The sequence below is a fragment of the Bidens hawaiensis genome, unplaced genomic scaffold, assembly GCF_021521415.1.
Source record: "Bidens hawaiensis isolate Kalapana, Puna unplaced genomic scaffold, B.hawaiensis_p1.1 tig00002507_1, whole genome shotgun sequence".
Lineage (NCBI taxonomy): Eukaryota > Viridiplantae > Streptophyta > Magnoliopsida > Asterales > Asteraceae > Bidens > Bidens hawaiensis.
This window is the reverse complement of record NW_027491137.1, coordinates 2,415,265-2,487,353: the sequence shown is the minus strand read 5'-3', so window position 1 is coordinate 2,487,353 and position 72,089 is coordinate 2,415,265. Positions and strand designations below refer to the sequence as shown.

At 40.0% G+C, this 72,089-nt stretch overlaps 3 protein-coding genes, 2 non-coding genes and 1 pseudogene across 6 annotated transcripts; 5 read left to right on the top strand and 1 right to left on the bottom strand.

The window, feature by feature from the left end:
- Positions 1-40,087: 40,087 nt before the first annotated feature.
- LOC143619827 (calcium-transporting ATPase 1, endoplasmic reticulum-type-like) lies at positions 40,088-45,206 on the bottom strand. 2 transcript variants are annotated; one of them, XM_077091668.1, is made up of 8 exons: positions 43,616-45,206; positions 43,447-43,513; positions 43,232-43,353; positions 42,343-42,624; positions 41,890-42,267; positions 41,707-41,816; positions 40,955-41,183; positions 40,088-40,871 (listed from the first exon to the last, which is right to left on the bottom strand). In XM_077091668.1, the coding sequence occupies exons 1-8, from the start codon at positions 45,020-45,022 to the stop codon at positions 40,293-40,295; spliced, it is 3,174 nt and encodes a 1,057-aa protein (XP_076947783.1). In that variant the 5' UTR covers positions 45,023-45,206; the 3' UTR covers positions 40,088-40,292. The 2 variants fall into 2 exon arrangements, with proteins under 2 accessions (XP_076947783.1, XP_076947782.1); XM_077091667.1 differs by having other exon boundaries at positions 43,232-43,513.
- A 3,613-nt stretch (positions 45,207-48,819) lies between these two features.
- On the top strand, positions 48,820-50,660 carry LOC143619756 (uncharacterized). Its single transcript, XM_077091613.1, has 9 exons — positions 48,820-48,878; positions 48,953-49,029; positions 49,244-49,291; positions 49,519-49,607; positions 49,727-49,780; positions 49,912-49,979; positions 50,054-50,100; positions 50,210-50,307; positions 50,426-50,660. The coding sequence occupies exons 1-9, from the start codon at positions 48,820-48,822 to the stop codon at positions 50,531-50,533; spliced, it is 648 nt and encodes a 215-aa protein (XP_076947728.1). The 3' UTR covers positions 50,534-50,660.
- Positions 50,661-51,466: 806 nt separating this feature from the next.
- Positions 51,467-51,627, top strand: LOC143619835 (U1 spliceosomal RNA). Its single transcript, XR_013151243.1, has one exon. It is a non-coding gene; the product is annotated as a U1 spliceosomal RNA (small nuclear RNA).
- A 1,230-nt stretch (positions 51,628-52,857) lies between these two features.
- TRNAH-GUG (transfer RNA histidin (anticodon GUG)) lies at positions 52,858-52,929 on the top strand. The gene has a single exon. It is a non-coding gene; the product is annotated as a tRNA-His (tRNA).
- An 11,047-nt stretch (positions 52,930-63,976) lies between these two features.
- Positions 63,977-65,314, top strand: LOC143619755 (uncharacterized). The gene has a single exon (XM_077091612.1). It carries the CDS (start codon positions 63,977-63,979, stop codon positions 65,312-65,314), a length of 1,338 nt encoding a protein of 445 aa, XP_076947727.1.
- Positions 65,315-71,810: 6,496 nt separating this feature from the next.
- Positions 71,811-72,089, top strand: part of LOC143619754 (dirigent protein 10 pseudogene) — a 991-nt pseudogene continuing 712 nt past the window's right edge.

The window sequence follows — 72,089 nt, the reverse complement described above, 5'->3', positions numbered from 1 at the left end:
TGATAAGACGATCAAGAAGGGAAAGGACAGGTGCTGGCATGGGAGCTGGAGAGACTTCAAGGATGGTACGTTTTGCTCCGGCCGCACTGTCTGGTATGTCTATTGTTCCTTCTTCTGTACAGGTTACAAGTACAAGCGCTGCGGATGTTCCCGTGGTGGCTACATCATCTGCTGGCATTCCATCCATCACTGCTATCCAGACGTCAACTCCGGAGATCGTGTCTCTACCACCTCCAACGCTTACTCAGTCGGTGGTAGCTGCACGATTTGTAGAGTCAACGGTCATCACTACTGCAGGGTTATCAGGTATGGTACCACCTGCGGTTACGCCTGCTTCTGGTGTCTCGCCTACGCCTACTTCAGACTCAGAGAGAATAGCTTCACTAGAGCGGATCGTGGCAGAGCAATCTAAGACTATTCAAAGCCTAGTGGAAGCAAATCAACTACAGGCATCCCTCCTGGTTGAGCATGGGAAAGTTATAGATGCCTTGAAGGAGTTCTTGGCATCTCAGGGGGAGATGAGCTGTAAGGGCGACGAGCTCAGGACGAAAAGAAGAAATGACCGAGACGATGATCCCAATGCATCGAAAGATGCAGGTGGTGAGCTGCCAAGAACTTCTCAAGCTCTTGGTACTTCCACAGCTGAGGGGGAGTCTACCGACGCGGCTGGTGGTGATGATGTGGTGTTGGTTGAGGATGACGTGATTGATGCGCTGAAAGAACTGGACGATGATATGTTCAGCGATGATGTGCTGTTTGATGAAGATGTGCTGCCGAGTGATATGATTGAGAAGATCGGTGAGCAGATTGTGATTGAAGATGGGATAGAAGAGGGAGAGATAGTAGAAGAAGACGTTGAACACGAGATCCCTGATGTTGAGAAAGTCGACATGAGTACTGAGATGGATGAGACTGAGTGGGAGGAGCAGCCTAGGTGGAAGGAAGGCTGTGCTCATTGGTTTATTAAGACCAAGAAGCCTGCTGTTCCAGCCATGTTCAAGAAGAGTTATAACATCAAAGGCTATGCTGAGTCGAAGAAGGGAATTATCTGTTGGATATATGATGAACAGATAAAGTTGTTTGTGGTGAAGCGTTATGATGGTATTCAATACTTCAAAAGAATGTTGAGATCTCTGAATACGTTGCCGGAATGTGAGGTGAAGGATTTGGCCAGGTTGGGCCTGATAAATAGAAGTGACGACAACATGGCAAGAGTGATTGGGAAGATCGTGTGGAAAGAAAGCATAAAAGAGAAGAAGTTTGAATTATTAAAGCCACAGAAAGGAAAGCTCGTGGAGGATACAGAAAGGGGAATGAGAGCAGATGGCAAGCCATGGATGGTGATGAAGTACAAACCGATCCGATGCATCAAGGAGGTTCCAATGAAGACTATGCCTCAAGATGTGTTGAAGAATCTAAAATGGTGGTACGTTGATTGCCAGACTGCTGAAGCCGTGATGGAAGACGAAGATGAACAAGAAGTGCTGAGGGTGTATGATCCGATGCATCTTGTTAACTTATCGAAAGCTGATCTGCAAGTGTTGAATGAAAAGAAGATATTCTATATTCCTGCTTGGAAGGATGAAGCAAGGAAATATCAGCGAGTAGTCACGGTGTGTGTTAGAGAAGAGTGCACGCATGAAGATACAGGATTACGAGACAAGAGCTGAAAGATCAAGATATGAAGCTACTGCCAATGGGGAGTCTGTTGGTGCATAGATGTCAGTAGTTCATATGTCTAATGTCTGTAATCGAGTCTGTAATATTGTTTGTGTATTTGTTTGTTAAAGCGAAGTTGTTGACAAGTTCGCTTAGGCGAACTTGTTAACCAAGCGAAGTTGTTGACAAGTTCGCCTAGGTGAACTTGTTGAACGAGCGAAGTTATGGACAACTTCGCCTGAGGCGAAGTTGTCGTGTATTTATATAGTTTACAGTTACTGTTTACGGGGTTGATTAAGTTGGTTAATTTACGTGTAATTCAGTGAGTCAAGTGACGTGAGGTCGAGAGTCTGTAAGTATCACGGTTTGAGTTATTAATATAACGTGAGTTTTGTTCGTATCGTGTTCGTGTGTTCGTGTGATTGTATTCTACGTCCGTAACGATCTACACAGGGATTCCGCACCTGTGTATATCGGGATATCTCGTGTGATCCGTCCAGGGAACCTACATTTTGGTCACTACCGATCCTAACTAACGAATTGGCTGCTGACGGTCCCAACTTTTAACGTATTTGTTCCTAACGGTCTGCGAATAACAGAATCCTAATATCGTTAGTTTCAGGTCGCCGGAAAAACGTTTTTGGCTGGAAACTCATTTTTTTTCCCGAAAACTCAGCATTTTCATCCCAAACATCTTGGTAACTTAGTATCAGACCTTTAGGAACTTTTTTCTAATAAAAGCCCCAATTATCGAGGTCACCGGAAACCCTAGAACCATCGTCGAATTGGTTGATGGTGCTCAAGTGGTAGTAGTTGGTTGGCGGTGAGTCAATCGGTGGTGGTTGCGGTGTTCAAGTGGTGTTTTCCGGTAACAAATTTGACTTTTCCGACAAAAAACGTTTTTTTCCGACAACCTAAAACTAACGGCGTTAGGATTCTGTTAGTCGCGGACCATTAGGAACAAATACGTTAAAAGTTGGAACCGTCAGCAGCCAATTTATTAGTTGGGACCGGCATTGACCAAAAGACAATATTTGGGATTAATAAAAACCAGTATATATAAATTAAACAATTAATTACTCTTATTAATATAAAACGTGTTAATAATTTGTAATAAATCTAATTGTTTTTTTTTTGTATTTATCTCTCATTCTCAATTAACAAACTTAGGTTCACATATTTAGCTCAATATAAAAACAACGAAAGAAATAACTAGATAATAGACTAATAAAATGAAAATGTTAGAAATAAAAATTAGATAAAAGTAGCGTAAAAAGAAATTAACATATTTTTCAAAGTTAAGTGATATATGAAAATTTGAAACCTATGTATTTAACTTTAAAAATTAAAACTTCTTATCTCTAAAATCAAAATATTAACTTTTCTAAAATTGTTAAACAGGTTAACAGGTTAATCCACCTTTTAACGGGTTGGATTCGAGTTGACCTGTTCTTTAAACATGTCGGGTTCGGGTTGACCTGTTTAAGAAAATGGTCGTGTCAGCTGACCCAAAACCTATATTTTTTCGTGTCGGATTTTGGGTCATATCAGAATTTGACATCCCTGAATTAAACTATTGTGTTACAATACTCTTGTTTTGTTTATTGTTATCGCAATTATCATCGTATTATTTACTTTTTTTATGAGTTCATATTTTAAAAATCCATTCTTTACTAACCAAGAGTCCTCGAATTTTTTAGAAGATTCTCAAACACGGCTCTAAGCGCGCTCATCATTAAGCCCTTCGTTTATTCACACCCCAATAATCTAAACCCTTTTTCGTTATTTCACACTACAAAATATAGCACAAGCTACCACACTAATTCTCATAACTAAATTTTGCAAATACACTGGAGTACTTTCATGTCAAAGAAATCATATTGGTTTATCTAAGTACTCGGATATTACACATGTGGTTTATCTAAGATAAAGTGGATAGGCACGCGGATCGATGACATGGCATACGGTGTTTTGAAGAAGAGGGAAATTTTCGCACTATACATTCATTTGAATCATTTTCCCAACATTTATCCTGTTTCATTATAATAATAATAATAATAAGTTGTTGGTTTATTGGATTTTAATAATCACTATTTACTGGTATTGGTCAATAATAATCCCTATTCATTTTATCATTATTGGCGGTTTCAAATTTAAAAAAGTTGACCCCCCTATTAAAAATAACTTAACGAGGTTATACTTTTTTCTGAATTTAAATTAATGACTCAAACTAAGTTGTTTGCAATTATTAAAAAATAAAAATGTTATGATAGTGTATTAAGATAAATGTAGTGTAGTCACCCGTGTAGACGATATAAGTTACTTGAGATTGAATTATTAAAATTTTATGATGATTTGAGCTATATTCAAGCTTGTTTAATAATTAAGTTTGAGTAGAGCTTGACTATAATTGTAAATGAGATAATCTTATTGTTTGTAAAATTTTTATTTGATATAGCAAGAATACTAGCTTTTAAACTCGTGTATTATAGATGATTTGTCAAATGATAAAAATAAATAAAGTTCATTATTTGAAATAAATAAACAAATTTAAAGGCAAAAAAAATGAAATATATAATTAAAATAATAAAAAGTCTAGAATCTTAAATTTAAAATTTTGAGAAACTCTCTTTATATACAACAATGATGTTTTATTACAACTAGTACCATCGTCATCCAATATTAATAATTATAGACTATGTCTGCTGGTTTACCTTGGTAATGCAACATGTACTATAAATTGGGTGTGGCTCATGGTAGAACACTCATTTTACTAGTGAGAGGTAGGGGTTCAAATCTCACTATCACCATTTTATATGGGAGATATGAGGGATGACCATGGCTTGCCAGGGTTCGAGTTATGATCTCACCCGGTTTACCGGCTCCTCGTTGCCGTGCCGTTTGGCGGGCGTGGGGGTAGGGTTTTATCTGGGAAATCTCTCAATAGGTGGACCGCTAGAGGCTCCGTCCGTCCGGACTCGTGGCCGGCTCGAGCTACCTTTAGCCAATGGAGACACGTACGGAGCACCCGACGTTACTTAGTTGGTCATTTAAAAAAAATGCAGCATGTACTTTTCATGGGAAAAAACTATACATTAAAGGAACAAACCAACCCTAGAATAAGATTGTTCTTGGTTATTTTCTACTTGTTTAACTTTCATATTTCTAATTTTTTATCTTCAAACAATATTTTACTTTTAATTTGTAGACTATTTATAACTCAATTGTCAAAACTATTTTAACTTATAACTCATGGATAACTCGGATGAATTAAACAAGAGATTAGAAGATTATGAAGAAACCAAATTGCCTAAATGGTTTTAACCTATGACCCATAAATAGCTAAAATGAATGAAATAAAAGATTATAAGAGAAAATTATGCTAGAATTAAATGTGGATTTGACATTTAAATCTCATTATTTTATTTATTAGAAAAGTAAGATAAGATAAAATGTTTATATATGAAACTATAATAAAATAATAATAATATATATTATGAAAAAATTGAATTTATTTGATTGGTTAATCATTATATTGAAAACTAATGATTATAAATACATAAAACTAGTATTTCACACCTACCTGTTAGTGACATCTACGTTAAAGCCATAAAAGTTCACGCATTAGACTCGTGCGTTGCTGTGGTGGGCACAAAACCTTGGAACAAATGTCTAATTTAACATGTTATCAAATTACTCGAGACTCATTTCTCCGTCATGGCTACAACAAGTTGTCACGCCAAATAGAGAGCGTCATTACAACCAAGACTGGAGTTTTAAGTGAAGAAACCGAGAGCAACGACATCACCATAAACAGCCTAAAAAAGCCAACACCTTCTCTCTATATTTCCCACAGCTAAGAACCGTCATCTATGTCTCTCATTCAACGTTAATAGACCACATTTAGATGTAGAAGGAAATAAGCGAAAAATATATCGGTGGAAACGAAGACGACTATGGTTCAGATGATGGAGGTGGTGGTGGTAGAGGAGGAAGAGAATGGGACTTCTGGTTGAACGGATGAGGAAAATCAAGGAGACATGGGGCATATGTAATAGGTAGTTACAAACCTCTAAGCAAATAGTACAACTCCCTAAGCATAAAATAAATGAATAGTAACACTTGGTGAGGCGACTTCCTTTTGCAAATTGCTAATACGTAAGATGTGGGTTCGTATCCAGCTACGTGTCGTGCGAGTAACACACGACAGCTAATGTGGCGCATAGCACTGTAGCAAACCAGTTGTGTGGCATGCATGCAGACGCATCACGTCTACAACTGGTGTGACCTGGTGCGCCAAATTCAAGTCTCGTGGTCAGAACACGTGCAAACTCATCATAAATGAATATACGAGAGTTTCGATCAAACTATATAAATTCACTTAAAGTATATTAAAACTTATTACTTGCAGTAATTTATCTTCTTTATTGTAATCATAAATGGGTTTTTAATGACTTCTCTTAATGTGTATATAAAATGAACAAGATGGTTCACTTCTAAGACACACCGAAAATTCACACAAAAGAGAAAAATGTTTTCGCATTATTAACTCTAATTCAGTATGCTCTTTGGCTGTGGTAGTGACAAATCACCTGCTCTGGATGAATTCTTGTTTATGCAAAATCAGGTTTTAGAGTGTGTTCGGGAGTTCCGTAAGAAGTATTGTCTTCTGAAAGGTACTAATCATTTTTTATGCCTTAATTCCCAACTGCTAGCATTATGATTGTTACGACTTTAGTCTCTATCATTGAACCACCAACCAACAAGAGTATTATTATAGTATATCTAGATACGTGTATATATAATTCTAAAGATATGAAAGAGAGACAATTAAATAATTAATAACTAGTCAAAGAGATAATCTATTTAATGAATTATTATACTTTTTTTTATTAAGTTTTAAGGTTTTAAGATCACAAAAAATGAGTGGTTAAAATTATATATAAACCAGCATTATACTCAGCGCGTTGCGCCGGGTAGGTTGGTAAAACTCAGACGAAACTTTGTCGATCCCGAGCGTTGAGGCGGTAAGTCAACGCATTTTCGATCGGTTTCGGTTAAGTGTGTTATAATACCGAAACTAAAAACCAAAAATAAAAGGAAAATGTATAAAATTTGAGGTGGATCAATTGAGTGACGTCAGTCGGTAAAACTCGAGCGTTAGGAAGATCCAAGCATTGTCGGTCCCGAAAGTTAGGTGGTGAGTCTATGCAAATTCAGCTGATTTCTGTCACATTGGTTATGGTACCGAAATTAAAACAAAATGCAGTGAGTCTAAGTGAATTCGTTCGGTTTCCGTCATGTTTGTCATGGTACGGAAACTAAAAAAAATCTAATGACTAATACGGTGCCGTAAAGTGACCCCAATCGGCACTTACTAGCACCAAAGTTTATAATTATTATATATAATAATTTACATGCATGTTACATTGTCTTCATTTACCTTTTTATCGTTTCTTGGATGTGTATTTTAACACCCGATTTTAAAAACATAAGTTGTAGTAATATTAGTATAAATACTTAATAATAAATTTGAACTTCTAAGATATGAATTCTGTTTGGATAACTTACCAGAAACAAAAACAATATAACTATAAAGTTTTTGATTTTATAATAAGGAAAGGAATGTATGGAAAAAATGCGTTTGAATTAAAAAACAAATCGGGAATTAAATATTTGATTACGAAACTTAAATAGGAGTACTAAACGAAACGTTCTTAAAAATTTGATCACTTATTAATGCCACAAATGAAAAGCTTCCGACCTGTTCTCCTTCCCACCATTGTCACTCCATAGAACTCAAAAGTAGTGGGCTCCACAACAAAAGTGAAGCGGGCGCCGGGCGGCGGTAGCCTATTCATTTTTTCAGACACGTTAAGGTTTTACGAAAGCCTTAAAATGCTATTGATGTTATTTGGTTAAGGTACTAATAACCTATCTTTTACCTTTTTATACTACAAATAACGTATTCCTTTACTTTTGATATTATGGACTAGGGGTGTTCTTCGGGTTCGTTTTTTGGGTTTGGGGTTTTTCGGGTCGGGTTCTTCGGGTTTCAAAGTTTTAAATCTTGACCCGAAACCCAACCCAAATCTCTCACGGGTTTTTCGAGTTCAGGTAATTCGGGTTCGGGTTTTTTCGGGTTGGGTTAATCGGGTTTCAAGTATCCTAGAAAACACACAAACAAAAGGAAAAAAAACACAAAAAATTTAAAAACTACAATGCTAAAATTAAATCAACATATTCTTCTTTGCTTATAACTAACTCGAGCCTTAATCATATTCAATCGGGCGTAATTTGGTTGTTCGATTTCGGTTGCTATTAGTAATAAACGGAAAACATAAATTAATAATAAACAATCGATCCATAATAGTTAGAATGACAACAGTCGATTAGAGCTAGATAATGATAACTTTAGTGGCTAAGATTTAGATTATTATACATAAAAATATATTTAATTTTAAAACTAGAAGTTTATTCGGGTTTTTCGGGTAATCCGAAACTTATAAATCAAACCCGAGAACCAACCCAAATTACTTTGGTTCGGGTTCGGGTTCGGGTTAGTCTTTTTCGGGTCGAGTTAGTTCGGGTTCGGGTACGGGTTTTTTCGGGTCGGGTTTCGGGTAAAAGTGACAGCCCTATTATGGAAAATTTTATGCTAGAATTTTAAGGTTTATTTAATTGATGGTTTTTATTGTTAACTAGTACATGATCCCGTGCGTTGCGACGGGAACAATGATACACATTAGTCTGTGTGTTGCAATGACCTTGATAAAACATAAAGTTAATAAGGTTTGTCCACTCGTTGCAGTAGCTCGATTTTAATAACTTTTTTTACATCGAAACGTGTGTAGAAATATGATTGCCTTTGTAAAAAACTAAAATGCCATGGAAAAAACAAAAATATACTACATTTGAAACGCATGTTTTGGTCATGCATTGCATTAGCTCGGTATTGAATCAAATTTATATCGAAGCATACGTAAAAACATTATCGTTTGTATTCAAATTTAGAATAACATTAAGTTGCGAAAAAAAATTAAGATATATAATATTTGACCTACATCGGTTTTGAATTGAACTTATGTTGAAACGTAAATAAATTAAGCGTTCCTGATCGTATATTTGAAAATTAAGAAAACATAGTATATTAAGATATATATGAATAAAATATGTTAAAATCAAAAGTTAGTTATAGAAATAAGATAGAATTACAGAAATTTTTCTTTATCTTTCACCTAAATTTCACTCGTTGTCCCTTATCTTTAAAATTGATCTTTTTTGCCCGTTACGTTTCAAAATCCGACAGCCTTTGTCCTTTTCGCCTAACCCGGTTAAATTTTCTTGTTAAGTCAGGTCATGTGCCTGGCATATGAGGGCAAATTTGTCAATTTATCTATTTAATTAAAAAGTGTTTTAATAAATAAAGAAAAACAATAAAAAATAATTAATATATATTTATATTCTTCATCTCTCTCCTCCCTTCTTCTTCCTCCATAGTCACCACCAAGCTTTCCGGCGGCCACCACCGCCGGCCGCCGTCGTCTTCTTCGGCCACTACACCTCCCGCCGCCGTCTTCTCCGGCGTGCTTCTTCCATTATCAGGAGATATCCATCCAGATCTTTTTCTTTCTTCTCTTTCTCTCCCCCTTCTTCTTCCTCCAGCCACCATCGTTTTCGTCTTCTCCGACAGCCACCACCGTCGCCGTCTTCTCCGACAAAGAAAACACCTCCAACTCCACTCCCCCTTCCAACAACAGAAGCTCAATTTTGACTTTTTTTTCAATCAATTCAAAATCAAATCAACGAGACAAGAACCTCGCCCGACGTACCTTACTCCGACACCACATTTTCTTCTCCGACGAGGCAAGAACCTCGCCCCAAACACCTGCTCAGATAAAAAACCCACCTCACAACCATTCGGTTTCCACCTATTTTTTAGCACCACCACACCACAGCCCCTCAATTCATTCTTTTAGGTGTATACACGGCCACCACCGGAATCACATGGCAACTAATTCAGACATAGACATAAAGAATGAAATGTGGTGTCGGAACAATTCGCCGATGATTCTGTCGATTAGCTTCTCTCTCTCTCTAAACACACAGACCATCACCATCTCACCCACAAATCGGAGACAAAAACGGAGGGATGATTGAGTTCACTTTCATTTTGGGTGACCACCTGCTTCGGAGAGGACGACGGGAGGTGGAGTGGCCGGAGAGGACGGCGGTGGGAGGTGGAGTGGCCGGAGAAGACGGTGGCGGCCATCGGTGGTACCCGCCGGAAAGCTTGTTTATGGTGGTTGATTCATGGTGATGGTGGTGTGGAGGTGGGTGAGAAGGTGATGGTCTGTGTGTTGAGAAAGAGAGAGAGTTTTGATTTATATATATAAAATGTTTTTTTAATTAATAATGTTTTTGATATATATGACATTGGTAAATTGAGGATTAGGTACGGTTTGTGACGACACCGTACTTTGCTATAGGTTAATGCGACATGGTGAAGTAAAAACAAGCCTAATGCCAACACAAGACGATTTGCTAGGTGAGCACACTTGACTAAGTTTTAATCACTAATAAATATTTAAAACAAATTTTAATGAAAGAAAAAGCAGAAAATTTAAATATGTATAATGCAGTTCATTCCATCATCATTAAAATGTATAATTTGTAAATTGCACACCAAATAGAAACTTGAATATAATAAAAAGAAACAAAAAGTAGAACCCGATTCGCATAGTATACCAAATAAAAAGAATATTTAAGAGATCATAAGCAAGCAGTTAAGAGACTTATAATATGTCAAGGGATACATAGCCCCATTAAAAGTTGCCCGGGGTCCTCTCTACCATGAAACGAAATATGTTTTTTAGAATCAACTGAACTACCTGTTTTACCATTTCGATGTTTTTCATAATGTCTGTCAACCGTTGTCTGTTGACAGAAGCCTTCGTTGCAGGTCCTCAACATGCCGCCTCCACAAAGATTCTCTATTTTTCCTTAGCCTTTTGTTGTATCGTGTGTCATCTTTGAGTAGCTGTCAAGCTGGCGACCATGAAGTAAAACTATGTTTACCCTCTTCATATTCTTTTGTAGCTGCATATGTACATTAGCTAACAAAGCTTTGTATTCATTTGCATATCTTTAAAACATGACAACACTCAAGGTTAGAAGAAAAGATAAATTAGGAAAAACATGTTAAAAGGTCTAAATTTGTGATTTGAAGTGTTTAATACAACTTACATCGTACAATGACTTAATGTGTTCACAGAAAAACTTCTTGAGATCTGATTGATCTATGGGTTGCTTGCACGCCCTTGTGGACCCTTCTCTAGGTTAGTCTTTGCATCCGTCTTTGAATCTTGAACAAAATATGAAAAGTTAAACATCAAGAAATATTATCACCAATTTAAATTATTTAAATACAAAACATTGCCTTAAAAAAATTACTATTAGAATACTAGTGAATCTTTAATTGTCTCTACAAGTAATGCTTAATATGACTCGATAGCTTCCTTTCTAAAAAAATTGAACGCACCCACTCATCTTCTTGTTTTTATCGCTCTTTTCTATTATGCAATACCCGCTCCCTTTCCCTCCATTTCTCCCGTGTTTATTTATCAAGAAAGCATTTATGATAACCTCAACAAACATGTTGATCACATATGGCTCTTCGAGCACTATAGACCGGTATTGGCTGCAACAGGAATAAAGTTTCTACACGCTTAACAACAGTAAAATATCATGTTGATAATCTAACAAGTGACAAATTTTGGACTTTAGCAAACCTTAAAACGTGGATCAAACAAAAATTTTGGAATTTCTTTCTCCCAATTGGAAAATGGAGCCACCCCATGCACACACAATATACATTAAATATTCTGAAGGATAAATCATACATTTAGTGATGTCTATTATAATCATCTTTTGGGAATTGCAGTTGCTGTTTATATTTCTAGTATTAGTTCTGTAGCACTCAAGTCAAACCCAACTTTTGGATAAATAGTTTCTATTATCCTAACATATAATATGATTAACAAAATTGGACAAACTAAAGACCAAAACATAAAATCTAACAAAAGAAATTAACAAACGAAAATTATAGGGAAGGGATTGAACAAGATTGACAATAGCAAAAGCAAATCAGCAAATAGAAGACATTAGAACTAAACCGATTTTGACTAAACTGCTCCGTTTTATAAACCAAATTGGTTTCGGCCCATTAACTGATGTGTACTCCTCTGCGCGGAACACCAACTAACCTATTTAAAGAACGTAAGTTGAACCAAATATATAATTAGTACCTCATGTTTAATCGTGAATGAAGCAGCAGAAAATTGAACCCCTATAAACGTTTAAAGTTTGAGTCATGAATCAAATGGATAGTAAGTAGGAAATCAAATCGAAATCAAATCTGACGAAATTGAAGAAGATTTAAGCTAACTATCCACCAATTAACAACAATTGAACCCAATTTAAAAGTGAATATATCTATACTAAGTGAAACAAAGTATGGGTTTACAAAAAATAAAAGGTAATCTCAATGCTTCTCTAGCAAATAAACATTAAACGGGTTAAATTAAAACATAGCATGAACACGACAAAATTTCAAATGTGTTTAAAGGTTGTGAAACCTTTCGTGCTACTGCCAACTTTCGAGGCTATATTATTAAAGCAAACTTGTCTTTTGTTATGAAACCAGCCGTAATGACACGCATCAGCTTTTTTATGCTCTAATGAAGCCTTATGAAGAGATCGGCTTTGCATGTCATTTTGGATTTGCTAAAGTCAAGTTAGGTTATATTTTTATATCTTATGGTACAAGATAAAAAAAAGGTAATGATTCTAATAAAAACGAAAAAAAGTAATGCATTTAAATAAATAAATAAAAAACCCTCCTAAATACCTCTACTATAAAAAGCCACAAAGATGGAAAAGCATACCCTCAAATGCTAAATGCAGTTATATCTTGGAAGAACTATTTCCACAAGGTGTCATCTACTGAGAGCAGAAAACACATCCTCTAGACCACTAACCTAGAATGTTGTTAAAAATCTTGACAGTTCATACCATAAAGACAAATTCTACTTAGATGGTTAAAGGAAAAGAAACAATATTCAAATGGTATCATTTGTGCCATGATCAATTTAATTATACTACTTGGACAATTCAGCAACATCATGGTCCATAAGCTATCTGACCCGCTCATGTTTCATGTTACATAAGTGGTAATGCGTTTAGATCAAACCATATATTAACCAATCTTACCCACTAACATGTAAGCCTAAGTGTATACAGACGTCTATGATGAGCAGATTACAGTCATGTGAACTAAAGTCTTTAATTTCTTCTATATGTATCTCTAGAAAAATGTTTAGGCGTGAAGTTTTTGGTTTTCCCAAATGCAGTTTATATATCAACTGTTAATAGTCTAAAATGTTTGAAATTCTGGGATTTAGATTAGACATTTATTCAGTCTATATATTAATATTTACATGTTATTAATTCAGTGCACAACTAAAAGAGACCAAATTATGTTGGTTTGTGGTGGGCTGTATGGGTAACTACAGATATGTAACTTGGCTTAGCTGCTTAACTTGATGAATATTACTTAGATTCTGTTAGTTGTATTTAGTTATAATTAGGGTTTTAGCCCATATAGTTGGCTAAAGCCCATGGGCCTTTTATGGGTTGATAGCTACGGTTTATTTGTGTATAAATAGATGTAGTTGTTTATGTATTTCTCACACTTTCAAGTAATAAACATTACTTTCACTACAACCATCTTCTTTACATTGTATCAAAGCTACGGCTCTCGATCCAAACCCTAGCCGCGATCTGACCCGAACCCGAGTCTGACCAGCCGTCACCAGCAGCCTTCAGATCTGAAACAAGCCCCTGCCTTGTTGTTCTGTCCTGTCACGAAATCTTTTTTTTTTCCGACCGTGAAAGTACTGTTCACCGACGAGCACTGTTCACGTGGAATCACTGTTCATCGGATTACTGTTCACCCGGAAATCACTGTTCACTGCCGGAAGTTACTGTTCGTTTGCCGGAATTTCTGTTCGTTGCCGGAAAGTTACTGTTCGCTGCCGGGATTAACTGTTCACGACGATTAACTGTTTACGCCGGAATCTGTTCCCGCCCTCCACCCGCACTTGTTACTGTTCACAGTCAATTTTCAGTTTCGTGTATCACTATGGGCGAAAATACATACATGTATACATTTACTAAAGAGGAGCATGATCTTATTCAACGGTTTCTTACCTCCCAGTTGCCTCATCCTCAAACCAGCTCGGCACATTCAGGTAAACCTTCTAGCCTTGACTTATCATGGGTGATTGATTCTGGAGCCACACATCACATGACTGGGAATCGGGGTATTTTTTCTAGTCTTCAAAATGTTTCCCATGCACCGGTACGTCTTGTCGATGGATCTTCATGTCCCGTTCTCGGCATAGGATCCATCAGTAACTCGGAAAACCTAAAACTGTCTTCTATCCTATTTGTTCCTAAATTTCCTACCAGTCTTTGTTCAGTGAGTCAGATTACCAAACAAAACATCTGTTCTGTGACCTTTTACCCAACTCACTGCGTTTTTCATGAACTAGGAACAAACCGGGTAATTGGTACTGGTTTTGAATCAGGAGGTCTCTATCGTATATCCCCGTTTTCGCATCCTGTAGCAAACTTATGTGATTCCGCTGTCAGGGAGGCTCACTGTCGGTTAGGTCATCCCTCTACAGCGGTTCTGAGGCAAATGCGACCAGATTTACCACTTTCGTCTTTTAATTTTCATTGTGAGTCGTGTCAACTTGGTAAACATACCAGGCGTCCCTATCCCCCTAGGGTGCCCAATCGAGTCAGTTCTTGTTTTGAACTGTTGCATTCTGATGTATGGGGTCCATGCCCTATCAAATCTACGTTGGGTTTTGAATATTTTATTACCTTTATTGATGACTATTCTCGCACTATTTGGGTTTATTTGTTGAAATCTCGTAGTGAGGTATTTTCCATATTTCGAGAATTTAATGCTTATGTTCAGAACCAATTTAACACCACCATTAAAACTTTTCGATCTGATAATGCTAAAGAATATTTTTCCACCGACTTTTCTTCATACTTAAAAACCAACGGCATTATTCAAGAATCATCGTGTGCTTATACATCTCAACAAAATGGTGTGTCCGAACGCAAAAATCGTCACATATTGGATGTTGCTCGCACAATCATGATCCAATCACGTGTTCCTCATCGTTTTTGGGGAGATGCCGTTCTCACTGCCACATATCTGATTAACCGCATGCCCTCAACCGTTCTTCATGGTAAAACACCGTTTTCTGTACTATTTCCCAACGATGATCCATTTCCTCTCGCACCTAAAGTATTTGGTTGCGTCGCCTATGTTCATGACCATAGTACAAAAACCATCAAACTTGATCCCCGAGCCATTCGTTGTGTCTTTCTTGGTTACTCACGGGTTCAAAAAGGGTATCGATGCTATAGCCCATCACTTCACCGATACTTTACCAGTGCCGATGTCACTTTTCACGAGTCTCCTTACTTTCTCGAGTATTTCACTCCTGTTTCTGACCCGTTTCCCGACCTCGATATACCCACATCTCCCTTCATCCCCACCATTCCTGTGTCAATTCCTTATACCAATCCAATCTCTACTGATTCTGACCCACCGACAGAATCTCCGCCACTGCTTTTCACATATGCTAGGCGGGGTAGGGGTCAAACATCAGCGACTCTTGATTCACACCCTGGCCACGACCCCGAAATACCCTCCGATACTCCGTCTACATCTGAGCAATCCACAACTCTCACTAATACATCCTTACCCGATCCAACAACCTCTGATACACCCGTTTATGATCCTCCTGGTGCCCCACTTCCCGATATACCTATTTCCTTTCGCAAGGAACCCCGGAAATGTACTCGTTACCCAATTCAGGACTATGTTGCCTACACCCACCTATCTCCTGAATCTCATGCGTACACCACTACCCTTGATTCCTACCCGATTCCCAAGAATGTGACGAGCGCTCTCGCTCACCCAGGATGGAGACAGGCTATGGAAGATGAAATTGGGGCTCTAAAGTCCAATCATACATGGGATCTTGAAACACTTCCTAAAGGGAAGCGTATTGTTGGTTGTCGTTGGGTGTTTACGGTTAAACTACACCCGGATGGCTCCTTACACCGCTTAAAGGCTCGGTTGGTTGCAAAAGGGTATTCTCAGGCATATGACATTGATTACGATGAAACCTTCTCTCCGGTTGCTAAAATGTCATCTGTCCGTATTTGTATCGCTCTTGCTGCCATTAATCATTGGCCGCTCCATCAGCTTGATGTCAAGAACGTCTTTCTTAATGGTGTTCTTGAGGAGGAGGTATATATGGAGCAGCCCCCAGGGTTCGTTGTTGAGGAGGAGGCCTCGAAAGTTTGTAGACTACGTCGTTCTCTATATGGTCTTAAACAGTCTTCCAGGGCATGGTTTGGTCGATTCTCTAGTGTTATGGGACAGTTTGGGATGACTCGGAGTGCCTACGATCACTCTGTCTTCTTTAGACACCAGAAAGGAAAGAGGATTATCGTAGTTGTTTATGTGGATGACATTATAATCACAGGTGATGACGATGTCGGGATTATCGAACTCAAGCAGTTTCTTCAGTCTCAGTTTCAGGTCAGCGACTTAGGTCGATTGAGGTATTTCCTTGGCATAGAAGTATCCCGCTCTCCACAAGGAATACTTCTCTCCCAACGAAAGTATGTTCTTGATATGTTAACTGAATGTGGCTTACTGGGTTGTAAACCTGTTGATACCCCAATGCTTCCTACAAAGAAACTCCTCCCAAAGGAATGAGATCCAATGAAAGATCCTGAGCGATACAGACGGTTGGTTGGTAAACTTAATTATTTAACCGTCACACGACCGGATATCTCCTATACTGTCAGTGTTCTGAGCCAATTTATGGCTACACCATACACCGGTCACTGGGATGCTGCCATTCGTGTCTTAAGATATCTTAAGACCTCACCTGGCTTGGGTATATTATGCTCTGATCAGGGTCATTGTCGTGTAGGTGCCTTCACGGAAGAAGGAGATGGTCGGATATCAGGGTTCTCAGATGCAGATTGGGCAGGTTGTCCGATTTCTCGACGATCTACCACCGGATATTGTGTGTTTGTTGGAGGAAATCTTGTATCATGGAAGAGTAAGAAGCAACACACGGTTTCCCGGTCGAGTGCCGAATCGGAGTATAGAGCCATGGCAGATGTAACATCAGAGATGACATGGGTTCATCGTCTTCTCAGAGAGCTCGGGGTTGTTTCTAATGACTTGATGAGGTTATACTGTGATAGTCAGTCAGCCATTCACATAGCCAAGAATCAAGTATTTCATGAGAGGACAAAACATATTGAGGTCGACTGCCACCTTATCAGAGATCGAGTAGTAGGCACACAAACTGATCCTCCTTCCATTCAACCAGTTCATGTGAAGACAAATTTTCAGCTAGCAGACATTCTAACTAAACCGCTCCGGAAAGCTCAGATAGATTTTATTTGTAACAAGTTGGGCATGATTAACATCTATACTCCAACTTGAGGAGGAGTGTTAGTTGTATTTAGTTATAATTAGGGTTTTAGCCCATATAGTTGGCTAAAGCCCATGGGCCTTTTATGAGTCGATAGCTAGGGTTTATTTGTGTATAAATAGATGTAGTTGTTTATGTATTTCTCACACCTTCAAGTAATAAACATTACTTTCACTACAACCATCTTCTTTACAGATTCCATTCATCACATATTCAATCGTGGCAGGCATCATAAAAGAGGAATTAGGTCATATGAGTTGAAACTACATAGAAATTTATGAAAAAAAGAGTTGCTGGCATATCAAATTAATCTAAGAACATAAGGCATAAATAGCTACATGAGCTTGAATCGATATAAAGCTCGAAGCGATCCGAGCCCAAGCATCAAATAAAGCTTGTTAAGTTATCGAGCTCGAGCTTGAGCCTTGTATGGGAAGTTCGTTTAGGCTCATAATAATATTCGAGAACCTAAATCACTCAAAAATAACACGAAATTAACGGCGAAATAATAATATTCCACATACCTAAAGTGAAAAATGTCGCCAATCCATCAATCTGTATGCAACGTCAAAAACAAACAGCCTGCATAAAAATGCAAATTATAATAAAACAAAATTTTCATGTTTATTTGAAATATCAAACATACACCTAGAAACTCATTTTATATCTCAAAATCTCAAATAGGATAACTAAAAACCAACAGATGGAATAGAATTATAATGAAAAACAAAACAAATCAAAATCATATGGCAATTCCCCAATATACATGAATAATCACAACTAAAGATCATGTTATCAAAGAAAAATTTGATCTTTCATATATATTACTTACTTTGGTAACCCTAGCAGGAGGTGATCTAAAGTGGAGCAGTTTCATGTAAATTGAATATGGAATAGAATAATAGTCGCCATTTGCAATCATCTGCATTCAATTGCAATCTTCGGTCAGACAAAACAACCGATTGAGAATAACCAAAAACAATATTCAATAAAATTGAGAATAAAACACATACCTACAAAAAATTGAAGTGACTCTCGCTGCCAACAACAGGGCGTGCAGAGTCTGATGATGAAGAATTTCGTGTTGCTGCTTTTATAGCATAGAAAGTAACGTATGGAGACACAACGGCGGGGACACAATTAAAAGAAATTTATATTACATAGAATTGATTGAGGATGAAGGCTGTAACGTATGGAGAGAGGAATTAAAAGAAAAAATTGAATTCTAGGGTTGAATTGAAGTGGCCGGCCGTGATGGTGGTATCGGAGTTGGAAGCCGGAGATAAGGGTATTTAATATTACGGCATCTGATGTACAGTAATGTGATATACATATTATTTTATTTTTAACTAATAAAATGTTTTTTAATATAAATGAGAAAATGACCAACCTGCCCTCATGTGCAAGACACATGACTTGACTTAACGAGAAAAATTAACCGGGTTAGGCGAAAAGGACAAAGGCTGAAGGATTTTGAAACGTAAAGGACAAAAAAAATCAATTTTGAAGATCAGGGACCACGAGTAAAATTTGGGTGAAAGATAAAGGACAATTCTGTAATTCTGTCTACAAAATAATAAAAAAGTAAGTGAAGTGTTAATAAGTAATTGGTTAATATATTTACTATTTTATGAATAGTAACTTTTGTGAGTAAAATACTTTTTGCTTTTTAGTATATATATAATTTTGGTTGAAAGTTGTAGCTGGTTTGTGAATGTTGAACCTATGAAGTTCATGTTCTATTCATGTTTCTTATCAAATTCTAAAATTCTACTTGATTTAATATTGTTTCTTTATGAAAAAAAGGTCTTTATTTAAACACAAAGGAAATATTAAAATACAAATGAAGACAAAAATGATAAGTATGAGAAGAATTTGTGACCATATAAAAATCATTCAACAAAAAAATTGAAAAAATAATAAAAAAATCATAACTCAAAATATAAAAAAAAACAAAAAAAATTTTAAAAACTCAAATGTTTCCTCCGTCATTCTCGTTCCAATAAAAACCGACGAAAAGACACAATGCCGAGATCAAAGACACAATGACAAAAATGAACAAAAGACACAATTATAACTAAATAAAGACATAATAGATCGCAAATGTTCCGACCAGTGCTGTGGTCGCAAAGCTTCCGACCGGTAATGCGGTCGCAAATATTCCGACCGATGTAGCGGTCGCAAATGTTCCGACTGGTGCTGCGGTAGCCAATTTTCCGACCGGGGCTGCGGTCGCAAATCTTCCGACTCCTTTTTCCGACCAACTTGCACCTGCTGACAATATTTTTGGCACAATGCAGTAACTATTTTTTGAAGAAAAATAGTAAAATATAAAATCATATAATTAGAGATGCAAACACGAATAAAACTATAAATTTCTATCAAAGATGTTCAATACAAAATGTTATTCGAGTTCTATAAACAAATATAAAAAAATGTTTTTAAAGCTATACACGCATGCTCCTAAACGCATTCATGAATACAGTCCTGAATATATCTGAAAATGTCTTCTTCTGTTCCTCGTTGCCTGCTCAACAAACAATTAACAAACAAACATAAATAATAAACTTTTGTTCCTTCAATTGTTTGTTTTCGATTGTTTGTTCGTTTAAAGTTAAACAAACGAACATGAACATGCTATGTTCATGTTCGTTCAGTTCATTACAAGCCTAGCCCGAATTCATAATGTTTCAATAATAATATTAGCTTTTTAGAAAACATGATTTAAACTATTTAAGAGGTTTCATGTCGATATCCTAGGACAATTTTTTAACACGTTTGACATGTCGAATATCCTTTTTTAGCTTAAGCTTTAAACTTTTGACCCGCTAGCTAATAAAACTCAAAAGTTGATCCAAGTTCTAAGTTCTAAACGCCAGTTAGTAAACGATTGACATCAAGATTACCTTTAATTACGCTTCCAGAAAATGCCAATGTGATTCCAGCTACAAATATTAATTACTGTCGCATGAGCCTTGTATAAAAAACTTTACATAATCACCAACAGTAACTAAGGTGAGGTAAAATTATTGAATATTGAAACTAAAATTAAAGTACCTTTAACAAGTGCCAGCCCATAAGTAGACAGACAAATTGACTGTAGTATTTGATGAAATACATCTGAGCCATACTCTGAAGTCAAAAGTAAAACAGAGGATGTTAGCATCTCTTGCTTCCAATCGTTGCATAAATAGTTTTCAGAATCTACACAAGGAAACTAAAATTATACATAAAAATCACAATAAACAGAGAATTAAGGTGTTAAATATTTCTAACTAGATTTTTGGCCCGCGCACGTTGCGGCGCAAAGACGTGAAAGTATCGCCATTAATGAAAATTAACCTAACTTTTAATAGGGATGAGCAAAAATCGGTATGGTACCGATTGGTACCGGTACCGTACCGAAATCGGTACCGACTTGGTACCGTCGGTACCGAATCGGTACCATGATTTTGAGTTTTTGAGACCGGTACGGTACGGGACGGTACCGGTATTTCCCGAATTTTACCTTAAATACCGGTACTGAACCGAACATTTCGGTACCGGTACCAAAAATTTGCGATTTTCGGGATCGGGATTTTCGGTATCGGTACCGGTCGGTACCGGTACGGTTCGAGCTCATCCCTAACTTTTAATACTACATTAAGTAAAACTTAGTTAGGATCTAAACACACCAAACTTATCGAGAATTACATGAAAAGATAGAGTAACCTTGACTGCATTATAGAATAGGTTCGCATCCAATGTCTTATCAACCAGGAGTGATGGCAAGTTTGAAAGCAAAAGTGCAGCGTAATAGAAACAAAATAAAGTGTGTTAGGAGTTTAAAAATTGACAAGTTGAATATGATAATGAAATTTTACCTTCAGCACTTATGCACTACACTCTGAAATGGGTCAACCGTGGCATGCGGTTGAAAATGGCCAAGCACCTTTTGAAATGTGACGATACCAATAATCAAGATCACCATAGCAGTTAACACCTATAAATCCAAAAAAAAGGAAAAAAAAGAAGGGGGAATTAGAAAGAAGCAAAAATAACTGACTACCATTATAACCCTGCATTACATGAAATTCCATTTATTTATGCCCCCCCTTATTTTAACAATAAAATTAATGAGTAATGTAACATGGCAAAGTGCCACATCTACAGACCTTATATTTTCAGCAAGTTCTTAAGACACAACATTTATGGCTCTAGTTTCAGTTATGTTTCTGTGTTTACTTTGTGAACCATTCATTTAAATTGCAACAACCTGGAGACAAATGAACCCTTTTAGTCAATTTGAGGAAACTTGTTCAATTCCCTAAAACACAAAATCCTGCAACTGTTGTACACATCTACTGGTTGGTCATATCATCAAGTTTTGAATCAAAATCATTTAACTTTGGCCATATGTATACTCTCCCAAACAAATCTCCAATTTGGACTTCTTACAAGACCAGCCTGAAAAGTTAACAATCTGAATAAATAAAAATAAAAATACCTTCAAGACCAGCCCAAGAAGCTGTCCTATCGGAAATTTTCAAACTGTAAAACCGAACCGAAACAAAAATAGGCAGTTTAATTTTATGTTTTTGTAAAAACCGAACTAACGGTTTCGTTTTTTTGGTTTCGTTCAGGTTTAGTTTCAGTTTTTTAGTTTTTGGTTTCGGTTTCGTTTCGTTTTTGGTTTTGGTTTCGATTTCATAAAAGCAAAAAAACTAAGCCTAATAAATCTTAAAAGGACCAACAATTTCAACAACAAAATTGTATTGGTTACGCAACACAAATACACATGAATTAGTGGTTTTATGTTTTTGTAAAAATCGAACTAACGGTTTCTTTTTTTGGTTTTGTTCATGTTTAGTTGCAGTTTTTTAGTATTTGATTTCGATTTCGATTTCGATTTCGTTTTCGTTTTTATGCTAATAATATCGACAAATATAATAGTAAATGTATCATTGTATTTAAGCACACTTGAATTGCAAGTTGATCATTAGGGTGGGCTAAAACTTAAAACTTTTCAAAACTATATTGTCTTATTTGACTATGATAGTCAACTGCCACTTTACCAGTCAAACAAAACAGCTAGGAATATTTTGTGCAGACAATAAATTGCAATTTGAACCGAACACCAACTTGAGTCAACTGTCACAAGCTAATGTGCAGTATTCAATAAAATTTGGCTGCAACCAAAACACGTTTGACTTTTGAGTTTGACCAACACTAACCCATCCGAAACAATTTGTGTAGTAAAAACTACAAAGTGGTTGTCCAATCAATACTCATTATACCACAGTCTGTTAAGCTACCAAGGGTTACCCTAATACTGAATTAAAACAATATCAAGAATGCTGCAAACATATATTGCAGTTTTATTTATGGTTACTAATGTGTGTACAAAATTTCATATTGCAAAAAGATAAAACATTACAAATGAAAGCCTTTAGCTAATTGACTTCATACTTAGTTGGAAAACTTGACCCATTTTGAAAAGGGGATGTGGTCATGTTGACCCGCTAACATTTCAGTATTTTAAAATAAATATAAATTTATTTTCCTAATTATTTTAGTGTTTTTAAAAAAGATTATATTTGACCAAACTGGTTCCAGAGAAAAAAAAATACGAAGACATAATTTTAGTTTTCATCCTATATCTTGTTCTTAGAAAAAAATCAACACCGGTAAGTTTGAAGTTAGTAACAGTGAAAATTCTTTAGCATAAAATAAAAAAAATCTCAAAATAATCTTTACTAGATAGACATGCTTACCTGCTTTAAGCTGCCTCTGAACAACTTCACCATAAACGGACCTAGTAACCTTAGCTACCTGAACAATTGTATCTCAAATTGGCGAGTGAATCTACAAATTTATCACAAAATGAACAACACTAATACCAAAATCAAAGTTATAATACTTACAGCAGCGGGAGAGATGACGGAATCCACCTTCGTAACTTTTTAGCATGCTCCTTCAACAACTCCATCCTGTATAAAAACACAATATCTAGTCACCGCAATCAAAATAATAACACATGATGATTCTGTTAGAGAAAGTAAATTTGAGTAAAGTTTATGCTTTATATCATTTTATAGATTAACTCCAAATATGAATACCAAATTTTTGCTTCAATATCAAAAGAGACGAACCAAATCACCAATCTAACCGTACTCGACGAAGACAGTTTCCGTTGGCAGGGTGGTCACGGGTGGATCGATTAAGGTTGCAGCAGCGAGTGCTTTCAACAGGTGACGGTGGTCGTGGTTCCAACGAGAACCGAATTTTAATGATAAAGTGTATATGCGTGCTTTTGAAATGTTTTGATATTTGAATTTTAATGATAAACTCCGACCGTCTAGCCATCGGTTGTAAAAACGCCTCCACCTACACAATAGATAAGTTACAAATTAGAAAACAAAAAGATACCAAATATCATGTTATGCAATTATCATCAGTTTCGATTTAAGCTAAATATTTTAGTTTACCTGGTATACTTCCTTATCTGCATCTTTTGGAAGAGGCCAATAATTTACATCTCGAAAACTTGGTTCAAACATTTCATCGAGCACTTGATGTGCATCTCCAAACGAAACCAAATCAGTGAATAATCACTTTGATTTTAATCTAATTTATGTACAATAACATCTGCAACTTCAGGATCAGGACCTCAAGTGGAGCATTCAACTGCTTCGGCCACTACAATTTCAAAATCCTCCACCGTTAAAAGCCAATTCACACACAAAATCAAGGAACGAGCACTAAAATAAACTAAAGGATGAAACTAAACTCACAGTGACGCTAGGTAAGAACAAGTTCGTCGGTTTCAATTCACGTTGGTTTCGATTCATGAAAAATATTAGGTTAGATTGTTAATTATAATCATCATGGAAAAATATAGACAAACCATTGCTGAAATCAGTTAGGTCAAAAAGATAAACTGAGGCAATAATATCCTAACTAAGGCACAAATTGATGAACTAACAGATGCAATCGGCTTTAAGCACTAACCTCAATGGATCCAATTAGCTTCTCACACGTGTAGACAAACCTAAATCGTACACAAACTAAAAGGATGAACTAACACAAAGCACAAATTAGTGGAACGAATAGACAAACCTTTCAATTTTTGGAGAGAAGTTGGAGCTGCGGATTGAAATTAGAGCAAATCGGAGCTGTGGAGTAGTCATATAGCAGACGCAGAGAACTTAAATCGGTGTGAATCCTAATCTAATCGGAAATCGAAGTGATGTGTGGAGCAAACCTTCATGTAATGGCTTCTTCTTCTGGCCCACTAGTTTTATTGTAATCTAATCACTTAAATTATAATCAGTTTAGATATACACGATTTTGCAACCGCTAGAATGGTCACAACTCAAAACTTTTTATTGCTACTGTTAAGCCGGTCACAGATTGAAGAGGTAGGTCCCAGCAGAGCCCAGTTGGACCCGCAAGACTCACCTTAAACAGGGACGTCTGCGCAGAGACCAACTGGATCCGCAGGACCAACCATGCTCAGAGACGTGACGTCCTTACGCGCAGTACGCAAGCTGGTCCCGCAGGAAATGCCTCCCAATGGTGAAGGACTCCGCCTGTCCCCGCAGCCTCGGATACAAGCCATTAGGGAAGGCCACCCGCGCAGCATGGCTACACGCACAAGGCACTTAGCTCTCCATCATTCAGTGTCACCTGAAGGAATGAGCCAAGCCGGGAGCAATCCCGCACAGAGGCGGGAGGGGGAATACTCCCGCCCAAATAAGCCAGTCCGTATACTGAAGGATCTTTTACTGTACCTGACGAGGTATGGGCGAAAGATCTGATCAGAGATACGACAGCTCACTGATACAGTATGGCGAGCAACATGCTCCTGTACTGTATCACTATTAGCCGCTGCCTACTCACCAACTACTGCCATACCACGTGCGTAGCCGTCAGTTGGTGGAACAGGAATAGTATACAGCAGGCCTGGTCGCTATCAGCCGCTACCTACCCACCAACTACCAGCAGGGCACGTGCGTAGGCTACTGTTGGTGGAACAGGAACACTGTTGCAGCCGGCCATACCTCCTTGGAAACCTACCTTCGGCTATAAATACCACAAATGGTATGACCATCTTATCTATTATCATCATACCTTACTACATTATCATCATAATATACCTGATATCTGCTCTAGCAATCTCTTAATATACTTTTATATTTAAAGAGCAATCTAGTCTGATTCTCACGCCGGAGGGTGGTCACAAGGAGGAACCCCCCCCTTCTCAGTGACGAGCTCACGGTGTCTGTTTTGCAGGTTATCAGAAGAACCATCTTCCAAGGGTCTAACCCCTCGTGGGAAACATCTCTCCAACCCCCAGGTTACCAGTAACCTGTCCGGGGTCCGGTTAGTGTTTCTTCATTGGCGCCATCCGTGCATAAAGCTAGAACTTTATTTTTCTCCAGTTTTTTCAAACTTCTACAAAGATGGTTAGAGAAATTCCGGTAACCACAACCCCAGCTACTAGGGGGAATACCGGCAACACAGTTTTTACGAACACTACCCCGGCTACCGAAGCCGGGGCAAGTGAAGTAAATTTTACGAACACTACCCCACTTACCAAAGCTGGGGCAAGTGCAGTAAATGATCGCCTACTGGGATCCACCGATACCCAGTTTGAGAAACGAAGACTCCCCCGCCAGACTCTCGATGAAGTTAAGGCATGGGCGGAGGCACGACAAAAGGAATTCCAGGCTGAGTTGGACGAACGCTTGCGTTCCGTGCAACAGGCCGACGAATTCGAGTACTGGGAGGATGACTCGGAGGAATCCGACTCCGACGCGAACCCTCGCCATAGGGCAAAAGGGAAGCGTAAGGAGACGGAATCCCAACCGAAAAGGCATTTTGGACAAGCCTTCAAACCAAAAAGCACAGGTGGAAGTCCACGAGACTTCTCCAAAACGTTCAGACCAAACGTTGCAAATGCAGGAATGTCCAAGTTTGCAAGGGACATTGCGGAAGCAATCGCCCCAAAGAGTGCCAAACAAATGCCTAACATAGGCACATATGACGGTTTATCTGATCCAGACGATCATTTGAACAGGTTCATAGCGGGGGCAACCGTCAGCAATTGGACGGAACCCACGTGGTGCTACATGTTCCAAATGACGCTTGTTGGGGCTGCTAGAGCTTGGTTTGATCGTCTACCGGTCAACCACATCTACGACTGGGCAGACTTCCAACAGAAGTTTAGCCAACACTTCAGCCAGCAACGGAAGTATACCGAGGAGCAATGGACAATCCTCAAATGCATACGAGAGGAAGATGAATCTCTGCCAAACTTCATCACTCGCTTCAACTCAAAGAAGCTAAGTTTGGGCAATATCAGCGAAGATCTTGTTCGGGCTGCCTTCATCCAGGGCGCACATGACCCAGAGCTCATCCGCACCCTAACGGGTAAAGATGGCATGCCATCCACATGGGATGGCATCATGACAGCAGCAAAACGCTATGCGGAAACGGAGAAGCAACTGGGTAGAGATCTCCCACAGAGCACAAACCTCTACACTCAGAAGACGAGAGAGGACAACGTCCTCACCGCCAGACTAAATAAAAAGCGAAAGCTAGGCATTTGGCAGTCAAGGGTAAACTTTGACACCTCATCCGGCTTGCAACATCGAGTGGGCGGAATGGATAATGTACAGCCGCACCGAAACTCCAGATGGACGCCACTCACCAAAAGCGTCACTGAGATATTCGCCACTGAAGAGCTCCCATGGCCAAAGCCTCCAATAATCCGACATCGTCACGATGCTGATCGGAGCAAATACTGTGACTTCCACAAGACAAAAGGCCACAACACTGAAGAATGCATAGACGTAAAGGACATGGTCGAAGCATTTGTCAGAGATGGGACGCTCGCGCACCTCGTGGCGCAATAAAGGCTGAGCAGGCGGATGAGTGTAGAACCCCAGCTGGGGAAAACGAATAAAAATTCCAGCTTCAACATTGAGACTACATGCTGCGTAAAGAACGAGATCCCGAACCAGGTGCGTATCGGCTCGATGGCGCTCCCATCCCAACATGGAAGGGAGCTCATTTACACAGTTTGCATGTAAATCAATTCCAATTTGTAAAGAAAAGGCCAAGAGCCACTTCTAATGGAAATGATTCTCTTTTAAGAACATCGAAGCTGATGATTTTACATTTATACTTTTCTGAACACTAATATGCCGGTTTTCACCGCATAATTACGTGAGGTCATTGCATGGGAAGGCGGTCCTACCCGCACGAACCCAAAAAACGTGACAAACCTTCACGCAACCGCGCGTCGAACGGTTAAACTATGCAACACTGGCGACGGCGTTCACATTACGTGAAGTCGTTGCGTGGGAAGGCGGTCCTACCCGCACGAACCCAATAACGTGGCAAACCTTCACGCAGGTCAGTTGAAGGAAAAGTTCAATTCTCCCATTAAATGAAAGTGCCGGTCTATCCGCATGAATCATGAAAGGAAACTGAACACTAACCTATCGACAACCGCGCGTCGAACGGTTCAAAACAAAATTCTTAAAAAGGATAAGGAAAACCTACACGCAGGTCAGATAAGGGTAAAGTTTTGCCATCCTACTAAGTGCAAGTGACGGTTCTACCCGCACAATCACGAAAGAGGAAGCAAGACTTCCTGTTATCAACCACGTTCAAAGGTTAACTTATCCTCAAAAGGTGAGAAAAACCTACACGCAGGTCAGATATGGGTAAAGTTTTGCCATCCTACTAAGTGCAAGTGACGGTTCTACCCGCACAATCACGAAAGAGGAAGCAAGACTTCCTGTTATCAACCACGTTCAAAGGTTAACTTATCCTCAAAAGGTGAGAAAAACCTACACGCAGGTCAGATATGGGTAAAGTTTTGCCATCCTACTAAGTGCAAGTGACGGTTCTACCCGCACAATCACGAAAGAGGAAGCAAGACTTCCTGTTATCAACCACGTTCAAAGGTTAACTTATCTTAATGCCTTAGAAATTTCGAAAAGGAAAACCTACACGCAGGTCAGATGAAGGTTAAAGTTTAGCCATCCTACCAAGTGCAAGTGACGGTTCTACCCGCACAATCACGAAGGAGGAAGCGAAACTTTAACCCATTAACCACGTTCAAAGGTTCTTATTCTAAACACTTGGAAAATTGCTAATTTAAACTAAGTATGCAAGTCATAAGTTTATAAAGCAAGGAACCCAAAGAAGGAAATAACAATCTTATACGCAAAAAGATTAATATTTCAAAAATATATTACAAGAATGGCCGGGTAACTACCCGCCTAAAAGAAAAAAAAAAAGCTATACAAGTCTATCTTAGCAATGGGAAGGGATCTTCAGGATCAAGCTTCAGGGCCGCTTCCACTTGGACCCGCTCCGTCAGAAGAACGGGGTGGTTCGAGGAACGCTTTGAGGACAGCTAACCCATCATCAGCAGCAGCTACTTCGTCCACCTTCTCCACCACTGGATGCGGGAAGGCGGCGTATTGATTCAATGCTTGGTCATAAATGGCTTCGGTATCCACATCGAACAAAGGGAAGTTGGAAGGCGGGACGCCTTTCTCAACAAACCCTAGACCAAGCAGGAAGCCGGCCTTTTCCCCATCCTCATGAGAAGCGTTGAGGGCTGCGGTCATAGCATCATCGTAAGAGGTCTCTGAAAAGACCCGACGCACAACCTACAAAGAAAAAACACAAGTATTAGAACCTTTTCTTACAAAAGAAAAGCGTGAAGATAAAACTAAACATACCTGAGGCAACGCTTCTCGAAGAAGCCATTGGAGGGCAGCTTGAGCTTCTTTATGGGCGCGTTCGGCTTCGCTCTTGTTAAGGTTGGCAAGTAAAACTTCCTTTGCGGCAGCCTCTTCGACGCCCTTAAGCTTCCGCTCGGTGTGGTCAAGCACCCCCCTCTGGTCCAGGATTTCCTGGAGTTTCTTGGCATCTTCCATTGCCAAGGCATCATGAGCGCGTTGGAGAGCCTCTAATTTGGCCTTGAGCTCCTCATTCTCCACACGCAAAGGCTCAGCAACGGCTTCAGCCTTGGCAGCCCTCTTGGTTGCGTTTCGCGCAGTCTCCCTGGCCAGCCGAAGCTGTTCATTCACAGCTTGGGCAGCCTTGGAGCGGGCCTCGAGTCGCGCCTGAACTTCAACCTCGAGGGCCTTGAAGGCCTTCTCCTTGTCGGCGGCAGCTGCCGCCAGCTGTTGGTTCTCCTCCCGAAGAGCACGCGCCTCAGATATGTCCTTGGCGCGAGCTGCTTTCAACTTGTCGTTTTCACGACAAAGCAGCTCGACGCGCGGCTGCATCCGGGCCTGGAGAACCCGAAGCTCATTAGTTAGCCTACCCTCCTGGTAGCTAACCATGGCTTCCCCCAACGCACCCGGAGGAGCAGCGTGGCGAGCCCAGTCCACGCACTCCACAGGTGTGCGAAGGGTTGTTCCTCGGCGTATGTTCCATCGTGGAACATACACTTCATTGGAATCCGACACTGCAAAAGAAACAAAGGCAGTAAGGAAAAGATGATAAAAAACAAGGGAAAAAGAAAGGAACCCTACGCACCTGTAGGGTCAATGACAGGCCGATAGCCGCCAAATCCATCACCTGAACCTAAAGGAAATCCATCCAACAGGTCAGGCAGACGGGAAGGTGGCAAAGATCGGCGGGAAGCCCTGCGCGTACCTGATGGTCCGGCCATCGGTGCCGGTGGCGCAGGCATGGTGGCAGCCGCCGAGGTCGCCGTTGTGGTCGCCGCCGCGGTCGCCGCCTCGTAGGCAGCAGCAGTAACCGCCGGCTCTGTGAAGGATGCTGTAAAAATCGCACTCACAGCCGGCGGTGACGTCATCTCAGCTGGAACAGTCTGCTCAGAGGGAGCAACTGAACCAGCGGTAGCAGGCGCAGGCACCTGGGTCGACGCCTCAGGTAGGCTGACCAAGCCTACCGTCATTGGCGGAAGGGTACTCCTCTGCGCTTCACCCCGGAATGCGTCAACATCCACGCCTGCACAAAGAAGAAAGTGTTAGATAAATTAATGAAGTGATAAATCTACAGACACTATGATTGTACTTACGGGTTTTCTTGACCCTGAACGTACGGACGGGCGGGGAGGAACCCGATGGAGCTGGCCTCTTGGTACCGGTCACCGTCGTCTTCGTTGGTTCTCCGGAGGTAACGGTCGTAGCCTCCGGAGCAGTGGTCTTCTCACCACCGGGCTCCCCCGCCACCTCTTCACTATCTGACTCCGAGTCAGATAGAACAACTGGATCAGCTGTGGAGGCCTTCTCCTTCCCCTTCACGCCGGCAGCAGCCTTCTTCTTCCGCACAAGGGGAGGACCATCTGCGGATTCCTCAGAAGAAGATAGGATGTAAGGATTTCCAGCAACGGGTACAGCATTGAGGGGTTCAGGATAGAATATCTCCTTACCTGGCCGCCGGTGTCTCAGGATCTCTTGGCCCGGCGGATAGACCTCCACAAACCTATCCGCCGTTTGCTCCAGGATGGGCAACTCATTGTCGTCCAGAGCACGAGTGCCCACCCGCACGGGACTGTCAGCTTCCCGCGGGAACAGGAGCGACTCCAAATTATTCCCCTCTGAATGAAAAAGAAACAGTTAGAAAATTAACTAATATCAGCAAGAAAGACAAGACATACCATAAGGAATAGAGTTCAAACCGTATTCAAGAAGGATGGGAAACCGGGAAGCATCCTTCCATACCCGGCTCATCCCCAGCAGCACCATCCCGGACTCCGCAAACCGGTAAACCGGAGATTGGACCCGGGATATCTTCGCGAACCATTCCGCCTCCTGGTAGCTGGAAGCGTGAAGGCTCGGAAGCGCTTGACCCTTCTTGAACTTCATAGCAATGGGGATGGCGCGGGCAGAGATGTAGAAGAACTCCCGCTTCCACGATCGGAGACTGCGCTCGGTCACGCAGATCTTCAAACCCTTGATACGGGTTGTCAGGGTGTACCACCCCTGGACGCACCTCCAAGTATAGAAGGTCATCAGGCGGTCCACGTAGGGCTCAATACCCAGAATCCGACACACCCACTCGAAGTGCCGAACCTTGGCAATCGCCATCGGATGCACCTCGGTCAGGTGCACCCCGTGCCTCTCCAGGACACGGTACACAAACTTTGTCAATGGGAACCTAAGGTTCCCATAAACAAAGAATGCAGCATATACCCCGATCTTGCCACTGGGGGCATCGTACACAGTCTGGTGGGATTCAGGAAACTCAGGCTCGAGAGACTCGAGCATGAACTTCCTGACGATGTACTGGTACTGATCGACAGGTAGAGCACACTGGCATTCGCCAGCAGTACTCCTATCGTCGGCTACAGCTTCAGCATCATGAGAAGACATTTTTGCAGAAAGAAGAGTGATTTCGGGAAAATGCTTGCCTGAAAAAGGGGAGTATTTGCCGGAAATCACTAAGAAGAAGAAGAGAGGTGAAAGTGTGGATTACAAAGAGGCCTCTCCCCCTTTATATACTAATCGCAATTAATGCGGTGAATTTAATGCGGAGGAGAGAGAAATCGACGGTGCAATGAAACTATGACACGTGGCAAAAAGCAAGCTGGCAACAGCTGTAGAAAGGACGTGTGCCAGTAATTTCGCGGCCACGCGCTCGAAAAATCACGCCCACGCGCCTGAAAAGGCGTCTGGAATGACCATGTTCTGTCACGTCAACATAACTTCCTGCACGTCCTGACACAGTCAGAAGAAACCGTCGCACGACGTTTCAGAGGTTTGGACTGTTATCTTTTCACCAACTTTTCGAATTTCAAAATTCAAAATTCAAAAATATTAAAAAGTAAGCGGGAAAATACCCCTTACCCCTTGGCAAGCAAGTAACCGTAAGACGGATGCAGGTACAGTGTAAAGGCAAAACCCTTCACATACCTAGCACCCGCAGGGAATTGAAGCCAAATAAACCTTGGCAAACAAGTAACCGTAAGACGGCTGCGGGTACAGTGTTAAGGCAAAACCCTTCACATACCTAGCACCCGCAGGGAATTGAAGCCAAGAAAACCTTGGTGAACAAGTAACCGTAAGACGGATGCGGGTACAGTGTTAAGGCAAAACCCTTCACATACCTAGCACCCGCAGGGAATTGAAGCCAAGTACCTCGGCAACCAAGTAACTATAAGACGGGTGCGGGTACAGTGTAAAGGCAAAACCCTTCACATACCTAGCACCCGCAGGGAATTGACGCCAGGAATACCTTGGAAGTAAAGTAACCGTAAGACGAGCGCAGGTACAGTGTTAAGGCAAAACCCTTCACATACCTAGCGCTCCGCTGGGAATTGAAACCAAGAAGGATCTTCTGGGCAATGCTTGCGGAAACGGAAATAACATCCCCGCATAGCGGGAACGTCGAGAACTACGTTGTTTGAAGCTCCAAGACGGAATTGGTGGTCTTAACATAATTGATCACTATGTTCAAAACTACCAAAACCTCATGGAAAATACATACAACTGGGACTCAATGCTCCTGACTTGCGAGGAGGTTACAGACCTACCCGCATCATACCCAAAGACCAAGCAGGAAACTCGGGCATTTCTGCAAGTGACAAGGACTTCCGCGGAAAGAATCCCCATGGAAAACCTTACAAAACCCTTTTCAAAACCCTTTGCTCAAGTCCAAAAGTTCACCTCACTTTATTAAACACTCATGAGAAGAACATTGGACTGGGGGGACTTGAAGAGGTAGGTCCCAGCAGAGCCCAGTTGGACCCGCAAGACTCACCTTAAACAGGGACGTCTGCGCAGAGACCAACTGGATCCGCAGGACCAACCATGCTCAGAGACGTGACGTCCTTACGCGCAGTACGCAAGCTGGTCCCGCAGGAAATGCCTCCCAATGGTGAAGGACTCCGCCTGTCCCCGCAGCCTCGGATACAAGCCATTAGGGAAGGCCACCCGCGCAGCATGGCTACACGCACAAGGCACTTAGCTCTCCATCATTCAGTGTCACCTGAAGGAATGAGCCAAGCCGGGAGCAATCCCGCACAGAGGCGGGAGGGGGAATACTCCCGCCCAAATAAGCCAGTCCGTATACTGAAGGATCTTTTACTGTACCTGACGAGGTATGGGCGAAAGATCTGATCAGAGATACGACAGCTCACTGATACAGTATGGCGAGCAGCATGCTCCTGTACTGTATCACTATTAGCCGCTGCCTACTCACCAACTACTGCCATACCACGTGCGTAGCCGTCAGTTGGTGGAACAGGAATAGTATACAGCAGGCCTGGTCGCTATCAGCCGCTACCTACCCACCAACTACCAGCAGGGCACGTGCGTAGGCTACTGTTGGTGGAACAGGAACACTGTTGCAGCCGGCCATACCTCCTTGGAAACCTACCTTCGGCTATAAATACCACAAATGGTATGACCATCTTATCTATTATCATCATACCTTACTACATTATCATCATAATATACCTGATATCTGCTCTAGCAATCTCTTAATATACTTTTATATTTAAAGAGCAATCTAGTCTGATTCTCACGCCGGAGGGTGGTCACAAGGAGGAACCCCCCCCCCCCTTCTCAGTGACGAGCTCACGGTGTCTGTTTTGCAGGTTATCAGAAGAACCATCTTCCAAGGGTCTAACCCCTCGTGGGAAACATCTCTCCAACCCCCAGGTTACCAGTAACCTGTCCGGGGTCCGGTTAGTGTTTCTTCACAGATCATTTTTAAAAATAAACATATTGTGGAATAATAAAATAAAATGTTAAAAACTACTTACGGTCAAAAATTTTTTTTTTTAAATAAAAGGTAAAAAACTCCGACCGCATAGTATCGGTTGCAAAATCTCCGACCGCTTAGCCACAGGTTGCAAAAACTCCGACCGCCTAGCCATCGGTTGCAAAAAACTCCAATGCCTAGCCACCGGTTGCAAAAACTCCGACCGTCTAGCCATCTGTTGCAAAAAAAACGCCCACCGCTTAGTCATCGGTTGCAAAACTCCAACCGCCTAGCCACCGGTTGCAAAAACTCCGACCGACTAGCCATCGCGGTTGCAAAAACTCCGACCGCTTAGTCATCGGTTGCAAAAATTAAATTTCGGTAGCAAATATGCTAAATCAGTTGCTAAATTTGCTACCGTTGTTTTCGGTAGCAAATTTTGGTAGCAATTGCCTAATTTTCTAGTATTGAACGGTTTAAGACACATGTATCATTATTATGAAGAAATAACGTTTTTTTTATACATGGGGCAGCAAAGGGTTGCTAGTGACGGAAGAAGTGCCATAATTGTCGTTGCTCCATAGGAAGATGCCTTGTTGTGTTTTGTTGATCTAAACGGTTTCTAGATAATAATAATGCATATAAAATGCGCAAACCTTCGGTACCATGCATACATCTGTGTGTGTATTGTGTGTGAAAGGAGCAGGCTTAAGAACTGACCAAATTGCGGCGTATAGAAACTAAAACTTTTTATATTAAATTGGCATGACGCACTAGTAGATGAGATAAAACTTTGTTGGATTGTATTACATGCTTCTGAAAGATTCAATTGAAGTTTGTGATGAATGCTAAGTTTGATCGGCTTTCTAAAACATATGGACCATGCCAAACATATTTTTTAATTTGATGAATGCATTGTTGGAAAGGTAATGGTGTGGATCACGACACCGGATGCAAAAGTTGCTCGTGCGTATTTTATGAAGATATAAGATATCTGCATATTACCTACCCAATTTTCCACAAAACTACACAAGCGAGCCTTCTAGAATATTAAAATGTTAAAGTTGTCTAGAATTTGTTGAATTTATCGATAAAGGTGATTGCATCATTAAAGTTATTAGTGATGTTTTATGTGAAGGCTTGGGAACTTGAAAAGAAAAGATGTCTATACGTAATCTGAAAAAACTTACAACATTGATGCTAGAATCAATGGGAGTGAATCACACGTTTTATAAATCACAATTGTGATACTAATTGTATCATGGAAAATTGGGATGCCAATTGAAAGACTCTGTCTTAGTATCTTTGCTACTAAGTTAGTCGAACTCATATAATAACTAACATTTGATTATGAATACGAGATGTACGCTTAATAACTTAGAGTTCCATAATGGTGCTTCAAGAGTTCAAGTACGTTGTCATTGTTATCTTAGCACGGTAGGAAAAACTCAACGATGAACGGCGTAAAAAAGTCAATGATGGACGATAGATGAAGAAGTAACATCAGACTATCAGAGAAAGCTTGGGATGTTGTGCCGTGTCCGAGGGCAAAAAGATTGGTAATCTTTTCACAACTATTATTTTGCAATGCTTGTTATACTTTTTCTTAATGGCTTTTTTTTAGTATTTTTTATTTTCTAAGTTATTTTTACTTTTTGGAAACGCATAGGAGAAACGTTTCATAATGCAATGAGACAAGGAGAATATTGTTTTGATGACAAATGTTGGAAACTATGGCAACATCTACAAAGAAAATTGGAACAATCAGAGAAATGGTTCAAGTGACCTCCATGTTTATCAGTATTTTTGTGAAGAATTTCAAATTGCAATGAACATGTTGTTTTCTCTAATTAGACCAGTTTGGGAGGTTCTAGGAAACAACAAAGTGGGCGGTCGTCGTTTTGATGAGGCAATCATCAAAACAGATCAGAACATCAACATCAAGGGATATAATGCATACCAAGGTAGCTCGGATGCTCGTACACAAATCAATCTCAATGACGCCAACGACGAGTTGAAACCGACCAACAATTCATTCATTTGCCCGGGAAGAATAACAAAGGGAAACTGTTTACACACCATTCTCTTACAATACTTAATACAAAGAAAGTGTAGACAAAATAACGGGGAAGATGTTAGAATCATCGAGTTAAACAAAGCAGCAAAGGAACTCAGATATAAAAGTGCTTAGTACTAACACCGATCACATGTCCCGCCCAATCGTGAAATATTCGAGATAACGAAAGAAGCTATCCTTAGAACAGTACCGGACAACACTTTTAGGGATTTGTTTGGTGCGTTTATTTTTAATTTTTGTGATTTATCAAACATAAAACGTTCATGAATATCATTAAATCCCTTCTCTCTTGCAATAAATGATTTAGTGTTCTGCTGGATCTACTGAACGACCATCATGATATATCAATTTAATGAGTCTCTGATGCCACACACAATGTCATGATGAATGATAATCATGCATGTGACTTCATTTATAGTATGTGACTACAAGGAACAAGTGAACCTTATATAATGCTAAGGCTGAGGGGTGTGGGGGGCGCGAGAGGGGGCGCGAGTGGGGGCGCCATCCAATAATATTGTGACGTGTGGCAGAGAGAGAAGCTTGATAAGATGGGTGTTGGTAGTGGTGATAGCGCCCCGGGGCATGGTGTGGAGGGGCGCGAGAGGGGGCGCGAGCGGTTTATTTTTTTATTTTTTTATAAATGTATTAAAAAAACGTATTATTAAAAAAACAATAAATTATTTAAAAAAACACACATTTTTTTGAAAATTCATAATAAAAAAAACATACTAAAAATTAAACAAACAATAATATTTAATAATAACACTAATCTAATACAAGATCATCTGGTCTCCTCGCCCACAAATGTTCAACCAACTCATGTCGAAGCTCCCCGTGTATCTCACGGCTCTTGATATTTGCTATGTTATGAAGTTTTTGTTGATCACTGATTGTGGACGGTTGTGGCGGAATGTCACCTTGGTAGTTTTGGCATATAGCTTTGCCCTCGTCTTCTAACGTCATGTTGTGTAGGATAAGACACGTGTAGACGACGTCCATTATCCTCTCCCGAGTCCAATAACGTATCGGGTTCGCCAGAACATAATATTGTTTTTTTATAGCTCCAAAAGCTCTTTCGATATCTTTTCTAGCAGACTCTTGCTTCTTCGTAAAATACTTCCGTTTGTCGGCGATTGGATCTGTAAAAGCTTGAACTAACACAGCCCATTCGTTGTAAATACCATCGACCAGATAGTACCCGTACTTGAAGAGTTCTCCATTTGCAACAAAAGATTGAGGTGGTTCAACCCCGTCGATAAGGTCGTTGATCAAATGTGACTGATCGATAACATTAAGGTCGTTATTTGACCCAGCAACACCAAAAAAAGCATGCCAGAACCAAAGATCCTGTGACACCGCCGCCTCAAGTATGAGGGTCGGCCCTTCATGATCACCACGGTGGAACTGACCTCGCCAGGCCGTTGGACACATAGCCCATCCAACATGCGTACAATCGATGCTACCTAGCATCCCAGGAAAACCATGTTTTTCTGCGTGCACCTCATATATGCGTTGGATGTCATACGTTGTAGGTTTACGCAGATATCTCCGAGCGTAAGTCGATATGACTCCTACGTACAATATATATTAGAAAATGTAATAAATATTTAGTAAAAAGTAAAATTAATGTTTTTTACCTTGGCAGAAAAAATGAAGGGATTCACGTGCAACCCTTTTCGACATCTGTAAATACTCATCCAAAGCGTCCGACGAGATGCCGTACGCTAATTGACGGATAGCAGCCGTGCATTTTTGAAGAGGTGTAAAACCGGGAAGACCCCTAGCATCCTCCCTTTGTTGAAAAAAGGGATACCGTGCCTCTAAATCACTCGCTATACGCGTGAACAATTGCCTGCTCATTCGAAAACGAGTTCGAAAATCCGACTCCGCGTATACCGGTTGAGGGCTAAAATAATGCCTCATCAAAGTTTCGTTAGCACCCGATCGATCACGATCACGAGGTGGTGCTCTAACCCTCGGGAGTCGGGGTTGATGGGCTTGATTTTGCAAGAGATTGACCACGGCTGCGGTCAAAACTCCCCCTACTTGAAGAAGCAAATCATCCTCTTCTGAGGAGTCGGAATCAGACGAGTACGACGACATTATTTTTAAAGGTTTCGAAGATAGGGTGATTTTGGGTTTTGTGTGTGGTATGTGATATTGGTTTTGGTTGTAGTATGTGAGAATGGTTGGAGTTTGATATGTGAGAATGGTTGGTGTTTGATATGTATTGTGATATATATAGATGATTTTATTAAAAAAAAAAATATTTTTTTATTAATTATTTAAGCCTCCCAACGGCTCTTTCCTTTTCCCACAGCCCATAACGAGCGCTACCTCCCTTGCGCCTGCCTCGTTTTCCGCTCTCGCGCCCCTCTCGCGCCCCACTCGCGCCCCGGTGGTGTGGCTCTCGCGCCCCGGGGCGCTATCGAACGCCTTCTCGCGCCCCTCCTAGCGCTCCGCACCCCTCGGCCTAACATAATAGAATTTCCGATCATGTACAATAATGAATTAATGTAATCATTGTTCAGAATATGTTTATTTAATTATTTATGAAGTGCTCTAAAAATTTACATATTGTGGCATATCCGAAAAGATTTAAGACTATTCTTGTACATGCTTGTTTCTTCTTGATTGAGTATAACTCAATTCTTGTGTTGCAGCTACTATAAGAGCTCATTTGCTCTGGAAATAGGATCATCAACATCGATGTTATTAATTAGACGAATGTATCATATGTTAATTAAAATAGGCACAATGTTGAGGAGTGTATTAACTATTAACTAGACGAATATATCATGAATAGCTTTGTTAATTAAACTGTTCATAGTCGCTAACAACAATGGGAACAATTTTGAGCAGACTGTTGCAAATTAGTTGGTTGATTTTTATATAAATGAAAATAGGCAAGGTTTGTAGTCAAGTTCACATATGATATACTTATTAGAAAAAAGATATTGGGCATCACCTGGTTTCGAGTTCAAATTCATGGATCCGCATCAATATAGCTAGATGAGAGGATGACACTCTTTACCACCTAGATGGTTCAAAACGATAAAAGTTGATCATGCTCAAATCATCATCATCGTACTCAGTAAATCCCACTAATAGCAAAGCTATGATAGGGTCTGAGGAGGGTAAGATGCAGACAGCCTTACCTCTACTCTATAGGAATAAAGAGGTTGCTTCCAGTGAGACCCCCAGGTCGATGGTGGTTTTGCATCAAGCTTTGGACATAAGACGCATACCACTCAACCATCAGGACCCCAGTCGATTGGTGCATGCACCTTTGTCTTTTGGCTATCAACGATGTATTTTATCGAAAAAAAAAATGTGAGTCTTTAATGTTCAATCTTTGCATGAAATTTAGAATTTTTCATTGGGTGTGTTGAGTGGCAAAATTCATGTGAGGCTTGACCATCATTACACTCCTCCTGGTATTTTTCTGTACGGTTATATATACTATTTGTGTGTATTTGAGCTTTTCTTATGTGGAATCATAAGAGCAAATTGGAATCATTGAAGAAAGGTTCTTTAAGCTCATTCATAATGGTTGAAGACTTGATAGCACAAGTACACAAGGTTACGTCTACAACTCAGCTCATTAGTGTCGTGTATAGTATAGCGGGGAGCTACATTGGTCTCTTGCTAACCCGCCCGCCTTCAATTTATTCGCACACAACACCTCTTGTAGTTTCTTAACCCTCCTCATTTTGTGTTTTCTATTCGCATTGCATGATGATCCTTGATTGAGGTTTTGTAAAAATCATTCTAAAAACCGTTTGAACCACTTTAAATTCCACAGCAAAAAGTCTTCTAAAATTGGTTCAATCCACAACGGTCATTATGTTAACAAAATGTTTAGAAAATCTTCAAATGACTAAATGATTTCCAATTATACATGCTATATTTATTTTTTAAGCATCACGTATTAAGTGGGAGCTAGCGACATACACAAGTTTCTCTCAGTTTTGGATGAGAATCTATTATAACGTCTTTATTCATCAAAAGTTAATTTAATTGGAATGAGATACCGGTTTTAGCATGTAAATAAAAAAACAGCATAACATGCACTTAGTTCCATTGTAAAGGAAGGCATTAACCAGAATATCAAATTGTTCCAAAAACTAACAAAACTGAAAACATAAAGAAAATAGATTCTATGAAACCTATTTATAATAGAATATGTTAAAAATGGATTAACTGTAAGAAATATTAGCACGAGTCCACTAAGCGCATTCATCCTGCTCGGTTGACGATCACTCTGCCTTGTGCTTGGGAGCCTTTGAAACCCTTTGACCACTCATGGTCAACCTACCGACAAACTTAAGAATCTCATCGATCAAGATAACAGGCAAAGCAACCGCCAAAACCAGCATCCACTCGTTAACACTCAATGGAACAATCCCAAAGACTTGTGCAAGAAACGGAACATATAGAATCAAGAAATGAAGCCCGAACGAGATGGACATTGCTACAAGCAACCATGGGTTGACCCAAGGTGGCATGGTCAACAGGCTCTCATCTTCCGAAAGGGCATTTAAGGAATTAAACATCTCAATCGCGACCAATACCGAGAGCGAGAGTGTCATGGCTTTGACTTTTCCTGTACGGAAATACTCACATGGATCAGAATCAAAATTGAACACCTGGTCTCCGGCTTGGAAGGGCGAAACAGTAAAATTCTCCCACGATTTGCATTGGTCCCAATTTCTGAGCTGAGAGAAGGTGACGAGACTGTGGCCGTCTCCACTTAGGTCAATTCCTAAGAACGAGTCGTGAGTAAACCAAATCACGAAAATGCCCACGGTTGCTAGTCCAACATAGAGTCCAATCACCTAAACAGAAGACGGAAAAGTGAAATCATTTTTGTTTGCATTTCTGTTATAGAAATATTATATAATTTAGGACATGAACTTACCATATATCGAAATAATATCCAGGCGTTAATTAAAGAATCGTCGCTCCTACGTGGGGCCTTTTTCATGATGTATTTGTCAGGTGGATTAAAACCCAAGGCGGTTGCGGGTGGTCCATCGGTGACCAAATTCACCCACAAAAGCTGAACAGGAATCAAGCCTTCGGGAATCCCAATAGCAGCAGTTAGAAATATGCTAGCAACTTCACCAATGTTTGAAGAAATCATATACCTGCAACAATAAAGAAAATACAGTGTCAATAGATGACCGAGCATGAACAAAAACATTTGTTCATTTAGTTAAGCAAACAAACATAAACACATATCTTGTTCTAAACACATATCTTGTTCGTTCATTTATTTTTGTGAACATTCTTTTATGTCCGTTCATTTACATACATTTTCACCAGTTAGCGTTTGTTTTAAGTTCGTTTGTTGATATATTCATCAAAAGAAATTTGGCCCATTACAACTCAGTCTAGGTCTTAATAAATCTTTAGGTCCAACATATTGTTCTTCACATTACTTTTAATTGGTTTTAGGATTTTAGCTCAGCCGTGTCCGTTCATCAATTGTTCAACTATGCTTGTTCGTGAAACGCTCGTTTATAATGTTAATGAACGAACATAAACGATTATGAACATGCTCCTCTTTCTTAACAAGCGAACATGAACAAGAAAATCCTGTTTGTTGGTTCAGTTAAAGCTAACATTTGGTTTGTTTACAAGCCAACTAGAAACGGAAGATAAATTAACCGGATGAAGGCCTTCATGTTGTTGTAAATGGATCTGCCTTCTCCGACTGCCGCCACAATTGTGCTAAAATTATCATCTGCCAAGACCATGTCAGAAGCTTCCTTTGCAACCTGAACATAAAATTCAAAAGTTAAGTAAACGAAAATTACAATTATTGAGAAAATAATTATAATCATAATATACCTCAGTGCCAGCAATACCCATTGCAATTCCAATATCTGCCAATTTTAAAGCGGGTGCATCGTTGACCCCGTCACCAGTCATAGCAACCACTTCACCAGCATCTTTAAGCAGCCTCACTATCTCTTGTTTATGGCGTGGTTCAGCTCGTGAGAAAAGAAGCCCGCCTTTTTGGGCCAAATGACTTTTCGGGTCATGATGTTCCATAAATTGTCTTCCGGTTATGCTTTTTGAACTAATGTACTCATCGGGCCCAAACACACCAATCTCACGACATATTGCTTCTGCTGTGTTTTTATTATCCCCTGTTATAACCATTACTTGAATACCCGCAGCTCTGCAGTCTTCAATTGCTTGACGAACCTCTTTACGAGGAGGATCCTTATTAACACAACAGTTGATGTCAATTAACATATAATATAATATAATTAAAATAATGTAATATTATCTGCATACCCGCAGTCCTGCTAGGCCAGCAAAAGTCAAATTGCTTTCGATTTTAGAGTAGTTGGTTGGGTCAAGTAAAAGATAATGAGCGGGATGATCTTCTTCACCGTTATAACCTATAAACTCTGACGGGTCTTCTTTGTATGCAAAACCCAAAACACGTAAAGCACCCGTTGACATCTCGTTTAGGCTGTCTAAGATTACTGACTTTGACTTCTGGTCAAGGTCAACAACAGAACCGTCTAGCAATTGAATGCGGGAGCTTCTTTCCAACAAGTTTTCAACCGCGCCCTGTTAATAGTTAAGAATTTATTTTGTTAATGCACTACGCCGTACACATTGTACAAATTTAAAACTAATCTAGAAAGAGTAGGCCTGTAGCAGACCGAACGCTCAGTGAACAGTCGAACCTTTCAGCAGGAAGTTCATTTATTAAGGAAACCAAAAAAAAAACGAACACAAGCACATGTCTTGTTCGTGAACATTTGTTTATATTAGTTAGTTTACATTCATCTATGTTCATTAGCTTACGCTTATTTAAGTTCATTTAAATTTTTTAAGACCATACAAGTCTAGTATTAATAACTTTCTAGGCCCAACACATTGTTCTTCACATTACTTTTAACTGGTTTTAGCTCAGTAATGTTTGCTCATCTATGTTAAGTTATGCTCATTCGTTTGTGCTCGTGAACTGCTCGTTTATACTGTTCATTAACGAACATAAACAAACATGAAATGCTCATTTTCTTAACGAACGAACACAAACAAGACAACCTCGTTCTTTAAACGACTCGTGTAACGATAGTTTGTTCGGTTAAAGTTAAACAAACGAACACAAACATGCTTCGTTTGTGTTCGTTTGGTTTGTTCATAAGCCTAAGAAAGTGGAATGCATTACCTTTACAAGTAGTGACTTCTTCCCAGAGTTTGAAGACACAATAACCCCCATTGACTTCCTGTCACGGTCAAACTCAAGAGTCGCAATCCTTCGCTGAATTTTACCCCATGTGCGTGAACAACCTTTATTTAACAGGATTATACAAGAACCAATTAGCACATATGTATAAGTCATAACTAAGTGAAAAGTAGCAGATGAAAGCCATTGTAACATACCCATAAGGTCACCTGTAGCAAAATCAGCATCCAAACCAGAAGGTAGTCCCATTTTCTCAACAAGAACCTGAAGAATATAGACCGCTGGTTGACACACTTAATATAAAAGTACAAACACAATCCAAATGGGCCGGTTCTTAAGTAAACAGATAAAAAATGTCAACTTTACCTTTAGTGCTGCTTCAGTAGGCATCCCACCAGCAACAAAGCCTTTTTCAGATTGCTCAATGCTAGCATCATTAGCCAAAGCAGAAATCTTTGCAATTGTTTGAAGGTTAACATCCATTTTGCCAGCTGGCCAGCCTTGTATCTTTCCATCCAAAGGATTATATGTGCTCCCTTCCACGTTAAACAACCGAACAGCATTTGCTGTATGACCCATAGCAACAAGCTTAGCCACAGCCATCTGGTTGGTAGTCAGTGTGCCAGTTTTATCAGAGCAAATCACAGTTGTACACCCGAGAGTCTCAACACTAGGTAGCTTCCTAACAAGAGCATTCTTTTGAGCCATCTTACGGGTGCCAAGAGCCAAACAAGTGGTAATGACAGCTGGCAGACCTTCTGGGATAGCAGCAACTGCCAATGCTACAGCTATTTCAAAGTAATAAGTACACTTCTCGAATGAAAACTTGAAATTTGTTGGCCAGCCATCTGCATACTCCCACGCGAGAAAGTACTTAACATTTATAAGCCAAACCAAAACACAAATTAACCCAATCATCATGGTCAATGTTTCTCCAAACTCATTCAGTTTCTTCTTCAATGGTGTGTCTTCTTCACTCTGTGAAGCCTCATGAATCTGTGAGTGCACTTTGCCTAATTCAGTGTTCATCCCTGTATCTGTAACCAAACATATACAATTCCCGTTTACAACTGTTGTCCCAGCAAATACCATGCATTTTTTACCCTGGATATCAGTTTCCAAAGGAACAGGTTTAGTAGTTTTACTAACAGCTTCACTTTCTCCAGTTAATGAACCCTGTTCAACTCTAAGAGTTGAGCTAATTAGATTCAATACCCTCATATCAGCAGGGACTTTATCCCCTACACGAAGCTCCACAATATCACCCGGAACAAGTTCTTTCGCGGGTAGGCCTGAAAACTTTTTTCCGTTGCGTATGACAGTTGCTTGTTCTGATTGAATCTCCTTAAGAGCTTCTAACGCCTTTTCAGCATTACTTTCTTGCCAAACACCAACAATCGCGTTAACAATTAGTATCAAAAATATCACCAGAGGCTCTACAAACGCTGTGATCTCCATCTCTCCACCCTCTTCACCATCATACCAAGCTAGAACAAACGAAATCACAGCAGCAACAAGCAATATTCTAACCAATGTATCATTAAACTGATCTAATATCAGACGGAAAACAGATTGTCCTTCATGTTTTTCCAACTCATTCAACCCATAAATCTTCAAACGCTTCTCAACTTCAGCATCTGATAGACCAGTTTTCCTATCTACCTTGTATTTTTCTTCACATTCGTGCGCTTCTTTTGCCCACGAAGCATAACTGTTAGACGACCCAGCCCCTGCACTCTCTTTCTTCCCATAGTTTTGGGCTCCTTTACCCATCAATACTCACACGATGAAACAATATCAACCAAATCACTAAATACTCCCACAAGCAAATCCCCTGTATAAGAAAAGGTTTCACAGTAACTAAAACAGCATTTAAAATCTCATCACAAACTCAAGAGCGAAACAAATAACTCTCGTTTCTTAATCAGAAAATATGACTCAAAAACTGATAAGAAAATCTCAAAACAATAACTCGGTTTCTCTCATGACGAACCCTAACTCGGTTGCATCTCATGTGTTATAATGTCTAACCATAACTCGGTTAGCCATGACATTACCAATTATAATTACAAAACAATTAGGAAACATATTGTAATTAGGAAACATAACCAACTACAACATACTTGTCAGCATAGTGACTGAGGGTCCAAAATTACCAACACAAATAGCAGTTGTAAGGTGGATTCAACAAACAAATAATCCAATCGCGTATACGCTTTCAGTTTCACACTAATTCAACCATAATCTATCTAACGATCTAGGGCTAATTCTACCGCAAAAGATACAAAACTTGATGAGGACTCAAACAAACGCATCATAGATTCGAATGACCTAATGTACAAGCTTCAATTCACGTAAACACAACGAACATCAAACAAACACTCAACGATCGAGTAAAATTGATAAAAATCCAAAACCCTAAGATCGAGAATCACTCCTTCCGAAACAGAAATCAGAGGCGATTATAGGAATGAATTGTTTAAGGCTATCTATAATAAAAGGATGTAACAGGTGTTAATAATACCAGTGGAAGGAAGATCTGCAGCGATTGGGAGAGTGATGAGGGGACGCACGCTACGTGAGAGAATGAGATCTGCGGAGGGTCCCGTGATGGCCTTTCTATTCTATTTATTATTATTACTATTATTATCGTCGTCGTCGTCGTCGTCGTCGTCGTCGTCGTCGTACTCAGTATATTGTTGGTATGCTATTATTGTTGGTATTACTATTATTATTGTCATATGATAGCGATTTCCATTCTAAAATTCTTGTTATTATATTGTTGGTATGCTATATATTTTTTTTTTATCTTTTTGTTTTTGTTAATGTCATGAAATTAAATATATTATTTGTTTTTATTCGATATATGTAAAACTATGTTAACGGATGCCGGTCCTATCGATTTGGTGATAATAAACATGGTATTTTCATCAATATATTTAATTTAAAACAATAAAAGGTGTGATAGAAACCAGAAATTGAAAGTTTAAAATTAAGAAAAATAGCCTGATTCAAGATAGGATAATCTCCAATTACAAAGATTAAAACCCTAATTTTATAGCATAAACATCGACATCTCACAAATGAATGCAAACTCTAATTTAATATAATGCAAACTCTAATTTAATATTCATACAAACGGTTATTTGCCATAACCGTCCCTGAACTATCGGAAACGTATCAATGCATCCCTATCGTACAAACGACTTGTCCTCGAGTCGAAAATCAAATAGTTGGGCCAAGCGATTAACCATTCAATTATTGCAGGCTGACCAGCTTCTTGGACCCCGTCTCGAAGATTGATTTCCCAATCTTTGGTAATTGGTAGGGAAACTATTGGTGTTGCTAGGACTTGAACCAGTACATGATTAATCTCAAGAGAAATGTTATAAGGATAAAAAACTAAGTGGTGAGTTTACAAATCGTGGGCAGGGCAGCATTCGTGTAACTACCTCCTTTCCACCCCCACCTTTCAGTTCACGGTGATTTTGATCCTCATCTCCGATCTTAAATTGAATACCATCTCCAATATTCAATTGAACACTATCAACGATCTTTAATTGAACACCCAAAACATGTGTTTGACCTGCCTTCGTCATCTATAGGGTTGTCATAAAGGGTTCTTCATTGATCATATCTAGCAGTGGTACGTGGAGAGGGTCATGCTCGGAACCCTCCGGTTCTTCCGCCACCGTGCTCTTTAAATCGCCATCTGATTCTTCACAGTTACAACCATCTCCGATCACCCCGACTTTGATTTCTTCAACATCGTCCCTCAAAGATGCAAGAATGGCGTCTAATCGTGCTGCAATGGTTGATAATTGATCTACTAGATTCCGGGTTGTAGGCGTCATTCGATTTCCCGGCAATGGAACCATTGATAGAAACCAGAAATCGAAAGCTTAAAATTAAGATAAACAGCCTGATTCAAGATAGGCTAATATCCAATTACAAGGATTAAAACCCTAATTTTATAACATAAACATCGACATCTCATAAATGAATGCAAACTCTAATTTAATATTGATACAGACGGTTATTTGCCATAACCGTCCTTGAACTATCGGAAACGTATCAGTTGATTTTTTTTAAACTGAAGAACTACAACACAAAAACATTGTGTGTTCGTATGGGGGTGTTTGGGTGAGCTTTTAATACTTACTTATTTGCTTGTTTGATTATTGAAAAGCAAAATGTGTTTGACAAAGCTCCTTTAAAAGCTTCAAATTGGAGTTTTTCTTGCTTTTCAAAAAGCAAATAAGCAAAAAAACAATTTTAAAAGCTCACCCAAACACCCCTTATATATCTATACTAGTTTTTATTTTCCGTATTACGGGGGTTGTGTTTCATTTTTTGTGTCTAATAATTATATATATTTTTTTAGATTTTAATTTTATTTATTGCAAATATGTTAATAATATATTTAGGGTTTGATAATGAAAGACTTTCACAAATAAATGACATGCTATAACCAGTCTCGTCACCAGATACTTGGACACTGCCAACGTCCCGACACTCTTAGACCATGCGGTTTTTGAGTTCACGCGGTTTGTTTAGTAACAATATGGTGTACATGGAAGACTAGAAAACCAACTTATTTCTAATGGGAGGTTGTGAGACCGATACAGTTGTCTAATACAGTGAGGGATATAAAGGCGGTTGGGTTTATATGGCTAAAGAGCCGATCAAAAGAGACCAGCTTATATGCAGTGTTTTGAAACCCGGCCCGGTCGGTTGGATCGGTCCGACCGGGACTTGGTACTTATACTTGGCCGGGTCAGGGTATTTGGGCCGTTTTCTAAAAACCCAGTCGGGTTTTGCTGGTGGCGGTAGGCCGAACCTGGTGACCCGGCGGGTCAACCGGTAAAACCCATTTCTTCATTAAATACAAAATGAAATGTGAATGCCGGGATTTGAACTGGGTCATTTCCAATATAGAAGCTTTAATATTACCCCATGAGACAACTAACCAAACTTTATTGATGTCTTTATTGATCAAACATAAATCATATATATATATATATATATATATATATATATATATATATATATATATATATATATATATATATATTTAAAAAGCAACGCATAAAAGAAATAAACATTAAAGTTTGTTATTATTATGATTTTTGGTTATTATTATTTTTTATATGTATATATATATTTAAATTATTTATGACATCATCCGGACCAAACATCGGTTCGCCCTTCCAGATCAGTCCAACCTTTGACCCGGTAAAACTTCCAGGCAGACGTTCTGGTTGGGTCTGAAAACATTGCTTATATGGTAAGAATTGGTGAGGTTTTTGGTTGTAAAAATGTAAATAACTTGGTTGAATAAAAGAGTTGTGGAATGCTATGGTAACAGACTCTGCCAGCGGTCAACTTGTGCAGGTGCAGTCACATCAATCAAGCATAAGAATCTATCTATCCATTGCTGGTTGCCAAAATAACTGTTTCGGGTTGTTTTCCGTTAACATTGAATTGAATGCTACCAGATAAGTCCAGAGTCTCCTCGGCCACACACTAATTCAATCAATCAATCTCCGTCGACGGTTAATTCGACGTCAATGGCGCGTATCTCAGATGTCTATCTCTTCTTCTACAACTCCGTTCAAGCTTTCGGATGGTATGAACATTCATCTTCTTCTCTATCTCTAGCTTGCGAAAACAAACACTAGCACTAACACACACTCATTGCAGGGCAACTGCTTTGTTCAGAATTTCACTTGACTTCTTCTCGGTCAACGCCGGCTACGCTTCTGCAGGAGAACTCATTTGTAAGGCATTTTATCATACACCTGGTCTGCAAATTCAGTCGACTTCATTTTAAACCATGTATCTATCTTCATCAATTCCTTTTGCTTTGTTTATCTCAACAAACAAACAAACAAACACCTGCATCATCATTTCTGATTTTCATCTTTATTAGAGAAATAATTCTCTCTTTCTTGAAATCTAATACTTAAAATGATTTTGATTCTTCTTTGATAGGCTTGCTGCAGACTCTTGCTTTCATTGAAGTCATCCATGGAGCTTTAGGTGGGTCCCCGAGAAACAATATAAGTGCTAAAACCATGGTTGTCGATTAATCTCTATTTGGTCAATATTCAAAATTTAGTATATATATATTATATATTTATATTTGAAAACTTACATGTAAATTTTAATCTGATTAATCACCAGTCCCTACCTCACCACCCTGACTAGCGCCTAGCGAGTTCTACAACATAGGATTTGAACTGAAAGTTCTAGTGTTTTTTTATAAGGTATTGTTCCTAGTGGATTTATCTTCCCACTTATGCAATGGGGAGGAAGGACACATTTCCTACTTTCAATTGTTCGTCAATTACACGAGGTCTGTATTATCTTTTTACATGCATCGTGTTTATCCTAATTATATACAAGAATGAGATATTAAAGTGATATAAATATTTGATTTTGACCATTTTAACTAATATCTTTTACTTCATATAGGTTCAAGAATTGCCTGCAGTTCTCATAACATTTGTTGCGTGGTGCTGCATTGAGGTAAATTTACACTTTTGGTTTCATTGCATTGTTACATGCATTTTTTGAAACTGATTTCATTAGGGTAATGAGCCGATTGACCAAAATTTCATTTTACATGTTTTGACTTTTGACCAGTTTCATGGAAACAGATAATTAGGTATCCGTTCTATGCGTTGAGCTGCTTGGGTAGCTGCCCCTATTTCCTTACCTACCTCAGGTTTGGTTCATCTCATTTAACATCAGAAGTTTCATATTTAGTTGAGAAAATAAAGATTGATGTCATTTTGGTAGGTACACAGTCTTCATTGTGATCTACCCAATTGGGGTTGTGGGTGAAAGTAAGTGGTTTATGTGTTATCCTTATGACAGTTTTTCACTATGTGGACATTGTATATACTGATCAACTTATTATTTAATATTTTTTTCTGATTTGATATTACTAAATAGTGTGGATCATGTACCGATCACTCCCGGTTATCATGGAGAAAAATCTTTATGCAGATTTTTTTGCTGCCTTCCCTTTCAGCTACTATACATTTGTCAAGGTATCTTATCATATGTTGAGAGATTTTGCTCCATGTCACGTGCCACGTCACCTACTTTTTTCCATGTCATTTTCTGTAACCGTCAGCCAAAATTTTAATATCTTGAATTTTTTTCCAGGCGGTCCTTATCTGCTATCCATTTCTTTGGTTGCAAATGTATCTTTATTTGTTCAAGCAACGGCGTTCGAAGCTATATCCACGCAGTGAGGAGAAAAAGAGAAAATGAAGATCCAACAGTTAACTTAAGAAAACTGTGGTGATAATTTGGATTCTTTCTGCATATTTTTTGAAACCTATTTGGCTGTTTGTATTTAGATGATTAGGTCTATTTGTGCATTAAAAACTATGTGCCCTTTAGAGTTTAGACATCTCTGCTTGCGGACGAATCATAATTCAGATATTTTCACATTTACATATTAAACATCTGTTTATATTCTCTGATTTTTCAAAACTTTCCAAATGACATGTGTTGGGCGTTGTAATCTCATGTATCAGGGCATTCTCGTCTGGCTCGGCTTTTGAACAACACTAATCAATGGATACACTAAAGTATCATTAGTATTAATTAAAGTATGTAACAATCATTACACTAAACTACTAAAGTATACTCATAACAAATCGATAAGTGTAGATGTGTAGTGTAATTAACAATGCATGTATACTCATAACAGTGTATACACACACTATTAGTGTTTGCATCACTAAATTATTATCATGTAATGTATCATCAATACGTACGGTATACTTTTAAAGTTTCATTTATTTACGATATAACTAAGTTTTGGATTGACATATCTAACACGTTTAAGAAACAGGTCGTTTTTCAGGTTAACTTGTTTAACCCTTAGTTAAAAATGTCACCATTTATGACCCGTTTAACCCATTTATTTTAGCAAACGACCTACCCAATAAACACGTTTACAACTTAATTATAACCCGCAAACCTTTTTGACATGCTAAGATAAATGGATTAACCTTGCCATGTATGAGTTACACAAATTTTATAGGCATAAAAACTCTATAGTTATTTGCATCATAAAAGAAATAAAGGAGATTGAATGAGTTTTTAACATTATTGTAACCCAATCCCACATCGGATGGATGATGAAATATTGGAGGAGAGTAGAGGTATAAAAGGTGAGCAAGGGCATTAGGTTACTCACTTACCTGGACGGGGTCAATGGGTGATCAAGAAGGCCCATGGCCTAGGTTGATGACCTCCATTGCACTTAGGAGGGGTGTCTGTCTACGGTCGGCCCAAGTGGTCGAGCCTACGTCATAATTTCTGGCAGTGGAGGCCTGCGTTCGCGCGGCCTCTACCAATTCCAAGTAAATCTTTTTATATCAACCTCTGTCGTCTATTAATGTCCTTGACCAATTTCATTGAAACACATAATTGGGTACCTGTCTTTTTATATCAAGCTCTGTCGTCTATTAATGTCCTCGACCAATTTCATTGAAACACATAATTGGGTACCTGGCCTACGCTTTAAAGCTGAATGGGTTCGCGTGACCTCTACCTACCCATCTTGGAAATGTAAGAGAATGTGCGTGCAACCACACACTGGGTACACAACAACACATGCAATGTAATCAACAATGCTTACATTAAAATGTCACTAGTAATACATGCATCAATGCCAGGAGTGTCCAAATAGGTCATGATTTGAAGCTCGCTCCGAAAAGGTCATGATTTGAAGCTCGCTCCGAAAAAAGATCGGATACAGCTTGCTCAAAATTGGCTAGGTTTGTAAACGAGTTGAAGTCAAGCCAAGGTTGGCTCATTTGTTAACAAGTGTTAGTGGTAATAGTAAAGTATTACTAGTAATGCACGCATAAAAAACTATACAAAAATATTATCAGTAACACGTAATATAATCATAAATGCATCCAATATATACTATTAAAGTTTCACTTATTTACGATATAACCACTATGTAGAATTTCTGTGTTTGTAATTACCTATGCATACAACATATTATTAAAGTTTCACTTATTTTTAATAATGCCACCTCATTTTCTGTATTTTAGCACCGCAAATAAGTTGTAGTTCAAAATTATCATTACATGAATGCAGTTTTATCTTGAAGATCCGGTCCAGATGTAATTGTTAGTGCTTCTGATCTCATTTATCATTTTAGGGGTGTTTGGGACTTCTTATTTTACCTTCTTATAATTTTTCATTCAGTTAATAAGTTAGAAAAGTATAACTTATGAAACTTTTTCTCTCACAATATAAGCAATCCCAAACACCTTATTACTTTTCAAAAAGTTAATAAGTTATAAGTTGGTGAAAATAAGCAATCCCAAACACCCCCTTAAAGTATGAATGATGAGGTTCTATTTATTCAAGTAGAAATAGAGAATCACCTATGAAAGTTTGAACTTGAGCAACTTCTAGCTTATAACTTATAAGTAATCTAGCTCGATTACGTAAGAAAACAAAATTATTAGATAATTTGTTTTTATGATATCAATCACTTAATATTTGTTGGAAGGCCTTTATTAGTGTTTCTTCATTTATATTACTATGAAGCTAGGTATCGTCTTGTGGCTGTAGTTTAGTGGTAAGAATTCCACGTTGTGGCCGTGGAGACCTGGGCTCGAATCCCAGCAGCCACACGCGCAAATTTTTAATTTTATAATTTCAAATTGTTGGGTACACATGTCACCCAGTTCGAGTCCCTTTCACTGCGTTGGCTAAATTAAATTGAAAACTAGAAAGTTAACCCCCCCCCCCCCCCCCATGGCTTCAGCAGTTAGCTTCTACACCACGAATGTCAAACACCTTCGACGTGATTTTACCCTTTAACGCGACTACACCTCCGACAAGATTGTGATTCAGGTAAACTTTAAATTTCTTTCATTTATTAATGAGTTGTTGCCCTAATCCTTATCCTATCCTATCCTTTATTATATATATTAAGGATTAAAACACCTTACTCAATCAGCTGCAAACTTTATGTGATTCAACCGCTTTTTTGATTATATTGAAAAATGTGTTTATGCTCATCACACTTACTTGTTCTAACTTCAATTTAATAATCAGTTTCAGGGGCGGTAATTGAAGAAACACTAATGTACCCCGGGCAGATTACGGATAATCTGGGGGTTAAGTAATGTTTCCCACAAGGGTTAGGTCCGGCAAAGAAGGATGTTCTTCAGATGACCTGCAAAACCGACACCGTGAGCTCGTCACTGAGAAGGGGGGGTTCCTCCTTGTGACCACCCTCCGGCGTGAGAATCAGACTAGATTGCTCTGAATATAAGTGTATATTGAGAGAAATAGCTAGTGAAGGTAAAATACCAGATGATCATACCGTTCCAAGGTGTTGGAGTATTTATAGCCGAAGGTAGGTTTCCAAGCAGGTACAGCCAGCTGTATAATATTCATGTTCTACCAACTATGGGCTACGCACGTGCCATGCTGGTTGGTGGGTAGGCAGCGGCTGATAGTGACAAGGCCGGCTGTGTACTGTTCCCTTTCCACCAACTGCAGGCTATGTGCGTGCCGCGACAAGGGTTGGTGAGTAGGCAGCGGCTAATAGTGACAAACAGTACTAGAGCATGCTCCTCGTACTGTTTGTCGGTGAGCTGTCACCCTGTGATTGGTTCATGGGCTGCTTTGGTCAGATCTTGTCTATTTTGTCCATACCTTGGCAGGTATAGTACAAAAGATCTTCCAGAAGCATACAGACTGGCTCATTTGGGCGGGAGTATTCCCGCCTTGCTCATTCCTTCAGGTGACACTGAATTATTGAGTGCCTTGTGCGTGTAGCCTTGCTATTAGTGCGGGTAGCCTTGCTATTAGTGCGGGTGCCTTGTGCCTGATGGTTTGTATCCGCAGCTGCGGGGACAGGCGGGATACTTCACCATTGGGAGGCTTTCCCTGCGGGAACAGCTGGCGTACTGCGCGTAAGGTCTTTATCTCTGAGCATGGTGGGTCCTGCGGAACCAGTTGGTCCTTGCGCAAACGTCCCTCTTCAAGGTGAGTCTTGCGGGTCCAACTGGGCTCTGCTGGGACCTACCTCTTCAAGTTCCCCCAGTCCAATGTTCTTCTCATGAATTGTTAATAAGTGAGGTGAGCTTTGGACTTAATCAAGGGGTTTTGAAAAGTATTTGGTTTTAAGGTTGTCCGTGGGGATTCTTCCCGCGGTTTCCCTAATGTCACGCAGAAATTCCCGACTTTTCTGCTTGATCTTTGGGTATGATGCGGGTAGGTGTGTAACCTCCTCGTAAGTCAGGAGCGTTGAGTTCCACTTGTGTAGATTCTCCATGAGGTTTTGGTAGTTTTGAACATAGTGATCAATTATGTTAAAACAACCAATTCCATCTTGGAGCTTCAAACAATCTAGTTCTCGACGTTCCCACTATGCGGGGATGTTATTCCCGTTTCCGCAAGCATGGCCCAGAAGATCCTTCTTGGTTTCAATTCCCTGCGGAGTGCTATGTATGTGAAGGGTTTCGCCTTGACACTGTACCCGCACTCGTCTTATAGTTACTTTACTTCCAAGGTATTCCTGGCTTCAATTTCCTGCGGGTGCTAAGTATGTGAAGGGTTTTGCCTTGACACTGTACTCGCACTCGTCTTATAGTTACTTTACTTCCAAGGTATTCCTGGCTTCAATTTCCTGCGGGTGCTAAGTATGTGAAGGGTTTTGCCTTGACACTGTACTCGCACCTGTCTTATAGTTACTTGGTTGCCAAGGTAAGGGGTATTTTCCCGCTTACTTTTGAATCTTTTTAAAATTCGAAGAGTTGGTGGAAGGATAAGAACAGTCCAAACTGTTGAAACGTCGTCCGACGGTTTCTTCTGACAGTGTCAGGACGTGCAGGAAGTTATGGTGACGTGACAGTATATGGTCATTCCAGGCGCTTTTTCAGGCGCGTGGGCGCGATTTTTCCGGCGCGTGGCCGCGAAATTAATGGCACGCGTCCTTTCAACAGCTGTTGCCAGCTTGCTCTTTGCCACGTGTCATAGTTTCATTGCACCTGCGATTTCTCTCTCTTCCGCATTAAATTCATCGCATTAATTGCGATGAGTATATAAAGGGCGAGAGGGTGCACCTTAGTCCACACTTTCTCTTCATCTTCTAAACGATTTCCGGTGAATACTCACTATTCCGTCGAGCATTCTTCTGAAATCGTTGTTCTGTACATTCAAAACATGTCTTCTACCCGTGATTTTGAGGCCACTGCCGAGGAGTCTGAGTTGTTCGTCGAGAACCCGACGTCGACGTCCGAAAAGGACGACAAGAGCACTGCTGGCGAATGCCAGTGCGCTCTTCCTATTGACCTCTACCTGTACATCGTCCGGAAGTTCATGCTCGAGCCTTTCAAGCCTAAGTTTCCGGAGCTTCATCAGACGGTATACGATGCCCCTAAGGGCAAGATAGGGGTGTACGCTGCTTTCTTCGTCTATGGGAATATGATGTTCCCATTGACGAAGTTTGTATACCGTTTCTTGGAGAGGCACGGTGTGCATCTGACCGAGGTACACCCGATGGCGATCGCCAAGATCCGCCACTTTGAGTGGGTGTGCCTCATTGTGGGCGTGGAGCCCCACGTTGATCGGTTGATGACCTTCTACTCCTGGAGGTGCATCCAGGGGTGGTACACCTTGGTCAATCGGATCAAGGGTTTGAAGATCCGCGCTACCGAGCGCAGTCTTCGGTCGTGGAAGCGGGAGTTTTTTTATATCTCCGCTCGCGTCATCCCCCTTGCGATGACGTTTAAGAATGGGAGAGCACTCCACGCCCTTCACGCCCTCAACCACCAGGAGGCGGAATGGTTCGCCAAGATCTCCCGGATCCAGACTTCGGTGTACCGCTTTGCGGAGTCCGGGATGGTGATGCTCGGGATGAGCCGGGTGTGGAAAGAGGCGTCACAGATTCCCATCGTCCTCGAATACGGTTTGAACTCTGTCCCTTACGGTATGCTCTGTCTTCTTTGTTGATATAGGTTTTTCTTCTAACTGTTTCTTTTTTTATTTCAGAGGGGAATGACTTGCAGTCGCTCCTGCATCCGCGGGAGGCTGATGGTCCCGCTCGGATGGGTACTCGTGCTCTTGATGAGAACGAATTGCCCATCCTGGAGCAAACGAGGGATCGGTTTGTGGAGGTGTACCCGCCAGGCCACCCAATTCTGAGCGCCACGCGGCCAGGTAAGGAGTTATTCAACCCTCGACCTCTCAATGCTGAAACCTCTGCTGGAATTCCTCTAATTCTGTCATCTTCTGATGAGGAATCCGCAGACGGTCCTTTCTTCACGCGGAAGAAGAAGGCTGCTGGCGGAAAGGGCAAGGTGAAGGTTACCTCCGCCGATCAGGGGAACCGGTCAAACTCGGAGACCGAGAGCGAGGAGGCGGCGGGGAACCCAGGTGGTGTTGAGACCACTGCTCCGGAGGCTGAGACGACTGTCACCTCTGAGCAGCCCAGGACGACGACGGTGACCGGTATGAAGAGGCCGGCTCCATCGGGTTCGTCCCCGCCTGTTCGCACCTTTAGGCTCAAGAAAACCCGTAAGTATAATCTTCCTTTAGTACTTAGATAAGTTAACTTTTCAACGTGGCAGATAATAAGTTAAAGTTTTGTTTCCTCTTTCGTGATTGTGCGGGTAAGACCGTCACTTGCACTTAGTAGGATGGCTAAACTTTACCTATATCTGACCTGCGTGGAAGTTTTCCTCATCCTTTCCTTTGAAATTTTCTAAGTGTTTTGAATAAGTTAACCTTTCGACGCGCGGTTGCCAATAGGTCAATGTTCAGTTTCCTTTATCATGATTGTGCGGGTAGGACCGTCACTTTCATTTATTGGGATGACCAAACTTCACCTATAGCTGACCTGCGTGAAGGTTTTCCTTAGAAATTTTTACCGTTTTATGTGTTTATGCGGGTTTTGCCGCCTTCCACACGCAACGACTTCTTCCCATATTTATGCGGTGAATACCGGCATAGCAGCGTGGGAAGTTCATAAGTATAAAGGTAAGGCTATCAACACAATGTGAAAGGAGAATCATTTCCATTAGAAGTGGCTCTAGGCCTTTTCTATACAAATTTGGAATTGATCTACATGTAACATTTGCGTAATTGAGCTCCGTTCCATGTTCTTGGGATAGGAGTGCCATCGAGCCTTTCGAGCCGGTATGCGCCTTTTCCCAAAACTTCTTTGATAATGTATGGTCCTTCCCAGACTGGTGCCAGTTTTCCTGGGCGCTCTTGGTTTGAAGCCTCGTTGTTACGCAATATGTAGTCTCCTACATTGAAGTTGCAGAGTTTTACCCGCGTGTTGTAGTACTTTTGCATTTGTCGCTTGTAGTTTTCTTCACGCGCTGCGGCTAAGTCTCTGCGTTCCTCGGTTAGCATAAGGTCTAACCGTCTTTCCGCATCATTGTCTTCTGGCTGAATTAAGACCCTTGGTGAGGGCAAACCAATTTCGACTGGGACCATGGCTTCAGTGCCATAAGTGAGGCTGAACGGGGTTTCTCCCGTACTGGCCTTTTTCAGCGTTCTGTTTGCCCAAAGGACGTGTGGAACTTCGTCTACCCAGCCGGATCTGTGTTCCAGGAGTCTTTTCTTTATGCCTTCGACGATGCTTTTATTTGCTCTTTCCACCTCACCGTTACCTTGCGGGTGTGCCACTGAGGTAAAGGTGTGGGTGATTTGAAGTTCTTCTAGCCACTTTTGTAGCTTCTTGTCAGCAAAGTTGGTGCCGTTATTGCTCACCAAAGTCTGTGGAAGTCCAAAACGACAAATAATAAAATCCCAAATAAATTTTTTAATATGTTTTGCGGTTGTTTGGGCTAAGGGTTTTGCTTCTATCCACTTGGTGAAGTAGTCGATGGCTACCACTAGGAACTGAACGTTTCCTGCTGCTGTAGGAAATGGGCCTGTCACATCGATGGCCCACTTCTGAAATGGCCATGAAGAGGTGACTGGAACAAGTTCATTCTTCGGGCGATGCGTGTTGGGTGCGTAGAGCTGGCAAGACCTACACTTTCTGATGTATGCCAGCGCATCCGTATGCATCCCCGGCCAAAAGTATCCCGCGTTGTTTAGCTTAGCTACAACAGCGCGTGGACCTGCGTGTACTCCACAGATGCCTTCGTGTACTTCCCTTAGGAGGTAGTCAGCATCCTGGTTGTCCACGCATCTTAAGAGTGGGCCAAGGAAGTTACGTCTGTAAAGGATGTCATCGTTGAGTTGATAGTTTAATGCTTTACAACGTATTTTTCTTGCCTGTGTTTTTGACTCTGGTAGTATACCCGCTGCAAGGTAATTTATTATTGGTGTCATCCACGTTTCTGTACCGGTTTGGATGACACAAATTTCCTTGTGCGGGACTGATGGTGCTTCAAGGAGTTCAATGCGGATGTCCTTTCCCAAATGGGTGAAGGCTAATGATGCAAGCTTGCTTAACGCATCCGCAGATTTGTTTTCGCTACGCTTGACGTGTATGACTTTACAATCATTAAAATCGCGCATAAGGGTTTTTGCTTGTGCAAGGTACAGAGCCATTGTGTCGTTCACGGTCGTGTACGTTCCGTTTATCTGATTGGCTACTAACATGGAATCTACGTGGGCTTCCAAGTTTTTCACTCCCATTTTACGCGCAATTCTCAGCCCTGCCAAGAATGCTTCGTACTCGGCTTCGTTATTCGTACTTGGAAAGTCCAGTCGAATAGCGTAAGTGTATTCTTGGCCTGCTGGGTTGGTTAATTTCAACCATGCGCCTGAACCCTCGTTGCTGGCTGCTCCATCGGTGTAGAGTCGCCAGACATCATTGATGTCCTGTGCTGGGGAGGGTTGAGCCTCCTCCTGGCACTCTTTCTCCCGCGAAGCGGGGATTTCTGCAATAAAGTCGGCCAGGACCTGGCCTTTCATAGCTGGTCTTGGCTTGTACTTTATCGCATATTCCCCCAACTCAATTGCCCATTTGGCTAGACGTCCCGATAATTCGGGTTTGCCTAGAACGTTTGCGAGTTTGAAGTTGGTGAGAATGGTGATTGGGTGACCCTGGAAATATCGTCTCAGTCTGCGTGAAGCTTGTACAAGTGCTAAGACTAATTTTTCCAAGGTGGAGTACCGGGTTTCTACGTCTGTTAGGACACGGCTAACATAGTAAATAGGCATCTGGATACCTTTCCGCTCTACTAGCAGGACTGCCCCGGTTGCTCTATCTGTGGCAGAAAGGTATATGATTAATTCCTCCCCCGCTTCTGGTGCTGTGAGCGTTGGGAGTTCAATCAAGCATGACCGAATTTCCTGAAAAGCTGCTTCCGCTTCTGGTGTCCAGCGGAAGTGCGTTTTCTTTAAACAGTTTCTCAATGTTGACACGAATGGGAACGACCTATCCGCATGGTTTGACAAAAAGCGGTTAAGTGCGACTAGGCGTTCATTCAGTGTCTGAGCTTGCTTGATGGTAGTAGGTGATTCTATTTTGATAATGGCTTCAACCTTTTCAGGGTTCGCTCTGAAGCCATCTTTAGTAACAATGACTCCCAAGAACTTCCCTTCTTCCATCCCAAAGGAACACTTGCTCGGGTTGAGCTTCATGTTTATCTTTCTGAGCGTGTTGAAAGTTTCTTCGATGTCTTTCAACATCGCTTCTGGCTCAGGGCTTTTGATGACCAAATCATCCATGTAGACTTCCAAGTTTCTCCCAATTTGGGCATGAAACTCTTTGTCCATCAGGCGTTGGTATGTGGACCTTGCATTCTTAAGTCCGAATGGCATCACATTTGATAACAAAATGTGCCATCGGGCGTCCGAAATGCGGTTTTGTCCTGATCATCTACAGCCATGTGGATTTGATGGTACCCCTTATATGCGTCAAGGAAGCATTTAAGGCGAAACGGTGCTAATGAATCCACTTTGAGGTCAACTCCGGGTAACGGGTAACAATCTTTGAGGCATGCTTTGTTTAAATCTTTGAAATCTATACACATGCGCCATTGTTTGTTAGCCTTCGGTACCATAACGGGATTTGCAACCCATGTTTGATATCTACTAACGCATACGATGCCCGCGTCAAGGAGTTCCTTGACTTGGGTTCTACACGCGTTAGCCTGTTCCGCCCCCATTACTCTGCGCTTTTGTATGACTGGCGTAAAAGTCGGGTCACACTTGAGCTTATGCTCTGCTTTACTTCGAGGTACACCAGTCATGTCAGCTGGTGTCCATGCGAAGATGTCAGCGTTTCTTTGTAATAAGCGTTTGAGTAAGGTGCGCGTAGGATCAGCGATTGTTGGGCCAATTGTAACAGCCTGGTCAGGGTATCTGCCATTGAGGGCCCATTTTTCTGGTTCGGTAATGGTTGGTTTAGCCATCTTTGGTTTGGGTTTAGATGAGACGGATGCGATGCATACCTGGGGGATACCGGTGATCATCGCTACACCCTGAGCAGTTGGCCATCCCATCATGCCGTGGACTGAAGATACCACGGCGTTGAATCTTGCCATCCCGTCTCTCCCGAAGAGAATGTCGTATGTGTGATGTGGCTTCCTCATTACGACGAAGTCCACGTCTTCTGTGCGGGAGTATTTCCCGTCCGTGAGAATGACGGGGAAAGATAGGATACCCAGGGGGGTGTTTGTACTGCCGTCGAACCCTTCCATTGAGGCGTAAGCCGTTTCCAGGCGTTCTTTGTCTTCGTCGTCTAGCTTGTCGAAGAACTGCCTGTACATAACCGTTGACGAGGCGCCGTTGTCCGCGAGAGTGCGGGAAGTTATGTAATGCCCCAGCTGGCTTTTGATGACGATGGGGCCTTCCTTGCTGGGTCCTCCTGGCACTCGCGGGAAGCGTACCTCAGCTTCCTTCCATTCGCATGGTTCTGTCGTTCGTCTTTTTCTTCCTCTGATGTTGCCATGAACCATGTGGATGCTGATGTCAACGGGCTTTCGTCCATTGCCTTTATACCGGTTATCATTCCTTCCTCCATTCTTGATTGATGCCACAAGGTGTGCAAGTCTTCCATCCTTGACGAATGTTTCAACAACATCCTTCAAGGATGTACACTCCTCTGTACTGTGACCCTTTGTCCCGTGGAAGTCACAGAATTTGCTCTGATCCGCATTAGGTCGTTGTCGGATCATTGGAGCTTTTGGCCATGGCAGTTTTTCGGTGGCAAATATCTCCGTGACGCTTTTGGTGAGTGGCGTCCACCGGTGTTTTCGGCTTGAAGGGTGCGTGTTATCCCTTCCGCCAACAAGAGGGCGAGAGCTGGATGAGGTGTCAAAGTTTACCCTTGACTGCCAAATACCTAGCTTCCTCTTCTTGTTCTGCCGGGCGATCCGAACATTGTTTTCTCTGGTCCTCTGCGTGTAGAGATGTGTACTTTGGGGAAGATCCCTACCCAGTTGCTTCTCCGTCTCGGCAAAGCGCTTGGCCGCCGTCATGATGGCATCCCATGTGGATGGCATTCCGTCCTTACCCGTCAACGTGCGGATAAGCTCCGGGTATTCGGCGCCCTGGATGAAAGCGGCGCGAACAAGATCTTCACTTATGTTGCCCAGACTCAGCTTTTTGGAGTTGAAGCGAGTGATGAAGTCTAGTAAAGATTCATCTTCCTCTCTCATGCAGTTGAGGATCGTCCACTGTTCTTCAGTATATTTTCTCTGTTGACTGAAGTGTTGGCTGAACTTTTGTTGAAAGTCCGCCCAATCATAGATGTGGTGGACCGGTAAACGATCAAACCACGCCCTGGCCGCTCCAACCAGCGTCATTTGGAACATATAACACCACGTGGGTTCCGTCCAGTTACTGACGGTTGCCCCCGCTATGAATCTGTTCAAGTGATCGTCTGGGTCGGATAGACCATCATAAGTACCGATGTTGGACATCTGTTTGGCACTTCTCGGGGCGATTGCTTCCGCGATGTCCCTTGCAAACTTGGACTTTCCCGCATTTGCGGCAGTTGGTCTAAAGGTTTTGGAGAAGTCACGTGGGTTTCCTCCCGCGTTCCTTGGTTTGAAGGTTTCTCCAAAATTCCTTCTTGGTTGGAAGTCCGTTTCCTTAGGCTTCCCTTTCGCCCTATGGCGAGGGTTTGCGTCGGTGTCAGATTCCTCCCGATCATTGTCCGAGTACTCGCACTCACTATTCATGTTGAGCTGTTGTCGAGTATTTCCGAATTCGTCAGCCTGTTGGAGTGAACGCAAGCGTTCATCCAACTCAGCTTGGAACTCTTTCTGACGTGCTTCGGCCCACGCCTTAACTTGATCGAGTGTTTGGCGAGGGAGCCTCGCCTGTTTCTCCAACTGGGCATCAGTGAAATATTGTTTACTGCACTTGCCCCGGCTTGGGTAACCGGGGTAGTGTTCGTAAAATTTGTATAACCGCCGGTGTTCCCCCCAGTAGCTGGGGTTGTGGTTACCGGGGTTTCTTGGTCACTTACTGGCCTTGGGACCGGAGTAACGTTAACCATTTCTTCTGAAATTTTGAAAAAACTGAGAATTAGTTCTAGCTTTTATGCACGGATGGCGCCAATGAAGAAACACTAATGTACCCCGGGCAAATTACGGATAATCTGGGGGTTGAGTAATGTTTCCCACGAGGGTTAGGTCCGGCAAAGAAGGATGTTCTTCAGATGACCTGCAAAACCGACACCGTGAGCTCGTCACTGAGAAGGGGGGGTTCCTCCTTGTGACCACCCTCCGGCGTGAGAATCAGACTAGATTGCTCTGAATATAAGTGTATATTGAGAGAAATAGCTAGTGAAGGTAAAATACCAGATGATCATACCGTTCCAAGGTGTTGGAGTATTTATAGCCGAAGGTAGGTTTCCAAGCAGGTACAGCCAGCTGTATAATATTCCTGTTCTACTAACTATGTGCTACGCACATGCCATGCTGGTTGGTGGGTAGGCAGCGGCTGATAGTGACAAGGCCGGCTGTGTACTGTTCCCTTTCCACCAACTGCAGGCTATGTGCGTGCCGCGACAAGGGTTGGTGACTAGGCAGCGGCTAATAGTGACAAACAGTACTAAAGCATGCTCCCCGTACTGTTTGTCGGTGAGATGTCACCTTGTGATTGGTTCATGGGCTGCTTTGGTCAGATCTTGTCTATTTTGTCCATACCTTGGCAGGTATAGTACAAAAGATTTTCCAGAAGCATACAGACTGACTCATTTGGGCGGGAGTATTTTCGCCTTGCTCATTCCTTCAGGTGACACTGAATTATTGAGTGCCTTGTGCGTGTAGCCTTGCTATTAGTGCGGGTAGCCTTCCCTGATGGCTTGTATCCGCAGCTGCGGGGACAGGCGGGATACTTCACCATTGGGAGGCTTTCCCTGCGGGAACAGCTGGCGTACTGCGCGTAAGGTCTTTATCTCTGAGCATGGTGGGTCCTGCGGAACCAGTTGGTCCTTGCGCAAACGTCCCTCTTCAAGGTGAGTCTTGCGGGTCCAACTGGGCTCTGCTGGGACCTACCTCTTCAGTAATTTATAACGCAACCCGAATCAACCGTTTTTTTACTATTAATACATGATAGTTAAATCTGAAAATTTTCATTCCTTATGTCCAGTTGAAGTTATTTAGTTATTGTGATTTGAAAGTTTCTTTTATTTTTCACTTTGTCCTTTTCATGAGCTAATTATTTGTTGGGAATTTGTTATTTTGAAACACAGCACTGACTGCATATCTTCCATGATCACTTGATCAGAGCTTCCATTAAGCCATGTCCTTTCTTCGCAAGCCACACTGTAATTACACTGTCCTTCGCCATTATCACAGACAAAGACCTCACAAACCCACCAAATCCCTCCTTCGCAAACCAATCCCTTTCATCGCCGACCTCAAAGACATTCGAAACCCAGATGAACTTCTCTCTGTATTCCATCATCACTGCGAAACTGGCGGTTTTAAACACGACTACCCTTCATACTCCTCCCTCATCTACAAGCTTGCCCGTAAAAAGAACTTTGTAGCAGTCGAAACCCTTCTTCAACAACTCCAGCTTTACAACGTTAAATGCAAAGAAGCTTTGTTCATTGGGTTGATGCAGCATTACGGGAAGTCGGGTTATGTCGATAAAGCGATTGAATTGTTTCGGAGAATGCCGTCGTTTGATTGCTACCGTTCGTTGCAGTCGTTGAATGCAATTCTCAATACTTTGCTTGAGAATGGGAGGTTTGATGATGCAGATGAGATGTTTAAGAGCTGCTCGAAGATGGGCTTTCGACCTAATGCGGTGTCGTTTAATATCATGATTAAAGGATGGCTTGGAAAGGGAGAGTGGGAGGGTGCACGCAAGGTGTTTGATAAAATGCTTGAGAGAGAGGTTGAACCCACTGTTGTAACTTACAATTGTCAAGTAGGATTTTGGAGTAAGAAAGGCGAGTTTACCAAGGCTAAGCGGTTGTTTGATGAGATGATTAGCAAAGGGAAGAAACCGAATGCTGTATCGTATGCTTTGTTAATGGAGACGTTGTGTTCAACGGGTAAGTTTAAGGAAGCCAAAAAGATGATGTTTGATATGGAGTATCAAGGCTGTAAACCGCGGCTTGTAAATTATGGAGTTTTAATGAATGATCTTGCGAAAAGGGGAAATTTTGATGAAGCTAGAAGTTTGCTTCTTGAATTAAAGAAAAGGCGAATTAAGCCGGATGTTGTAATGTATAATATACTGATTAATCATCTGTGCAAAGAAAGTAAAGTTGAAGAAGCATACAAGATATTAGTTGAGATGCAGGTTAATGGTTTTGAGCCAAATGCAGCCACATATAGAATGATAGTTGATGGTTATTGTAACAATGGGAAATTTGATGAGGGCTTGAAGGTTCTAAATGCAATGCTAACCAGTAGGCATTGTGCGCTGTTGGAAACCTTTTGTTGTTTAATTATTGGTTTGGTTAATAATGGGAAGATGGATGATGCTTGCTTTGTTATGGGGGAGATGATGAAAAGACGAATGAGCCCTGATTTGTCGTCATGGGAAGCATTGGTCACCGGCACTTGTGGCGGGGATAGAAGTGGTAGTTTGCTTGTGTCTGAGGCGGTCGTGTCAAGTGTATAGGTCTATTTATTTTGTGTAATTTTACATAACAATTAAATGCACACAAAAAAATGAACAAGTTTTTATTTTTGCGTTCATTAAGAAAATAAACTTGTTCATACTTCTTTTTTTAATGTTTGTTTGCTAATATGCTAACAAACACAAAGGGACATGGCATCAACAATTTAGGGTGTAAGCAAGTCAAGTCGCTTGTGAGCTACTTGAGATTGGCTCGCTATAATCGCTTGAATCGAATCAAGGTTAAATGAGCAGCTTGAGCTAGAGCCTAAAAATAAGCGTGCCCGAGCTTTACTTATAGGCTCGAGTAGACTTGCAAGCTTAAAGGAGCCTATAATTTATGTGATTTTATTGTATATATTAAACTAGTTTTAGAGCCCTTGTTATACACGGGATAATTCAATTTATAAAATTATAAGTAAAACAAATAATTACATAGCGTATATGAAAAAAAATGTATTACATCTATGCTTGTATCTATACAATGTATACATAGATTGATTTTATTTATATCACAAAATGATTTTTTTAAATGAACTTAATAAAAAAAGGACAATTGGTTTTTATTGGTCCCAACTATTTCATTTTTGTCGGCGCTGGTCCCAACTTTCATTTTGGCTGGCAACGGTCCCAACTTTCACATACGTTTCTTCCACCAGTCCGCAACTAACGGAGTACTAACTCCGTTATGTCGTTGCTGACGTGTCCATCCTACTTGTCAAATACATATGACATGGCAGCCTACGTGGATATTAGTTTTTATATAACAATTTTACATTCATAATCAAAATCCCCAATTATCTCCTCCACCAACTCTGGAGACGGTTCTTTCCCGGCAACCAGAGAAAGAGATCGCTAGCCATCCTTCAAGATCGCAACTCATCCGCAGTTCATATCAGAGGCTTATTCACAACCTTCTCACCGTTAACCGTTAGTCCGGACTGAAGGACGGCGACACCGGATTTGAACGCCGATGCGGCAAAGGACGGCGACACCGGATTTGAACGCCGATGTAGCGGAGGAAGTTGAACGACGACGATGATGACGATCAAACAGTGTAATTGACTCGATGATTCAATTAGGGTTCTTGAGATAAATTGGGGATTTTTATTTGTGCGTGCCTTTGGAGTCAAACCCCCCAATTTATCATATATGAATCGGGTCCTTGAATCGTAACACGGGGGTGGGTCGCCGAAAAAACGGGACGAGGCGATTGGATACGAACTGAGATGAATAACGAATATGGGGAGACGGCTCGAGCAGATTCAAAACTCCGCAAGCATGATGGTGGCCGGAAATGGTGAACGTGACGGTGGCCGATGCGGCGTTGGGCGGTGGTGATAGGGGTGGCGGGAGTGGCGGTGGGACGATGGTGTGGGGAGGTGGGTTTGAGTTTGATGGCGGCGGTGGGTGGGAGGTCGGAGTCCGGTAGGGATTTCTGATTCTCCGGTCTTTGACAACTCAGATGGCTGCCATGGTGGCTGCCACGCAACGTTTTTTTGACAAGTAGGATGGACACGTCAGCAATGACATAACGGAGTTAGTACTCCGTTAGTCCCGGACTGGTGGAAGAAACGTATGTGAAAGTTGGGACCGTTGCCAGCCAAAATGAAAGTTGGGACCAGCGCTGACAAAAATAAAATAGTTGGGACCAATAAAAACCAATTTTCCTAAAAAAATGCCCGTGCAAAATCGTACCCGATAATGCTTGTTTCTATTGAAAAATTCATTCTCGGTGTCATATATGTATAATTGAAAGAATTTTGGTTATGAACAAATTTCGAAAATAAGACTTCTACGATAGTAATTCTAACCACTCATCCTAAATACAAAAGAGGCGTTATCTTTATTGATATATTTATCAATTTACCACTCATCAAAGGAAAGTAGGATATTAAATTGTAGTAATGGATGTTCTTCAATAACTATATTTTTCTGAGCTACACTATATAAAAGATTTTGATAACTTTCAGAAGGCTTCTCGACTTTGTCATAATGACAACATAAAAAATAGCATGTTAACCCATTCAATTTTATGAATATTTTGTTTCATTTGAGCATAGTTTTGCATGACATGCTTCCCATACAACGTTCTGATCACCATTGAAGGAAAAATTAATGTTTACATAAATATTTCAAATTTGATAAAAGTTAGAAGCATTGATAGGCATGGGGGTGGCATGTCGAAAGTGTTCGCAATCTTTTTTTAAATTTTAATACTTTAGGTCAAAATAGTCAATTTGTCAAATCATGAACCTTTTGATTATTTCAAAAAATACCCTTAAAAATAAACTTGAAACCCGAATCATGTTTAAAATTCTAACTTTTATACTTTTGACATTTTAAAGGTAACACTTTGAACCCATAACAAATTTGACAATAAATCTATTTTGCATTTTCAAACTTTTAAGAATACTCAAAATTTACATTTTTGACACGTAACAAATTTTGACTTAAATGTAGTTAACTTGTACCCAACAATCTATTTACCAACTTTTGACCCATAAAATCAAATTTAACTTCCACAAAAAAACCCGAAACAATTTTCATTTGAGAAACATGATTTGTTGTTGATTTTTGGAATTCACCAAGTATTTTGAAATATATAGTAAAATAATATGTTAATATTTATATTTATAAAAATATATAGATATTATATAAATATAGTGTAAAAGGAAAGTGAATAATTATTGATTTATTACATATATTAGGGTATATTAGTTTTGGAGGGAAAAAATTAACCAAAACATGCCAAGTGTCTCCATTTATTTTACTTTATTAGAATAGGTAGATATGTATTTATATAAGATTATGATAACAGTAACTAATTAATATGTAATATCTTACATCTTATCTTACAATGATAATAAAAGAAAGGAAAATTGGAAATAAATAATCATACCTTTTGTGTATTGGTCAATAATAATCTCACCTTTAAAAATCAATACCAATGGTTCCACCTTTTAACTATTTTTGTCTCACTGGTCCTCTGTTAAAAAATACTTAACGTCGTTATGTTTTTTCCCTAGTTTCAAACCGATGTTTTAGGGCTTTTGATTGGAAGAACGATAAGAGTCGACTGATGTAAAACTTATTTCGAAACGGTGATTCAAATGGCTTGATTTTTGTTAATTGGAAATTCAAGCACCCGAATTGAAACATTGTTTCGTCGTTTGGATCACCATTTCGAGATAAGTTTTACATCGGTCAACTCGTATCGTTCTTTCGATCAAAAGCCCTAAAACATCGGTTTGAAACTAGGGAAAAAACATAACGACGTTAAATATTTTTTAACGGAGGACCAGTGAAACAAAAATAGTTAAAAGGTGGGACCATTGCTAGTGATTTTTAAAGATGGGATTATTATCGGCCAATACACAAAAGGCGGGATTATTTATTTCCAATTTTCCTAAAAGAAAATGTTGAAGCTTAGGTTTCAAGCCTACATTTTTCTAATTTTTAATCTCACATCTCATTCATTCTAGCTATCCATAGGCCATGGGCTAAAACCATTTTGTCAATTGGATTATAACATAGTGTAGATTTATTTATTATTAAGTTAAGTGTCATTTTAATACTTGAGGTTTAACCAACTACGCAACTTTGGTACATTTTTTAAATTTCTTACAATCAATACCTAATGTTTCCAAAATCATGTTATTTTATTACAAAAGTGGTTCAGTATAAACGAACGGAACTAATTTGTTATAAAAAGTAGTTCAGTTTGTTTATTTTTGCTAAAAAAAGTAGTTCGGTTATTTTATTTTCGTTAAAGAAGATGATTCTGTTTGTTTGTTTTTTTAAAAGTAGTTCGGCTCATTTACTTTTGTTAAAAAATGTACGGTTCGTTTATTCTTTTGTTAAAAAAATGGTTTGTTTATTTTGTTTGTTAAAAAATGTTGTTCGGTTCGTTTATTTTTGTTAAAATGTACGGTTCATTTATTCTTTTGTTAAAAAACTGGTAAGGTTCGTTCAGTTTTTGCTAAAAAAAGTGGCTCGGTTCATTTATTTGTTTTTTTAAGCAGTACGATTCGTTTATTTTTGTTAAAAAAATGTGGTTCGGTTCGTTTATTTTGTTAAAAAAGTAGTCTGGTTTTTGTATTTTTGTTAAAACACTGGTTTAGGTCGTTTACTTTTGGTAAAAAAAGTAGTTTACTTTATTTATTTTTGTTAAAAAAGTAGTTCGATTTGTTTAGTTTGGTTAATAAAGAGTAGTTCGATTCATTTGTTTTTTACTACAGGGTTAAGTAAATGAGAAATAAAAATATTACTATTTTACTTAACTTAACAGAAAAAATAAACTGGGTTAACGAAAAGTACTAAAATAGCATGATTTTAGAAACGTGGGTGTTGATCTGAAAGAAATTTGAAAAAGTACTAAAGTTGCGCAGTTAGTCAAACCTCAAGTATGAAAATAACACTTAACTCTTCATTATTTAAAGTTGTGTAAACATCATATTTATAATCACCTTTTCAAAAAAGTTGATGCTAAATAGAATCAACTATTAGGTTGGTGGTTTTTTTTCCAGTGTAGAAAATATATATTTAGTTCTACATTAATATTGTTTAATAATACTGTGCTCTAAATTATTGTCTATATATACGCATTAATTATCATCTTTTAAATATTGTTATACGATAAATTACATTAAGTTCATATTTTCCATCATGTGTAATGCATGGGGTGAAAAATGAAAAGTATTCGTTTCATAAGTCGTGAACTGAAAAAAAATATATATATAATTCATAAGTTTTACTTTGTACCTTAAATTAATTCATAAGTATTTTGGGAATCATAATTGAAATAACAAACCTTATTTATTTTTATCATTTGATAAATCCCGTGTTATACATGGGTTCAAAAGCTAATGTTATATATAAAAAGTTTACTAAAACAAGTTGAGTTTGAAAAAAATTACTCACAAATCGAGCTAAAGATTTATAAATAGAGTTAGAAATGAGTTGAGCTCGAGTTCTTGTATGTAAACAAGCTGAGCTTGAAAGCTGGGCTCGGCTGGTCCCGTTTGCACAAAAAAAAAGTTTGAATAAAATTATTAGACAATTTGATTATTCAAAAATGATGTCAAATTTGACATCAATTGATCAGCAATTTAATATCCGTGAATTCTAACCTCAAGTATGTTTCATATTAATAATGCTTTTTGTAAATATTTACTTAACTAGGTTAGATCCCGTGTATTACACGGGCGGGTAATAAAACAAAATAAACAAAAAAAAATAAAATACAACATATATCAAAAATAATTACAGATATTTATAATTCATATCATAAATTACAAATAACATATTTTTGGTCATGCTTCAATTCAAGGTGCAAAATTACGATAAAAAAATGCCGCTTTCCATATTATTAAGGTGCAAAATCAATTTATAGAATCATAGATGTTATCATTCTCCTAAAGTAGCTTTAGATTTTGTTGTACTAAACCAGTACTTAGGCTATCATGTGAGTGATGGCAAAATATGCCACTTCTCATATAATTAATTTCTAGAAAGATGGATGTTAGCATTATTCTAAAGTAGCTTTAGATTTTGGAGTACTAAACCAATGCATATAACATATATAAGTAAATATAAGTAAGGCTATTATGTGAGTGACTTGTTTTTAGCAGATTGCACGTGTAAAAAGAGATTTAGTTCTTTATGTTATGCACAATGTAATTTATAAGTTTAATTCTTTATATTATTTAAAATTTACATTACAAAGGCACATAATAATAAGATATTTTATAATATGTAGAGATTCTTGTCATACATAAATTTGTAATTCTTAACTTATTAATTTAACAAAATGATCTAACATTTTGTTTAAGTCATCTACAGATTGAATAAGCCAAAAATTCTTATGAGAATCTGTTAAGAAATAAGTTTCAATCCATATTAAGAGGTAAACGAAGTAAACGTGATTATTTAATAATGTCAAATTTACTATTGTTCATCGCCTGATCAACCTCATTCTGATCAATGCTTTAAATATCATATTTTTTGGATTTAGAAACACACATAATAAGGTTTTGAAATGAGAGTTTATATGTAGATGTTAATTTTAATGTTAAGATTAACTAAATACGGAGAACCCAAATGTTTAATTTTTTAATTTGGAGTTAAATGACACATGACAATTTGAGTGATTAGAAAGTTGCCACATAGGATTGAAAGGATCAAGAAGGACACGTGACATTAGATGATTTTTATTTATTATTATAGTAAGATAAGAAGTAAGATAGTAAGATTTTAGCTCATCAATTCTTTATTATTAACAAAACAATTTAGAATGTTTGAATTAAAATACTTCCAGTAGCATTTTAACATTTAAAGAACACAAGTTTAGTTGGCTAACTCTAATGGCACCTGCCCCATGTTATCAACTTCACCATTTTTGAATCCTCCATTCTTTTTGTGTATAAATACACACATCTTCATCATCCAAACACATCACATCCAACAATATCCACCTAAAGCATCAATCATCACTAAATCAAACTTTCAATATGGCAGGCTCTACCTTCACTTATTTTACACTACTCTCCCTTCTGTTCCTAGCCACCACCTTCCCTTCAGTCTCCTCAGCTCGTACCCTAGTCGAGGAGACTGAACCCATCTCCCCCATGGCTGCACCCAAAGAAGGCGACGATGTCACCCCCTTGGGTGCCATACCACCTAACCCGGCTACTAGCACCTCTGGTGTGGTCCCCGTCGAAGGCCCTGACCACACATTAACCTTTTTCATGCATGATATTCTTGGCGGGTCCAATCC

Coding starts and splice junctions, on each gene's coding strand:
- LOC143619827 (XM_077091667.1), bottom strand. CDS start 45,022: ATGGGTAAAGGAGCCCAAAACTATGGGAAGAAAGAGAGTGCAGGGGCT. Junction 41,817..41,889: donor TGGGTATTGCTGGCACTGAG/GTATATTATGAT, acceptor TTTTATGTTCAG/GTTGCAAAGGAAGCTTCTGA. Junction 41,184..41,706: donor AACATGAAGGCCTTCATCCG/GTTAATTTATCT, acceptor TTATTGTTGCAG/GTATATGATTTCTTCAAACA.
- LOC143619756 (XM_077091613.1), top strand. CDS start 48,820: ATGGCGCGTATCTCAGATGTCTATCTCTTCTTCTACAACTCCGTTCAA. Junction 49,608..49,726: donor TTGTTCGTCAATTACACGAG/GTCTGTATTATC, acceptor TACTTCATATAG/GTTCAAGAATTGCCTGCAGT. Junction 49,980..50,053: donor TATTTCCTTACCTACCTCAG/GTTTGGTTCATC, acceptor TCATTTTGGTAG/GTACACAGTCTTCATTGTGA.
- LOC143619755 (XM_077091612.1), top strand. CDS start 63,977: ATGTCCTTTCTTCGCAAGCCACACTGTAATTACACTGTCCTTCGCCAT.